Raw genomic sequence first — 72,089 nt, forward strand, 5'->3', positions numbered from 1 at the left:
GGGAGGTAAAACTTTATCCCCTCTAGTGTAGCATTTTAGCCTTGTTCTCAGTCAGATGAATATAATCTGATAAAATATTTCAGTTTTAGGCTAGGCCTAATATAAAACAACCTCTGATAAGCTTGAGGAAACATAATTATTACAGGTCACTCTATGCCAGGCTCTAGGTTTGACAATGGATAGTTCTTCTGGGTACAGATGAATAGAAAGGGTAGGCACTATATATAATAGTGTTTTACATTTTCAAGTTATGTAGAGTGCATTGAAACGCACTACAAAGCTTTTCTCTTTTCAGACATAATCTCGTTATCTAAAACATGCTCCACCTAGAAAGCTCATTGCTCCTTACACAATAAACGCTGTGGAATCCGATGACTACCCAGCTCTCTAATTTCCTGTTGCCCTATATCCCTCATACCCTGTCTTGAACACACACACATGCTGTTCATGAAGTCAGCTGAAACAACTCATACCGCCTAAAATCTAGAATCTAGATTAATCTCAAGTTCAATACCGATGTTCAATGAACATGACAGGCTGACAAATGCTCAAAGGCAGCAGATGACCCTCCCCCCCCGGCCCCCAACCCCCAGCAGCCCCAAAACCCTGACTGAGCTGCTTCCTTAGCACCCAGCATCTATCAGTTTAGCATTTATCACAGTGTATCATAATAGTCTGCATACTTATCCATACCTGGATGAGGCTGAGAGCTCCTTGAAGAGGCTGGAATGGATCTTATTCTTTCCCCCAGCCTCAGCTACTAGCACAGCACCTGGCACATGGTGTTTCGTACATTTTTTTAAATGAATAAACAAGCTCATTTCATTATACAGGTAGCGAGAGACTGATTTCTGCCAGCACTCTCAGGAAGAGGCTGGATGGCTTTGGGGTGTATACAGACGTGTATGCATACATGTGGTGGAGGAGACTGTCTGATTTGAGGCATCTAGGAGGAGACAGATGTGTGGGTGCACACACACCTTCCCCAGAATCTTCCCAAATCAGTAGCTGAGGTGTCGGAGCTTTCATAATTAGAGAGTCACACCTTTGGATTATTTATGGCTCCCTGTCAACATATCTTGAACACATGTGCCCTTGTTACCACTTATATTATCACATAAATTTCAAAACTCAAACTTCCCCAGCATCTGATCGATCTGTATCCTCAAATTGTGCTCCTTCCCCACCTTCCCATTCCTGCTCTGTTGAGAATCTCAGATAGACTCCTGTTTACTTTCTGTGGTTTGTATTAGGACATAGTTTGTCTTTTCAAATACATCACTATATGTCAAATAAGCTCTTTCCAATCATGTACACCATAATATTTGCAAGGGATTAAAACACATCAATTTGTATAATTCCATGAATTCATAATGATACTAAAAATTAAAAAAAAAAACTTGATTGGTCAACATTAGAAGATCCAGTGAATTGACTCCTTGTGTTGAAAATTAGTAAATGAAGGGAGAGAATCAAGCATTTCTTCTGCTTTTCCTATACAAACAGTACCACTGGGTAAGCAAAATTTAGGGGAAGGAAAAGCTTGCTTTCATAGAAATAGTCCAGCAAGTAAGTGAAGAAGAAATGATAGAATTAGAATATCACCTCATGATAGAATTAGAATGTGACCTCTAATGAATTAACGAATTTAGACATTGACTACCAATGACTGGTAACATCACAAAATGAAAGGCAACCAGACGGTGTACGCCTCCTGATGGAAGTATAAAATATCAGCTATAATGAAATCTGATCAAAGTTCGAAATCCCACAATGTATTCGCGAGAAACACAGAGAACAGCAGAACATGTTCAACTAACAGTGTAAAAAAAAAAAAAAGACGACATTTATGAGACAATCAGAAATCTGAATACTGACTGGTTATATGATGATATTAAATAATTGTTATCATCTTTTTTTTAGGTGAAATAGTGCCATTGTAGCTATGTTAAAGAAAGAACCCTTATCTTTTAGATATTTATAAATAAATATTTACAGATAAAATAATACAATGTCTGGGATTTGCTTCAAAAATAATACAGGGGCGGGAGTTAGGGGTAGTGGGTGGGCATATAAATGAAACAAGATGGCCTTGCATTGAAGCCGAGGGTTGGGAACATGGGAGTGTATTATACTGTTTTGTCTACTTTTGTATATACTTGAAATTGTCCAAAGAAAAAGTTTTTAATAAAGAAAAACGAACACTTTTCTGAATATTCTGACCATCTTGTCTTAAGGAACAGCCACCCCCCTCCCACCCCTTGAGATCGTTATGCTAGGGAGTCTCCCCTAATTGAAAATACCCAAGTAACATTAATTCATCAGCCTCTCTTTACAAACTAGTATAAAAGATTATTTCCTGGATTGTTTTTACCCCTGAAAATACTGAGTCCCTGAGGGCAAAGGGCAAAGAAAACCCTGCAGGAGGGAAAAGGAAGGGCTGAGCGTGAGAAGAAGAAAGGGAAGAACAAATTTTTCCTTTATTACGATTTTCCCAGGGCCTTCACTAGTTGGCACATGCATCTTCTTTGTGTGGGTTTTACCAAGAGAACTTTCACTGGAGGCATGAAAAATACGTTTAAATTCCGAACTCTCAGGTTAAAATTTCACAAAGCGTCCCCTTTTATGTTGTCAAAGGTTAATATAAATATTTTCAGAAGCGGGCTCAGTGAGCCAATGATGAGACCACTTGGGTGGAGCAAGGGCACAGTTGTGACTGAACCTGGGAACAGTCTAGACCTGTCCATAGGACTACAATGCCATGGAAAGCAGGAGAGAGTAAAGAGTCACATCAAGTGCTCAAGAGTATAGCTTTTTATAGCAGAACTCTGGAAGAACACCAAGAAACCGGTTGCCTCTGGGGGGGTGAAGCTGGGGCACTTGGAATAGGGTGGGAGGAGAAAAAATATTGTATGACTTTATTGTCATAGCCAGGTTATACTGTGGTTAGTGACTTAGTATGTATGATGACATTTGCAAACAGCCTTTTGTTTAGGTAAGTGACTGTACTTTTTATGTTGAAATGAGACAGAAGACAGATGTGTGTTTGTTTCTGGGTTCCTTGGCTGGGCCGTCTGCTGGCACTACCTGCTGTTTGCATATTTTCTTGATCCTCCCTCCCCTTGCCTCCCTACCCCACCCTAAGCTCCCAGCATCTAATTAGGAGTAGATGGTCCCCAGAAGGAGAAAACTAGGATTTGAATAGTTGTAGTGTGACTTGTATAGGTGTGACATGGTATTGGACAAAGGTCCAATTCTCTCACAGACGCTCGTCTAATAGCAGAGGCAGTGAACACTATCTTTGATGGCTCCTATTTTACCTTAAATATTCAGGTGAATTCTGTGGTTTATGATTGACATTGTAAGTTACTATTAGAAACAAAGTGTCTCTATGTTTATCCTGTGGTTTTTGTTTTGTTTTGTTTTTTCGGTACACGGGCCTCTCACTGTTGTGGCCTCTCCCGTTGCGGAGCCCAGGCTCCGGACGCGCAGGCTCAGCGGCCATGGCTCACGGGCTTAGCCGCTCCGCGGCATGTGGGATCTTCCCAGACCTGGGGCACGAACCCGTGTCCCCTGCATCGGCAGGCGGACTCTCAACCACTGCGCCACCAGGGAAGCCCTATCCTGTGGTTTTTAAGTATCCCTGCACACTCTGCCTGTCTCTAGAGTATTAAGTCCAGCTGTGCTGTTTTTACCTCTTTGTTTATTGAGATTATTATTTACTTGCATTAAAATGTACCAATTTCAAAGGTACAGTTTGATTAATTTTGGTAATTGTATACAAGGTGTAACCACCACCACGACCCAGATATAGAAAAGTTACTTACCCTTTAAAAGTTTTCCATCCCAGTTTGCCCCAATTCAGTTTTGAGACACTTGATTGAGTTTTACTGCTTTCTCTAACATCGACTCTCTGGGTGATTTAGGAAAGTCACTTTACCTCTCTGGATGTGTTTTTGCTTTTATAACATGAAAAATGCCAGAACAGATGTGTTACCAAGGGCCCTTGCAATCCTTTCAGAAAATGAGGGGGTAGGGTAAGGGCGGGAATCTCAGCCTTGCGTCCCCATTCTTCACATAGCACACGCATGTGGCAGATCCTAGTGGGAAAAGCCTGTGGTCGCATCAGAGAGAATTAGGTTTCCATCTCCTCTCTTGCTAGTGTGTATGTAACCTTTTGTAAGCATCAGCTTTCTCATCTCCAATATCAGGCTTATTAACAAGGCCTATTTGTTTACTGTTGTTGTGAGGATGAACTGAGATGCACCGGCAGCCTTAAATGTTAGTTGGTATTTGTATTATGGCATAATATAAAGGCACTGCATTTAACCATCTCAGTTACTACACGTTTATGCAGGCTGATTCTCACAGCCAAAACAGACGCACAAAGTACACCCACCCATTTACCCACCTGGGGAAGCCCGAAGCCTCCCTGCCTGCCTGCCTGCCTTACGGGGCTCAGAGAAAAGCTGCGCAGGCGTGCACGTGCTTCCAAAGAGCCTCGCTAGGGGGCGGAATGGGAAACAGGAAGTTCTAACGCCTGTCGTACAAGCGCGACGTAAAGCGGGTCTGCTTTATGGCACCCTGCTTCCGCCGTAAAGCGCCGTTGGCAATCCCGCGTGAGTAGGTTGACGAGACTACTTCCGGGTGAAAAACGCGATTCTTGGAGGTTGGCTGACTTGCCGTCTTCCTCATGGGCAAACGCGGGAGCCGGAGCCGGAGCCGGGGCCGGAGCCAGAGCCAGCTGCTCAGCTCCCTAACTAAAAAGCAGAAGCATCATCTAAGGGATTTCGGCGAGGAGCATCCCTTCTATGACACGTATGGAGAGGCAAGGCTGGGACCGGCGCTGCCGGCGTCCTTTCCCGGTGGGAGCCCGCGTGTCCCCGCGTTTGGTCCGCCGGTGCCCCGGGGGTAGTGACAGGGCAGCTCCCGCCGCGTCTCACGCTGCCCCGGCGCCGGCCTAGCTCGCCCGGGGGTCCTGGCGGCTTCCCGCCTGAGATGGGGTTCTTCACCGGTCTTCCTACTCTTTGTTGAGCCTGTAGTTTTATGCTAGACGGCACGCCTCCTGTGTGGCGACTGGGCAGAGATTTTATAAGCTTGTTTTCGTTTGATATGTTTTTAAAGAATTGCTTGGGGGCTTCCCTGGTGGCGCAGTGGTTAAGAATCCGCCTGCCAACGGAGGGGACAGGGGTTCGAGCCCTGGTCCGGGAAGATCCCACATGCCGCGGTGCAAGTAAGCCCGTGCGCCACAACTATTGAGCCTGCACTCTAGAGCCCGCGAACCACAACAGCTGAGCCAGGGTGGTGCAACTACTGATGCCCGCGAGCCTAGAGCCCCTGCTCCGTAACAAGAGAAGCCACCGCTCGCCGCAACTAGAGAAAGCCCGGGCACAGCAACGAAGACCCATAGCAGGCAAAAATAAATAAATTAAATAAGTTAAAAAAAATAAAAAAAGAATTGCTTGGGACCCTCGACATCACCTATCTATTCAACGACCACGAGGAAACTAATGTTTGGGTAGTTGTGGGTTCCTCTATAAGTGTCCAGACTCTCAGTGATGATCTTAGTGCTCATCCCACCCCCTTTGGGTTGCTTTATCAACAGTTAGAGGGATAGTCTACTTAAGAAATTTGCTAGAAAAGGTGAACCCCGAGGGCTTTTATTTGCCAAAATTTCCCATCTTTTGGATGAGAGCCTGTTACTGTGTGACTGTAGTATTTCTCATGTGGTCTTGTTAGACCTTTTCATTCGTCTATTATTATCTATTTGGCATATCCTTACAAAACCTGTCCAAATGCATATGGAGTTTTTACTTGACAATAGATATAATGTATTTATAACGGTATAGTCTGCCATGTTCATTTAAAGTTGTATCATTAGGCTTTTCCTGATTGCTACATACTAGTAGTTAAAGTTTAACATTGCCTGTTTCTTCTCAGGGTTTCCAGAAAGGAAGCAAAACCACAGACTTGTCAACTGGTAATGCTTTATACCTTCTTTATGATAGTAGATTCTGGACTGTTAATTTAAAGATTATATATGGTAATAATGTTTGGCTACATTTCCATTCTTTCTGATTTTAGATGTAAGCTATATTTTAGTAATATTGCTTAGTTTTAAGTGCAGATGTCTGTTAAGATGCCCTTGTGATAACTAATATAGTATAGAGTATGAAACTGTCCTGAGAGATTAGCCTGTTAGAACCTGTTAAGGAGGCTTACCAGAGGGCTCTTGGTGAATCCTAAGAGGGAATGTCATGTTTGCTTAACATAAAATAGAGTGCAAAACCATCAAAGGTCTTATTTCATTACCACAGACTCAGAAATAAAGCACACTTTTTTGTTGTAAGTTTTCCTGTTGCTCCTTTAAAGGTGCCAAGTGTCTGACACATAGGTTAGATCGCCTTATAACCTAAAGCTCCATGTGTTTAGTTTGCTGTCTTCCCATGTGGAACATTAGCAGTTCAAAGAAGAGGAAGAGCTTCTAGAATCATAGCTAGATTAGCTGTTTTAAACAAATTTGGTGCTAGGTTTGGTTGAATAGATAGGATTGCATATTTGCAGAAAAGCTAGTTTTTATTTAGAAAAGTCTGAACTTGGTTCCACTGTGGGCCTGATGATAGTCGTGGGGTAGCAACAAGAACAATATAATTTTTGTTTTTAAAATCCCCATTTTCCTTTTAGTCAGAGAGTTTAGATACTTCAAGTTCTGAAAGTGAAGCATAGAGTGAACCAGAACAAGTTTCTGGTTACAACAGACTACTTGCCACGTTAAAGGATGTTTCCAAGGAAGATGAGGAGGAGGAAGAGGAAGAAGACCGTGTTATAGATGAGACAGAAATGAATCTTGAAGACGGCGATAGTGACATCATTGTGGAGGAAGAGATGGCAGTAGAGTCTACTGACATGCAGAAGAGTAAGTGTCTTTGATGTGGGTTTATCATCTTTGCAGGGACCACAGACAGATTGCCCCAGGGGCAGGGTGCCTTGTACCATAGAGCTGGGTGAAAGCACATGGATTCAAAGCAGAGATTCTTAACATTGTTGGGCTCTGTGATATCTTCAAGAATCTGATGAAAACACAGGACCCTCTGGCCATAAAAATGCAGAAATGACGTTTTTGCTTATGATTTCCAGGATTTCATCAATCCTACTTCAAATTCACCTGATTGAGAGGAAAGGGAACATAATTCTGTTTTTGTAATGGTCTCAATTTATGAAAGAGGTGATTGTTCCTGCCTTAGAGGAACCAAGTTTAGTGGAAGATAGACATAAAATATATAGAACTTTTCAAGCATCAAATCTGAATGGAACTGATAAATATAAGGTGTTAAAGAGATGCAAAGTGGTCACATGCTGCCAGGGTAAATGAGGGGAGGCTTCAGAGAAGAGCTGGGATTGAAAGCTTAAAGGAACTCTGTCTCACTCAGACATCTAGGTGACTTATTTTTTAAAAATTATAATTTATTTCTGGCTGCATTGTGTCTTTGTTGCAGTGCGCCGGCTTCTCACTGTGGTGGCTTCTCTTGTTGTGGAGCATGGGCTCTAGGCACGTGGGCTTCAGTAGTTGTGGCTCACGGGCTCTAGAGCACAGGCTCTGTAGTTGTGGCGCACAGGCTTAGTTGCTCTGCGGCATGTGGGATCTTCCCAGACTAGGGCTTGAAACCACGTCCCCTGCATTAGCAGGCGAATTCTTAACCACTGTGCCACCAGGGAAGTCTCCATAGGTGACTTTTTAATTTAACTTTAAAATCAACTTTATTGAAGTATGAATTACATTCAACAAGGTGTACTCATTTTAATTTGATGAGTTTTGACAGATGTGTCTGTCTATATTGTCATCACCAAAGTCAAGATACAGAACACTTCCAATACCTGCAAAAAGTTCCTTCTTGTCCTTTTACAGTCAGTTTCCCAGGCCTGGCATCAGGCAACCACTGACATGCTTTCTTTCACTATGTATTAGTGTTTCCTATTGTAGAAATTCATATGAATGGAAGCACACAATAAGTACCCTTTTGCATGTGGCTTCTTTGGCTCCTCATGTTGTTGTGACTCATCCGTGTAGTTCATATTAGTAATTCATTTCTTTTTATTACTGGAATAGTAGTCCATTGTCTGAATATATCTGGGTAACTGTTTTATATTCTGTTATCTTAATGCCTATTTGCCTTACTGTATTTTTTTCTATACTTTAAGGTGTCACACACCATTCTTAGTATTTTCATTCATCACTTGTACTCGGATAAAAAAATCGTTGCCTCAGACTTAGGGACTTTTTAAATTTCGTTGGTTTTCCAGTTTTCTTTCATGTATTAGGTTTTTAAAAATGAAAAGTTCGGTTTTTTAAATTATAAAAGTAATATATGGGCCTCCCTGGTGGCGCAGTGGTTGAGAGTCCGCCTGCCGATGCAGGGGATACGGGTTCGTGCCCCGGTCCGGGAGTATCCCATATGCCGCGGAGCGGCTGGGCCCGTGAGCCATGGCCGCTGAGCCTGCGCATCCGGAGCCTGTGCTCCGCAACGGGAGAGGCCACAACAGTGAGAGGCCCGCATACCGCAAAAAAAAAAAAAAAAAAAAAAAAAAAAGTAATATATATTTACTGTAAAAATTTAAGAGGGTAATATAGTTAATGTATATCTCCTCCACCCTGGGATGAACACCTTGAACATTTTATAGAACCTTCCAGACTACTTTTTTATGGATATATGAGTGAATATATGTTTGTGTGTATGTGCATAATGGCCTCATACATTTCTGTAAGTTACTTTTTTCTTTAATGATATAACGTGTGTAACTGTGGGTTCACATTAGCTTAATCACATAGTATTCCATTGTAAATAATATGTGGTAATTTAATTAGTACCCCTTCGATAGAAATAACAAAATCATTTTTTCTAGTTATTTGTTATATCAACGCTGATTTGAACATCTTTACATGTACTAGGTCAGCAGTCAAGCTCAGTTTTGAAACTTATGTCTTCTACCTGAATTTGCTTAAAAGTAAATGATAGCCTAAGGAATTAGATTTCATTTGTCAACAGAAGTGTAATTATATTTATGAGTAGTAAATAATTTCACAAAATGTTTTATCAAAACTGCACATGCGGCCTTACCTGCTGACCCTAAGGGAAAAGATGGGCACGGGCCACCTGGCACAGCAGAGGAGTCCCCAGAGGAGTTTACAGATGCAAAACATGAGTCACTCTTCAGCCTAGAAACCAACTTTCTCGAAGAGGAAAGAGGAGGCAACTGTTCTCTGAAAGCATCACAAGGTCAGAGCACAGCTCATGTTGTTTGAATTCAGCTGGTGCTTAGTATGGGTGGTTGTGGTCTAATACCTGTTAAATCTCTTGTTATTGGAATGAGCAGTAATAGAAACAGATAGTTTAGCAGCTAGATGTAGAGCTGGAAAGAAATGCTTCTCCAAGATCTTTTGTGTTTTTCAGGGTTAGGCAGTGTTGCGAGTGGGCGCGGCTGTTCATGAGGACAAACATTTGAACAATGATAGCAGGGAAGGCCAGTTCCTCAAAGCTCACGATCCACAGCTGGGGTCAGGGGAAGACTTCTGATTTTTTTCCCCAAGCAGGGAAGGGAGAGAAAGAGGAGAAAAGTACTTTGCATTTTTCTCTCTATCCTTCACTTGCTCTTCCTTACTGGAGCAGTAATTTTACAGATTTGTGAGACCCGGCAGTGGCTAATCTGATTGGTCCTTATTACCAGGAAGCACCTCAGAAGCCAGAAAGCTCCACCCTGTCTCCCCAGTCTCTCTCTTTATTTTTGGCTGCATTGGGTCTTTGTGGCAGTGCGTGGGCTTCTCACGGTGGTGGCTTCTCTTGTTGTGGAGCGCAGGCTCTAGGCACGCGGGCTTCAGCAGTTGTGACACGCAGGCTCAGCAGTTGTGACACACGGGCTCAGTAGTTGTGGCTTGCTGGCTCTAGAGCTCAGGCTCTGTAGTTGTGGCGCATGGGCTTAGTTGCTCCGCAGCATTGGCAGGCGGATTCTTTTTTTTTTTTTTTTTGCGGTACGTGGGCCTCCCACTGTTGTGGCCTCTTCCGTTGCGGAGCACAGGCTCTGGACACGCAGGCTCAGTGGCCATGGCTCACAGGCCCAGCCGCTCCGCGGCATGTGGGATCTTCCCGGACCGGGGCACGAACCCATGTCCCCTGCATCGGCAGGCGGACTCTCAACCACTGCGCCACCAGGGAAGCCCGGCAGGCGGATTCTTAACCACTGTGCCACTGGGGAAGTCCCCATAGGCGACTTTTTAATTTAACTTTAAAATCAACTTTATTGAGGTATGAATTACATTCAACAAGGTGTACCCATTTTAAGTATATAATTCGGTAAGTTTTGACAAATGTGTATATCTATATTGTCATCGCCAAAGTCAAGATACAGAACACTGGGCCATGCCTCTGTCCCCACGACTGTTACTTAGACAAGCCTGTGGTAGGCTGAGGCAGGGCTCTGCTGTCTCTCAGGTCCTGTGTCTTAGCCTGTGCCTGGGTGGGCAAGTCAGGTGGGTCTCATTCTGTGTCCTGACTGCCTTTTTTGGTCCCAGTGCCATTCTTCAACCAGCGGTGCCATTGAAGTTGAAATTTTAATCCTCATTTGGTTCTGTTAGCTATTCTAGACAAGAGGAAGAAGTAGCAGGTAGAATTTGGGCAAAAACCGCATTCTGAACTCAAAAAAAGTAAAAAAAAAAACAAACCCTGGAGGAAACATTAGGAGGCTTGACTATCCTAAAGTTTCTCTGGTTGTTTGGTCTATATTGATATATTATCACCTAGAATTCTTACTTCCTGTTGTTCACCTTTATCTTAGGTCTTAATATAAGGTGCACTGCATTTGAAGTTTTACTACCTGGGTCTTTGAATGGGTCATTTAACTTTGCTTCTTACATGAGTGGGGCTGGAAGAGAAGGTTGCGTGGCCAGTGCAGAGCACTGACCCTGCCATTTTGATAATTTGTTCACCTCAGTTGAGTGTTGAGCATTTATATTTGTCTTCCAGTGCAGGTTAAATCAGACATGGAACCTGCCCTCAGGGATCCTGCAGTCTAGTCAGGTGAGGTAGGACATGCACATATATGTGTTGGTGTGGATAACTGAGGGCAGGGTGGGGCACTTGAGAGAAAGTGATGACTGTCTATAGGGGACCAGAGATGGCTTCTTTGGAGCCAGAACTGTGCCTGACACAGTAGGCTCTTGGGAAATAGTTATTTATTGTGAGTCAGGGGGTAACATTCAACGGATACTATTTGGATATATAGAAATGCGGTGAACAAGAGGATAGAATTTTCAGTTAAAGGAAGGAAAGCCACAGTGGCAGAAGAATTTGAGAGCCATGTAATTCAAAAATTACATTAGAGAGGTAGGTTAGAGGTGTATGTTGAATTTCAGTCCAAGAAGTTTCTTCAAAGGTTTTTGAGGTGGGGAATAATGTGATTAAAGAAATGCTTTAGGGAGATGAACCTGTCAGAAACTTTTAAGCTCTGGACTGGGATAAATGATGGGGAAAGTTGATGGGGGAAAAGATGAGTTAACATCATGAAAACAGGATGTCATTCACAGGGGAAGACTGGGAAATCCCTGTCATTTGCCCTAAGTGTTCTAATATTCTTTATTTCTGAATTAGATCCATTTGCACAACATGTAAACAAAGAACTGAAAGAAAAAGAAATCCAGGCTGTTGCCACAAATCCCAAAACTACCCACCAGCTAAAAGTAAGCAGTGGTCTTGGGTTTTAGTGGTCTCCCTGAATGTATGATACACACCCGTGGCAGATGGCTTGAGAGGGATCAAGATAGAGGAAGACTGGAAGAGCCCAGTAAGGCACAGGCATAGCTAGAAAAGGCACTGGGAAGCTGGAAGGTGGGGACCAATAAGATAAGAATGCTTTGGAGACAGGTACACCAGGGTTTAGACCAATGTCTGCAAGGGGCTATCTCATGACCTAAGGCAAGTTAATCTACCTTTTTAATCTTCACTGTTCTCATCTGTTAGAGGAGGACAGTAATGCCTGCATCAAAATAACGTAATTTAGTTTACTGGAAGACATGTACGAAGTGTTCAGTCAAACAGTAGCTACTGCTGTTCATTTGTTTGAAATATCTGAGATAAGTTCACACCTAAATTATTCAGTATGGAGCAGTTTTTGCTTCTTTTTTCGGTGATTTTTTTTTTCACCACTGATGCTATTCATAAGAATTGGTCATCCTTGTTTCATTGAAATTTTTATTGAGATAATAATTATAGATGCAGTTGTAAGAAATAATACAAAGGTATCCCATGTGCCCTTTGCCCGGTTTCCCCCAATGGTAGCATCTTACAAAACTGTAGTACAATATCACAAGTAGGAAATTTCCACTGATACAACCTACCTGTCTTATTCAGATTTCCTCACTTTTGCTCCTGCTCCTTTGTGTTATTTAGTTCTATACTGTTTTATCACGTGTAGGTTGCCCTGGCCACCACCACAGTCAACATACAGAGCATTTCCAGCACCATAAAGATCCCTCCTCTTCCCTGGTGCCATTTTATAACCACACCCACCTCCCTTCCCCCATTCCTAACCCTTGGTAACCACTAATCTGTTCTCCATTTCTATAATTTTGTTATTTCAAAAGCGTTATATAAATAAAATCATACAGGTTGGCTTTTTTTCACGCAGCATAATTCCTTGGAGATTCATCCCAGTTGTTGGCATATATCAATAGTTAATTCTTTTTTATTGCAGAGGTCATCCTTTCTTTATTGCTAAGATCAGCAGTTTTGTTACAGTGCAAAAATTCCCAAACTGGTATTCCACAAAATAACTATTCTTTTCGATTCTAATATATGTCTCCAAAAAAAAAAAAATCCAAAACAACAACAAAAACCTTGTTCCATGTCCAAGTAAATTTGGAAAACTCTGGGTCAAACGAAGTGGAACGGAGTCCTTGTTACAGGACTCAGCAGGACCTTTAGTGTCCAATCTGCATGTGACTCTCCCTGAGGGGGATTAGGTTTTGTGGTGGTTACTGAAGTTATTTGACCGTTGAGCCCCCTTTTCTTTTGTCTAGAGTAAATTTTGACTTCCTACAGTGTGGTCCACAGGACAGTTTGTGGCCCACTGATCTAGTGAAGAGCTCACAAGGTTTCTAAAGTCAGAAACCTTGGGCTCTAACCCTTAGCTCTGTTCTCCTCTGTTTGTCTGAATCCTACAACCTCTGAACCTCAGCATTTCCTAAACTGCAAGAAGAGCATTATAGTGTTTAGCTTGTAAGGTTGTTGTGAGGATAAAGTGAGAGGATCTGTAAGTTGTGAAAGGCCTTGGTAAATTATAAAGCACTATATGAATGTAAGGTACTATAATTCATTTCTAACTTAGTTCTTGATCATTTCTCCCACAGTGGCCCATCCTGGGCCAGCTTGTCTTTTCATCCAGGTTTCAACAGTTGGAAACTTTTAAACCCCCAAAGGACATTGACTTAAAGTCACTTCATCTCCAGAAGCCTCTGGAATCCACCTGGATCAAGACCAACAGCCAGTTCCTCTCTGGTCCCCCAAATTCAAGTAGCCCCTTCACACCCCTCCAGAAAGAGCTCTTCTTAATTATGAATTCTTACCGGGACCTGTTCTACCCAGAAAGGACTGCCCTGAAGAAAAGGGAAGAGATCTGCCACGTGTACTGCCTGCATGTGATAAATCACGTTCTCAAAGCCAATGCCCAGGTGCTTGCCAACAACAGCAGATGCCGAAGCCAGAAACTTGGGTTGGGTGATGATGATGACTTCAGGGACCAAGGGCTAACGAGGCCCAAGGTGAGTGGCAGCAGCAGAACTTTGCCCTCAAGGAGGCTGTAAGGCTCTAACATATGGGTCCTGGCACTTAGCAGGTTCTCAGATGGTTTAATGACTGGAATAATGAATGAGTCCAAGAATGAGCATATTAGATGGGCCAGGTAATGTCACGGCAGTGCTGCAGACAGCTCAGTGGACTGTCTAACAGCAGATCTAACTGGAAACTGGAGTAGGAGGTACCTCCATGATAATTCTCTCCTTAAAGCTAAACCCTGATCCTACATAAGTAACACTCCACTATAAATCTCTTCTTTGTGATTGTCAGAGCTGGATGGGACCTTAAGGAGCCTTTTATTCAGTCCCTACATATTACACCTGTGGACAGAGACCCAGTTTCGTAGAGGACCTTGCTAAAGAGAACCAGGGAAAAAGTAGCAGAGACAGGACTAGAACCAAGGATTCTCTTCACTGAGCCACATAAATATGTAAACCTTGGAAAACAAAATCCCTGTTTTTGCATTGTATCATTATTACTGCTTAAAGTGATGATTACATTTATGTGGCTCATAAGCCTAAGCTCCAGTGGATTGGGAGCTTACATCGTTTAATTCTGTCTACATTTTTCATGATGTCCTGGAGCTAGATACTGTGCCACCCATACCCCCTTACCCCTTAGCCTCTGTGTCTATATTGAAGAAGCCTCATCTTAGATTCTTCTTATTGGGCTTAATAGGATTTTAGGATTTTGATACTGATATGGCTCTTAGAGATTTCTTAGTCCAACCCTCTTGTTTGATAGTTGGGGAAACCAAAGCCTAGACACTTACTTAGTGTGACAGCCGGGACAGTAACTTGGCCCTCTTCAAAACTGATCCATCATCCCTGCACTGTACCAAACTGAATCACTACACCCCTCTGGCTGTGCTGGTTGCCTTTCTGAGAAACTATCTCAGAATCTTGAACATCAGGATAATAAGATTATCTGTTTCCATTTAGAATTGCAAAATAGAATATGAGGTAGATTACCCATGAATCACATTCAGAATTTGGTGAATTGCCTGATCTGACTGGGGTTATATCCATTGATTGTATTGTTTACACAAGGGTAGTTAGAAGGTAATCATTTGTTAAGCATCTTCTGTTTTTTTTCCTCAACAGTTAAAATTAAGCACTTTTGGAAATGTTTGGAAAACTGAATCCTATATTTCCCATTGAAATATCATCTTATTTCAGAAATCCTTTATCATCATTTCTGAAAAATGTACTAGGAAATGTACTAGAAAAGTAATGATGCTTTAGTCCTTTCCTTACTAACTTTATTCTCTACTTAATACATCTAATTCATTTGTTCAGCATATTCCTTGGGTCTTACGGATCAAAATACTGAACTAAGTTCTGTAGGAGACAGAAATGAGTAACATTTCTTGTCCTCAAAGAGCTTTGTGTGTTTATGCCCTTGGGTTTTTGCTAATGGACACCTCTGTTAACGGCATTGACTTACCTCAAAAAGTATTTCTGGGCTTCCCTGGTGGCGCAGTGGTTGAGAGTCCGCCTGCTGATGCAGGGGACACGGGTTCGTGCCCCAGTCCAGGAAGATCCCACATGCCGCGGAGCGGCTGGGACCGTGAGCCATGGCCGCTGAGCCTGCGTGTCCGGAGCCTGTGCTCCGCAACGGGAGAGGCCACAACAGTGAGAGGCCCGCGTACCGCAAAAAAAAATAATAATAATAAAATTTCTACATTCTGCTTAAGAATTGCGCCCCCCACCCCAAGGAGCCATGAGATTGAAGTCCATAGGACATAGTGCTGTGGGTCGGAAAGATGCTCAGCCTTCAGTACTGAGCCAGGTCCTGTGTAAAGGGGGTGACACGGATGTGGTCCTTGGCCAGGGGCTGTGGAACGGAGGGCTCCTTAGGTCCCCAGCAGGCTCACCTCGAGCTGTCCTTCCTTCCCCTTGCCCCTCCAAGGCTGCCCATCACTCCCTCCACAGGTGCTGATAGTGGTGCCATTCCGGGAAGCTGCTTTGCGGGTGGTACAGCTCTTCATCAGTCTTCTTGAGGGCGACAGCAAGAAGAAAATAATTGTAAGCAACAAAAAGAGGTTTAATGGAGAGTATGGCTCAGATCCCAAGGAGAGACCACCCAACCTGAAGAGGCCTGAGGATTATGAAGCTGTATTTGTCGGCAACATCGATGACCACTTCAGGACTGGTAATTCCTCCTTGTCAAAACTGAGACCCTGAGGGACCTGAGGTGTGAGGTGCACATAGCTGGAAGCTAGAAGCCTGGAATTAGGCATTCTTTCAGAGGGTCACTGTCTCAGCCTCCTAGCAGAACCAGGATGCATTTGAGACCACTCGTCTGCCAGGGGAGAGTCTTGCCTTGGCTAATGGGGTACATACTTGGCTAATGGGATGGAGTGTCTGTGAATGCATGTATGAAAGGCACCTGCATGTTTATAACAAATGTCTCAGCATGCCTATAGCTGGTAGCTCACAGTCAATGCTACAGGGCTTCTTGGGGGAGTTGGAGGTGATGGGGCTGGGTGGGTCAGTCTGGGGAAGATGAATAAACTAGAGCATCTGTACGTAATGGACTTCCCTCCTGCCTGCCATGTGGAGTGCCCACACCTGAATTATCTCCACTCTGGACTTACTGACTCCCACCCAGCTTTGCACATTTTTGCTTGTTTGTCATTCAGCTCCCATGTACTTGGTTGCTTGTTCATTGAAAAAGTTCCTGGAAAATATTTATTAGTCACATATGCCCATTTACCACTTATTAAGCATCTACTATGTGCCAGGCACTGTTAAGCTGGAGATATGGAATTAAAAGTTACTGTTAAGCAAGTCCAGCCTTAAGACAAATCAGACAGTATGGGATGAGATGTGTTACGGTTAGAGGATAGTGGGTGTTCTAGTTAAAGTATTTAAAGCAAATATCCTTACTCAAAATGGGCTCAGGACTGTTAGGGAAGGCCTTCTGTTGGAGGTACCATCCATACTAAGTTGAAACCTGAGTCAGATTTAGCCAGGTACAAAGTGGAGCAATGAGAGTGGAAGAAAAAGTTTCAGACAGGAAACGGCAAGTGTGGAGGCATCAGGGTGAGTAAACCGGCATGACTTAAGATTCAGAGGCTTTAGGATGGCTGGAGTGTGCGTGCAAGGGGATTAGAGCTTATGGTTAGTTTTAAACATATGCAGGTGGCCAACAAGGAGCTGATAAATCAGTCTCTTGTTTAATTGATATATAATTGACATATTAGTTTCAGGTGTACAACATAGTGATTCAATGTCTATATACCTTACAAACGTATCACAACAATAAGTAAAGTTACCGTTTGTCACCATACAAAGTTAATGCAATATTATTGACTATATTCCCCATGGCATACATTGGATCCCTGTGACCTGTTCACTTTATAACTGGAAGTTTTATACCTCCTGATCTCCCCCATCCATTTTGCCCACCCTCCAACCCCGCCCTCCCTGCTGGCAACCACCAGTCTGTTCTCTGTATCTATCCGTCTGTTTTTTTGTTTTTTAGATTCCACATATAAGTGAAATCACATACTATTGATATTTGTCTTTGTCTGACTTATTTCACTTACTGTGACACCCTCAAGGTCTATCCTTGTTGTCGCAGATGGCAAGATTTCATTCATTTATGGCTGAGTAATATTCCATTGTGTGTGTGTGTGTGTGTGTGTGTGTATGTGTGTACACACCACATCTTTATCCATTCATCATTTGTGGACACTTAGGCTGCTTCCATATTCCATATTTTGGCTATTATAAATGTTGCATTGAACGTAGGCGTGCATATATCTTTTTGAATTAGTGGGTTTTTTTCTTTGGATAAACACCCAGAAGTTGAATTGCTCAATTGTATGGTGATTCTATTTTTAATTTTTGAAGAACATCCATACTGTTTTCCATAGTGGCTGCACCAATTTACATTTCCACTAACAATGCACAAGGGTTCCCTTTTCTCCACATCTTTGCCAGCATTTGTTATTTCTTGTCTTTTGGATAAGACCTATTCTGACAGGTTTGAGGTGATATCTCATTGTGGTTTTTTTTCTCTCTGTGCTTTGGTTAATAGCAACTTATTATACATGGTGGCTGTAAGAATTTATAACTCCAAAATAACAGCCTATCATTTTATATTATTTCATTTTGATCACAGCACTTACTAGCCACCTGATACATTCTTCTTCTTCTTCTTTTTTTTTTAATTGGAGTAGGTATAGTTGATTTACAATGTTGTGCTCATTTCTGCTGTACGGCAGTGACTCAGTTATACACATATATACATCCTTTTTTATATTCTTTTGCATTATGGCATATCCCAGGAGATTGGATATAGTTCCCTGTGCTATACAGTAGGACCTTGTTGTTTACCCATTCTAAAGGTAGTAGTTTGCATCAACTAACCCCAGACTCTCAGTCCATCCCTTTCCCCACCCCTGACCTTGGCAACCACAGGTCTGTGAGTCTGTTTCTGTTTTGTAGATAGGTTCATTTGTGCCATATTTTAGATTTCATATATATGTGATATCATATGGTATTTGTCTTTCTCTTTCTGACAGACTCCTCTTAGTATGATAATCTGTAGTTGCATCCATGTTGCTGCCAAATGGCATTATTTTGTTCATTTTTATGACTGAGTAGTATTCCATTGTGTATATGTATCACATCTTTATCCATTCATCTGTCAATGGACATTTAGGTTGTTTCCATGTCTTGGCTATTGTGAATAGTGCTGCTGTGAACATAGGGGTGCATGTATCTTTTTGAATTATAGTTTTGTCCAGATATATGCCCAGGAGTGGGATTGCTGGATCATATGGTAATTATATTTTTAGTTTTCCAAGGAAACTCCATACTGTTTTCCATAGTGACTGCACCAACTTACATTCCCACCAACAGTGTAGGAGGGTTCCCTTCTCTCCACACCGTCTCCAGCATTTGTTATTTGTAGACTTTTTAATGATGGCCATTCTGACCAGTGTGAGATGGTACCTCATTGTAGTTTTGATTTCTCATTGTGATTTTGATTTGCATTTTCCTGATGATGAGTGATGTTGAGCATCTCTACATTTGACTGTTGGCTATCAGTACGACTTCTTTGGAAAAATGTCTATTCAGGTCCTCTGCTTTTTTTTTCTTTTTTTGCTGTACGTGGGCCTCTCACTGTTGTGGCCTCTCCCGTTGCGGAGCACAGGCTCCGGACGTGCAGGCTCAGCGGCCATGGCTCATGGGCCCAGCCACTCCACGGCATGTGGGATCCCCCCGGACCGGGGCACGACCCCGTGTCTCCTGCATCGGCAGGTGGATTCTCAACCACTGCGCCACCAGGGAAGCCCCCTCTGCTATTTTTTAATTGGATTGTTTGGGGGGGGTTTTTTGCGGTTTTTTTTTTTTGCAGTACGCGGGCCTCTCACTGTTTTGGCTTCTCCCATTGCAGAGCGCAGGCTCCGGACGCGCAGGCTCAGCGGCCATGGCTCACGGGCCTAGCCGCTCTGCGGCACATGGGATCTTTCCGGACCAGGGCACGAACCCATATCCCCTGCATCGGCAGGCGGACTCTCAACCACTGCGCCACCAGGGAAGCCCTGTTTGGGGTTTTTTGATAATGAGTTACATGAGTTCTTTATATATTTTGGATCTTACTTAACCCCTTACTAGATTTGCAAATATCCTCTCCCATTCAGTAGATTGCCTTTTTGTTCATTGATGGTTTCCATTGCTGTGCACAAGCTTTTTAGTTTGATGTAGTCCCACTTGTTTATTTTTGGTTTCATTGCCCTTGCCTGTGGAGTCAGATCCAAAAAAATATTGCTAAGACTGTTGTCAGGGAAGTTACTGCCTATGTTTTCTTCTGGGAGTTCTGTGGTTTTCAGGTCTTATGTTCAAGTCTTTAATCCATTTTGAGTTGATTTTTGTAGATGGTGTAAGCTGGTGGTCCACTTTCATTCTTTTGCATGTAGCTGTCTAGTTTTCCCATCACCATTTGTTGATGAGACTGTCTTTTCTGCATTGTATATTCTTGTCTCTTTTGTCATAGATTAATTGACCATATAAATATGGATTTATTTCTGGGCTCTCTGTTCTGTTGATCTGTGTCTGTTTTTGTGCTATTACCGTACAATTTTGATTACTGTAGACTTGTAGTGTAGTTTAAAATCAGGGAGTGTTATACCTTCAGCTTTGTTCTTCTTTCTCATAATCAGTTTGGCTATTCAGGATCCTTTGCAACTCTGTACGAATTTTAGGATTATTCTAGTTTTATGAAAAATGTCATGGGTATTTTGATAAGGATTGCATTAAATCTGTAGATTTCTTTGGGTAGTCTGGACTTTTTTTTTGAATTTTATTTCTTTATACAGCAGGTTCTTATTAGTTATCCATTTAATACATATTAGTATATACATGTTAGTCCCAATCTCCCAATTCATCACACCCCCACCCCCACCCCCAGTTTCCCCCCTTGGTGTCCAGTATGGACATTTTAACAGTACTAAGTCTTCCAGTCTATGAGCATGGTGTATTTTTTCATGTTTAATTTCTTTCATCAATACCTTGTAGTTTTCCAAGTACAAGTTTTTTACCTTCTTGGTTAGATTTTTTCTAGGTATTTTATTGTTTTTGATGCTATTGTAAATGGATTGTTTTCTTAATTTCTCTTTCTAATAGTTCATTATTAATGTATATAAATACAACAGATTTTTGTTAATTTTGTATCCTGCAACATTAGTAAATTTATTTATTAGTTCTGACAGTTTTTTGGTGGAGTCTTTAGGGTTTTCTCCATAAAGTATCATGTCATCTGCAAATAGTCAGTTTTACTTCCTCCTTTCCAATTTGGGTATCTTTTATTTCTTTTTCTTGCCTAGTTGCTGTGGCTAGGATTTCTAATACTATGTTGAATAAAAGTGGCAGAAGTGTGCATCCTTGTCTTGTTCCTGATTTTAGAGGAAATGCTTTCAGCTTTTCACCACTGAATATGATGTTAGCTGTGGGTTTATCGTATATGCCTTTGTTATGTTGAGATACATTCCCTCTATACCCACTTTGTCAACCCATCCTTGCATCCCTGGAATAAATTCTACTTGATTATAGTGTATGGTCCTTTTAATGTATTGCTGGATTCAGTTTGCTAATAATTTGTCAAGGATTTTTGCATCTGTGTTTATCAGGCATAGTAGCCTGTACATTTCTTTTTTTGTGGTGTTTCAGTATCAGGGTTATGCTGGCCTCATAAAATGAGTTTGGAAGTGTTTCCGCCTCTTCAGTTTTTTGAAATATGTTTGAGAAGGATAGGTATTAAATCTTCTTTAAATATTTTGTAGAATTTACCATGAAGCTCTCTGGTCCTGGTCTTTTGTTTTTGGGGAGTTTTTTGATTACTGATTCAATCACATTACTAGTAATTGATCTATTCACATTTTCTGTTTCTTCATGATTCAGTTTTAGAAGATTGTTTCTAGGAATTTATGTATTTCTTCTAGGTTATCTGACTTGTTGGTGTATAATTGTTCGTAGTAGTCTCTTATGATACTTTGTATTTCTGTAGGGTCAGTTATAACTTCTCTTTCATTTCTGATTTTATTTGGGCCCCTTCTCTTTTTTTCTTATTGAGTCTGACTAAAGGTTTGTTAATTTTGTTTATCTTTTCACAGAACCAGCTCTTAGTTTCATTGATCTTTTTTTTTGTCTCCATTTCATTTATTCAGTATTTCTCATCTGACTTCTATTATTTCCTTCCTTCTTTGTTGGAAGTTTTTTCCTTTCAGCATATTTGAACATATCATGCCATCCCCTTCTGGACCACAAAGTTTCTGATGAAAAATCAGCTGATATTCTTTTTTTTTTTATTAGTTTCTGCTTTATAACAAAGTGAATCAGTCATACATATACATCTGTTCCCACATCCCTTCCCTCATGCACCTCCCTCCCTCCCACTCTCCCCATCCCACCCCAGCTGATATTCTTATGGGGATTCCCTTGTCTGTAATTAGTTGTTTTTCTCTTGCTGCTTAAGATTCCCTCTTTACCTTTGACTTTTAACATATTAATTATAATGTGTCTTGGTATGAATCTCCTTGGGTTCATTTTGTTTGGGACTCTTGGTTCTTGCCGGACCTGAATGTCTGTTTCCTTCACCAGGTTAGGGACATTTTTAGCCATTATTTCTTCAGATAATTTTTCTGCCCCTTTCTTTCTCTGTCCTCCTTCTGGGACCCCTATAATGTGGATGTTAGTGCCCCTTTCTCTCTCTTCTTCTGCGACCCCTTAACACCGATGATAGTACACTTGATGTTGTCCCACAGTTCCCTTAAACTGTCCTCATATTTTAAAAATATTTTTTCTCTTTGCTGCTCTGTTGGGGTGATTTCTACTACCTTGTCTGCCAGGTCACTGATCTGTTCTTTTCTACCATCTAGTCTGCTGTTGATTCCCTCTAGTGTATTTTTCAGTTCAATTATTATAATCTTCAGCTGTGTGAGTTCTGTTTAGAACTTTCTTATATTTTGTCTCTTTCTTGAGTTTCTGTGTTCGTTCATTCATCTCCCAAGTTTGGTGAGCATCTTTAGGACTATGACTTTGAATTCTTTATCAGATAAATCACTTACATCTGTTTCATTAAATATTTTTTCTGGGGTTTTATCTTGTTCCTTCATTTGGAACATGTTCCTCTGCTTCCCCATTTTGCTTGACTCTCCGTGTTTGTTTCTGTGTATTATGCAAAACAGTTATTGCCCCGTCTTGAAGGAGTGGCCCTGTGTGGGAGATGAACTGTATTTTTAACTTTTTCCTAGTTCTTGGTCGTCTTATAAACTCTCTCTGTTTGTTTCACTCCCATGGAGTCTAGAAATGCAGTCCCACCCCCATCTGCCTGAGCCTGGTGCTCAAGGAGTGTCCCCTGTGTGGGCTATGTGCGATTGTTGCCTCAGGTCGTGTCCTGCGAGTGGCATGAGATGGGGTAGTTGTGGCTGCTCGTTGTCCATGTTTGTCAGTGCTGCACACAAGCAGTGCAGGGCCGTGGGGTAGGGGGTACTCACCCACCACCACTGTTAGCAACTTAGAGTGAGAGTGCAAAAAAGTGGCACCCACCAGTGCCATCAAGGTAGAGGGAATTTGTAAAAATGGCATCTGCTAGCATTCTGTCCCCAGAGAGAGTCCCAGCCAACTTCTGCCCCTCTGGTAGATGCTTTAAGATTAGCAAGTGAATCTCCTTCACATATGATCTGGGCTCTTTACAGACTGCTACTTGTTGCTTAGGAAAGAGATGTGGGCAGGAAATATAAATTTTTGTGATGATAATGTTAAAGCCATAATTAGTGAATATATTTATCCAAAGCTTTATGTAGAGTGAAAGAGAACTTGTGGGTGAATCCAGGGATTTGTTGAAGAGCTCTTTGAATATGGAAAAATAGATAAGGACCAGGTCAGTAATAGGAGAAGTAAGTGTTAAAGTGATAGAAACCACCAGTAAGGAAAAGAACATTTCAAGGAGGGTGTGCTTATGCATTCGTGACAAGAAACACTAAAGTGCCATTGAATTGGTAACTGAGAGCTGTTGGTGACCTTGGCAAGAGTCATTTCAGTGGTGTCCTGAGACTCAGAGGCAGATTGCAGTGCATTAAAGAGTGAGTGGGAGATTTTAAAGTAGAGATAATTTTTTGGAAGGTTTGCCAGTGAAGGAAAAGAAGAGGGTGGGAGCTAGAAGGGACCGTAGATGCAAAGGAGGGATGATGATGATGACGATGATGATTTTAATAATTAAAGCAGTTTGAGCACAATTACATGCAAAGGGGAAGATGTGGAAGGTACAAGGGGAGGCTGCAGTTTGAGAGGGTGGAAGCTAATGGTGGTGACTCATGAACTGATGTGTGCTTGGCTGTTTTGTGTATAGGAGTGGCAATACTGCAGAGAAGCATCCGACTTTATGCCCCCTTCTATTCGTCAGACATCCTCATTGCCTCCCCTCTGGGCTTGAGGACCATCATTGGTGGAGAAGGAGAGAAGAAGAGAGATTTTGACTTTCTGTCTTCTATTGAGCTTCTCATCATTGATCAAACTGACATTTACCTGATGCAGAACTGGGAGCATGTCTTGGTAATGCTGGTCATTAACATTTAGAGACAAGAAGCTCAGTGGTTTGAGTCTGAAATGGTTATTAAAGTCCAGATTAAAACTCAGCTTGGAAATGGAAATATTCCACATTTTCCAATTTGAAAATGGGAAATGTTGTCCCCTCTTCTACCCACAAGTTGGTCAGTAAAGTATCCAGAAAGATAAAAATTCTTGTCAACATTTTCAAATCTCCAGAAAAGATTTCTTCCCCTTAAAAGTTGCTTCTAGTAATAGACCAGTTTAGTGTGGTTAGTTGGTTGGTTGAAATCCCTCCTCACCAGGAATGTTTTTATCTAAAATAGTTCCTCCTATTTATGCTCATTCTCTTTTGTTTGGTCTTCAGTGGAGATGGGAAAACATTGCTCATGATTTCTTAATTTGTGATGTTTTACAGAGAAATGTAAGATGTTTTTGTCCCCCTACTGTAATTTGTACTATAATTTTTTTTCTCCCTCTCAACATACGCTGCAATGTTTTGGGGTTTAGGATTGTGCTTTGGAACAATCCTCATCACAGAACTATAGGTTTATTTTTATAAGGCATGTGAGAATTTACCTTTTCTACAACCCCAGGACTTGGAGTAAGTTTGGGACAGATAAAGGGGAGTACTTATTTATAAAGTAGGGAATAAACTTATAGTACTTGTGACCCTTCAATATACATTACAAGGTAAAAATATGATTAAAATAGAAAAGGCATGTCAATGGTTGAGTCATCTTTATTTTGAGCAAAAGGCACATGTAGTCATTCAGGCAATTTTCTAACGTTTTGGGAACCAAGTCATGGAAGGACAGCAGCTCTGTTTTCCGTGTCATTTCTCTTCTCGTCCAAGTCTGGAACTGAGTTGCTTATAGAGTCACCAGAGTGGCATTTCAGAATTTCCTTGAAAAGAAATATTCTGTATAGGTAGCATCTTGATCCTTTTTGAAAGATCCACAAGGTGGCCAGTTTGAGCTTTTCTTCTTGTTCGCTTGACTATGGGCAAGTCACTCACCCATCTGAGCCTGTTTTCTTGTTGTAATTTGGGAGATGATAGTATCTACTTCATGGGGTTAAATAAGATGATGGGCTTATAGAAAGGTTAGCAACGCCCAACAGGTAAGTGTTCAATAAGTATTAATGGAGTATTATTTCTGCTCAAAGCATTTGATGAACCACATGAACCTGCTGCCCTTGGACTCACATGGGGTGGACTTTTCTCGAGTGCGCATGTGGAACCTCAATAATTGGTCCAAGTACTATCGTCAGACGCTGCTGTTTGGGGCCCTGCAGGATGCCCAGATCAACTCTGTTCAACAAGTACTGCGTCAATGTGCAAGGCCAGGTGGGTTCTCTCCTTCTTTCTCTGAATTTTCATGAAGTATTGTGTATTGTTTGGGTCATGAGGCAGAAGGAGAGGACAGCATTTGGTCAACAATGGGGATAGCTCACTTCCTAATGTTCTCACTGACTCCTGGCAGGTGGCTGTGAGGAACGTCCCGATGACAGGCTGCATCAGTCATGTCCTGGTGCAGCTCCCACATGTCTTCCAGAGGATGGAACCTGAGAACCTAGCTTCAGTGATTGATGCCAGGTACCCTCCCCTGTCCCATTGGACCCCTGGGGGTCACAGAGAGGGATTTTACTTGGGCATTCAAATTTAGAATTGTATTCCATGTTGGCTTTATTAGTTACCATTTACAAAATGAAATGAGATAATTGAATCCAATCATGCCATTGACAGAGGAGGACACTGAAGGCCAGAGAAATGGTGTGTTGTCCTAGTTCTGATAGTGTCAGGGTTAGTAAATCAAGGGTACTTTCCCCTAGACTGTGGCATTTTTAAATTACATTAATTTTTTAATGCCTCATGTCAACAACTTAATTCTAAGCCCTTCAGGGCAAGAACTGTTTTTCTAATTCTCTGTGTAACTTCCCCCCGTCTTCTCATTGTGTTTAGTCAGGGGACCCATGGTAGCAGAATGGTGCTTAACACATGGTAGGTGTTCAGTAATTATTTGTTGACTGACTGATTGACAACTGAATGAATGAATGATACAGTTACGTACTTCCTAGAATAATTCTCTGGGATATACCAGCATCACATCTATCCTTTATGATGAATAGTGTTGGCACTTACTTTTTGATGCGCTTAACAAGTTTTATCCTTACATAATCTCTTTGCAATGAGGTAGGCCAAATTGGCCTCTTAGGGGAGGTAGAAGGAGACTGTGACTTGCTCAGGGTCATGCAGTTGGCAGTGACACTATGGCTCACCTCTAGACCACTGACTCTGCCCTTTGCCTTTCCAAATCAGGTTTAACTTTTTCATCAACAAGATTTTGCCTCAGTATCGTGATGCAGTCATGTCTCACACGCTTATCTATGTCCCCTCCTACTTTGACTTTGTGCGTCTCCGAAATTACTTCAAGAAGGAGGAACTGAACTTCACTCATATCTGCGAGTACACCCAGAAGTCTGGTGTCTCCAGGGCCAGACACTTCTTCCTTCAAGGAGAGAAGCAGTTCCTGCTCCTCACAGAGCGCTTCCATTTCTACAAAAGGTAAAGTAGGACCAGGTTTCAAGTGTCCTCTCTGGAGGGCCTGCTTCCAAGTGCGTGGTGGGCTTTGCTGTGTTATAAGGTCCTCCCTTGCTTCACCTCCTGCAGACAAGCCAGAGTTTGGGAGGCTGGACAGACTTTTCTTGATTGGTTGGTTGGTTTTCTTTCAAAATGGGCATTGTTGGAAAAGGTGGTAGAAACGAATGAGTGACTACAGCATAACCTGTATATAGATCTGGAGTGGGTCCATACTTAGGGTACCTCCTGTAGCTGTGGGTATACCCCTCAAGAAAGACATTACAGAGTTGAGCAGCTCTCAACAGAATACAGGAAGGGGAGGAACCTGTCGTAGAAGCACAGATGAAACACTGGGGACTGTGTGGTCTGTGGAGATGGAAGTTGAGTGCAGGGTCAGTGTTCAGAAAGCTCTCATTTGTCCTGAGGCAGTGCACACACACTTCTGCACCAAGGAGAACCAGGACTAAGGGGCTCCTTGAAGTTTATGAGAAGCAAAAGGTGAGGGGCTTAGAGGTGAATATGTAAGGGCTTCAGGGTTTGCTTCTTGCTGGCATCATTATTTGCTTTGTTCCAGTGAGTTGTTTTCATTCATGTTGGAAATGGTATTTTGGGGGAGTTTGCACTCAGCAGGTCTAAAGAACCCTTAGTTTTCCAAAAGCTTGATACATCAAAGCAAGTCCTTTAAATGAAGTGGATGGATTGGAAAACTTCCCAGCGTGATTGTCTGTAGCAAGTGTGAACTAAGCTGGGATGAGGACTGCTCTCAAGTAGCAACTTTTCAAGGAGAGGGCATGATGTCAAAGGAGCCCTTTCTCTTAAGTAGGCAGGACAGTCTTCTGTCTTACACTGTTCATTTATTGACCAAACAGTTTTGTCCCCAAAGTCACTATAAAGACAAACCGAACACGTGCCATTAGCTTTGTACCCTGGACCAGGTTAGTGGGTGTTTAAGTTGAATGGAGATAATCTGCAACTGCCAATTATCTCAAGGTTCCCAGCTATAGATTTTTTTGCTTGAGAGGTCACCAAGGTGATGATGGGTATTTTGATCTGCAGTGTCTTTGTGATTTGATTTTTTCATTTGACCTTGGGAAAAGTACATGTATTTTACACTCTAGTATCCAGCTTTAAAATTCTGTATTTATATTCTCTATGGAAGTAGGCCATGTTAGACATACTGCAGTTCATTTGTGAGCTAGCAAAAAACTTTCAACCTGAGGATTTGTTTTCTCTGGGGAGATGAAACCAGTAGAATCTTAGGATGGGATGGGCATTTGGTCATGATGGCCCTCCTGAGGGGAGGACAGTTCACAGTTCTTTCTCTGAGCATTATCAGTGGGTTAGCACAGGAAGGATTCTTAAGCAGGGGGCAATCAGAAACTCTGGAGGTAGGATTTCTGGAGGTGGGAAACGCTAGTGGGGTGTTTCTGAGTGCTCCCTGCCCCAGGGAGAACCCCAGTTATAGAAGTAACAGACCTCATCTTTATAGACTGTATGCAGGAGCCAGCCTTGCAAGTCAGTTGTGGTTGCCTCATTTATCTTTAACAGTTGTCAGGTAACATAGACATCGGGAATGTCCTTAGTTTTAGGTCCTGTCACAGTGTTACGCTATATTTGTAGGGGTCACCGAAGACCCAAAGCACATACAGGAGAGGAGGAAGGCAGGGGAAGAGGTGCAGAAGGTCATGGGAATTGTTACTAACTGCCCCTCTGAAGAGGTTCTGGTCACGTGCTCTTATTTCCAGGAGATGCCTAGTCTCTACTGTGCACGAATTGGTACTAAGAGAGATTTTCTTGGGTTTTAAATGTAATACCTATTGGAATTGGTTTTGTTGTTTTATTTTGCTTTAAAAATACTCTCATTATATAAGAGTATTACACAATTATTGTAGAGAACCTAGAAAATCTAGGTTAAAAAAATGGGATCACCTATAATCTTACTGATATAAATACCCATTTTGGTGTATTTCTTTCGTGTCTCTTTGATGTAAAAAACATGTGCACGTGCACACACACACAGACACAGGCATTTTAAAAAGGACACCAAAATTGGGATCACAGTGTACACATTTGGATTTTTTTTCTTTTATCTTGAATGTTTTATGTGCTTATTGAAAAAAAGCTTAAATAAGTTAGCATTTTGATATATATTTGTATGTTATGGATGTATTTTTAAGTTAATATATATATAGTTCTACTATATCCTGCCCCTGCTCCAACTTTTTATTTGGGAAAATTTCATTTCAAAAGACATTGTAAGACTATCCCAGTGAACATCTCTAACTCCTTCCACTTAGGCTTCACTAGCTGTTAGCATTTTGCCACATTCTCATGCACCCACATTCTCTGTCTCTCCTTCTCTCTTTCCACTCACATCTCTTATTTTTTCTTCCTGAACCATTTGAGAGTAAATTATGGGAGGCTTCATGACACTTAACTCCTAAATCTTTCAGCCTGTAGAGCTTAAAAACAACATTCTTTTATCTAACCACAACACCATTAACATACCACTTGACATTACTGCAGTAATACCATCTAATATTTAGTCTGTATGCAAATTTTCCTAGTTGTTCCCAAAATGACTATTACAGCTGTTTCTCACCACCCCCCCGACCCCAATCCAGGATTTAGTTAAGAATCCTACATTGCATTTGCGTGACATGTTTCTTTAGTCTATTTTAGCAGTTCTCAAGCAGGAGCAGTTTTGCTCCCCAAGGGACATTTGGAACTATCTGGAGACATTTTTGGTTGGTACAGTTGGAGGGTTATTCTAGTGGTCTAGTGGTTCAAGCGGGTCAAGGCCTGGGTGCTGCTAAACGTCCTACAGTGCACAGGACAGCCCTTACAACAAAGAATTACCTGCCTTAAAATGGCAGTAGTGCCAGGGTTAAGAAACCCTGATCTAGAATAATTCTCTGCCTTTGTTTCTTGCTGTGATACTGATATTTTTTGAAGAGTCCAGTCCAGTTTCCTGTAGAATGTCCCACATCTGGATTTGGCCGTTTTCTTATTATTTAGATCAGTGTTCCCAAACTTTGCCACATATTAGAATCCCCTTGGGGAGCTTTTAAAAATCTGAATGCCATGGTCATACCCCAGTATCAATTAAATCATGGTGTTTGGGGATGGTGACCAATTACAGGTACTTTTAAAAAACAAATAGGTGATCCAGTGAGCATCAGAGTTCGGGGACCAAAGATTTAAACATTATTTTATTAAGAATTCTACATAGAGGATATTGTGTACTTCCCCCTGCATCTCCTCAAGAGGCCCAGGGTGTCAGTATATCCCATTTTTGGTGATACTAAATGTAATCACTTGGTCAAGGTAGGTCTGCTAAATCTTTACATTGTAAAAATACCTTTTCTGTGTAATTATAAGTAATCTTTAAGGTGTGTATAGCATCCTTTTTAATGGTTGCATAGTGTTACATTGTATGGGTATATAATTAACCCAGTTTCCTTTTAATGGGCATATTGATTTGTTGTTTTCTGTTATTATATACAATAATGCCAAGAGCATCCATACGCGTAGTTGATGGCATAGTTGCCTAGGCATTTCCTTAGGATAAATTTGGAAAGGAAAACTTATTTGTTCAAAAGCTGTACCCAGTCTAAAATTTGCTGTGTGTTGCCACTCCCATCTTCTCCCCTCCCCGGTGAAATACACACTCACAATAATTTATACTCCATTAGTCTATTTCTGTAAATTCTGTAAATATTTCTGTAAATTCTCCTTTTTTCCAGTGACTTGATAGTCAAAATGATACCTCATGGTTTTAATGTCTTTTTCTTGCTTTTCTGTGTTTTTTGTAATTGTCAGTTGAATGTAGTGCCTGAGTAAGTAGTTGGCCTGGACGCCTCTTCTGTCAGGCCACTAGTGTGGCAGTTGTGAATCTAGTTAGGATTTGGTTGTTACCATAGTTGCCTTCTATTTACCACAAACTGCCAGTTCCTCCAGCAGACACTGGCCCACTGTGGGGCCCAGTGCTGGAGGGCCTTGTCTCAGTGTCCTGCTCCCCTCTCAGCTTTCACCATGCCCTGCACCCCTGTGCCGAGGGAGAGCCTCTCCCACGCTCCGGCCCCTCCCCCAGCAGCAGGCTGCTCCTGCTCGCTCCTCCCCTAAGGCTTGAAGTGGGGCAGTTGTTCTCCTCCTGGTCCAGCTCAGATGCAGGCAGGTTCTGTCCATCCTGGGCTTTGGAGCTGGCGCTTTCTCAGGGCTCCTGCACCACCCTCCATGGTGGCCAGCCTCTGCCTTGTTCTACAAGGGGTCTTGGTGGGGAAGAGTTCCCTGCATCTCTGCAGTGGTGGCAAACATCTGCTTACATCAGTGCAGGATCTTGGGCTGAACAGGCTTCATGCCCTTTCCCCAGTCTTCATGCCCTTTCCCCTTTCCCCAGACTGCTCTTTTTATTGGATGTAAGTCCTGTGGTGGGGAGGGATGGGGTGAGGGGTTAATGCTCCTCCCTTAGGGCACACAGTTTTGCTGCTTCTGACTCCACCCTGGCAGTTGACCTTTGCCCCCTCACTGGCTTCAGGCTTTAGCTTCATATACAACATGGCTCTGGGAAGAGAGTATGTTTTCATGTCTGCACCACCATCGGGGTCTCTCAGGTCTTCTGCCTTGCCTCCAGTCTTTCCAGGGCTCCCAGTGGAGACCTTTGGAAAAGCCCGTGAAGTAAAGGAGTGTCTGGGAATCCCAGGGATTCTGAACTGTCATGCAAGCCCATAATTGCCCTTTAAGAACTTGTTAAAAGTGTAGCTTTTTTCTTCCTACCCACTTTCTTAGCAGCTGCCCTCTTCCCCACTGTGCTCTGCCAAAGGTGAAGTGGTTCATATGTCCTGTCTTTCTTCAGACCATCTTGTCACTCTTTGGAATTCAGTCAGTGATGGGCTGAAGCTGGCTCATACCAGCTCTTAAGGTATGGTTGCACATCTCTTCCCAGTTCCAAGTTCAGCAACATGACACTGGTAGCTTGAAATGGAGTATTTACACCACAGAAATTGGCAAATGCTTCAAATCAGCACCTATCCTCCCCCACTGAGAATCAGTTGTTAAACACACACCAGGGCACCGTTGAATCGGTTCACTTGGTTGCCCTGTGACATCAGCTGTCTAGGCTCAGGAAAAGGAACACTGTTGTAGATTATCTTTTTCTTGTTAGCATGGGAGCAGTATTCTCTTGAGTTTTCTACATACTAAGCAGAAATGGAACTCTGTGTTTGTTTTTGTTTGTTTTGATAACTACTGAGGCAGAACTGTTTTTTTTCAACATCTTTAGCCATTAAAATTCCTTTATGGAAAGAGGATGTGGAAAGCTGATCCAAGTAATGGACTGCAGTTATATTTTGGGAGAGGAGGGTCTCCAGAGAGATCAGGATGAGCCAAGGGATAAAAAGACAAGGAAAACTTACCGTCCATGAATAAAATAAAATTCCCGAGTGAGTCTGACATCAGCCCTGTATGAGAGTCTAACAGGAAAAATCAGAACCTTGTCAACGTATAAAATCTTTGGTCATGGAGCCCAAGAGGGAATGATTGATCTCAACCTGAACCGTAAGGTAAGTCCCTAGGGTCTGCACCCCCCCCACACCATGCAGCTCTGTGCAGCAGGGAAAGAAGGAAGCTGTTGAAATTAATTGACTTCCCATAATGCCTAATGGGTCCTCGGGCAGGATTTTGTAAATGGGTGAACTTGGGACATCTGCCATGGAGTTAACATGTCTACAGAATGACAAGAAAAGACTAATGGGAGTGCATTTACAGTTTATGCTGTTTATTTTATGTACTGGGTCTGGTCTGACCTCATCTCCATTACAGAACACTGTTTTGCCTGATTATAGTAAGGATAATGTTAAATTGGAAATGCCTGCTTTTCAAATTTTCTGCGACAGATTTCTAATCCTTGTCTACTATTCTTCCCCACCCTACCTCAGTCTGCTCAGATTAGGCTCAAGAAGTGCAAATTCATTTTATCATTATCTTAAGCCAAACATTAGGAATTCAAATACACTGTCACAAAAAATGAGCCCCTCCAGCTCAAATTAGAGTAACTTTTGGTCTGTGTGTTATTTGTGCCATGGTCTTTCTCCTTGCATGAAATAGCGAGAGTGACTATGCCCCTGTAAAACTCCTTGGTGGCTTTTCCATAAAATTTCTCATGTAGACATAGCCTCTCTTTCTCCTTCTAACAGATACACAATAAAAGGCATCAGGAACCTGATTTTCTATGAACTGCCAACATATCCCCACTTCTACAGTGAAGTTTATAACATGCTGCAAGCCACCACCAGAGGAGAGGAAGCTGCCTGGACCTGCACTGTCCTCTACTCCAAGTACGATGCCCAGAGGCTGTCTGCTGTGGTCGGGGTGGAGCGGGCTGCACAGATGCTGCAGTCCAAGAAGAACGTCCACCTCTTCATTACTGGAGAGAGATGAGAATTGGTTGGACAGGAAATGGTGTTTGGTGTGATATGTCATGCTTGATTCTGTGTCTCTTGGACCTGATTCTGATCACTTACATAAAGAAGGGCTGCAACAAGGAAGGAGCACCAGGCAGGTTCTTAGCAGATACTTCTTTCTTTTCAGACCATATATACCTGAAAAGTTCCGTGTAAACCAGATTTTGGTAAAACCCATCTTTCAGAGGTCAGGGGAGAGCTCATGGAACTCTGAGAAGTTGATAGAAGGAATCTTCTACTTGTGAATTTTTTTGTACGCCATAAATTCTTTTGTTGTGATTTCACCTCTAATTTATTACACTTGGTAAACTCTTTCAGATTTGCCTGTTTCTATTGGACACCTTCTTAAAGTGAGGCATGCATTTCTTTGCTTGTGAGAACTGGTTATGAGAAATTGGAATACTTCTTGCTGTTGAATATCATCTTAGTTTTGGATCGCAAAGGTTTTGCAAACCTGTTATTTTTCCCCAGCCAAACTTTTTTAAACCTTAAATATTCTATTTTAATTCAGCCTAGAAGAGCACATTCGTTCACTGATCTTTTTTTAACTCCTGAATGTTTTAATGAAAATATATACTTAAAAATCACATTATATAAAATAACATTAATTTCTACCTTATTTCAAGAAATAATTTTATGAAATTCTTGATGTCGCAAATTCATCGTCAACATCACTGTCTTCATTGCTATAGTCATTTTTTAAGTCATATAACATAAAAAGGAAAAGAAGTTACACTTTTAAAAACATTTTTAGGGAGTTCCCTGGCGGTCCAGTGGTTTGGGCTCGGCGCTTTCACTGCCGAGGCCCAGTTTCAGTTCCTGGTCAGGGAACAAAGATCCTGCAAGCTGCACAGCGTGGCCAAAAAAAAAAAAAAATGAACTATTCTCAGACAGAAAAATTACCAATTCAGAACCTGAATCATCTGAAAATAAATTGCCAAGTTGCTGGGCCTGTCACTCCTAAAAATCACTCCTGAATTTAGTATGTATTTCATGTAAACAAGGACATTTTTCTATGTAACCTCAAAACAACCGTCAAATCAGGAAATTGCCACTAATCCTTGGGCCCCATTCAGATTTTGCCAAATGTCCCAATAATAACCTTTATAGCAAAAGGATGCAGTTCAGAGTTACATACTGCTTTGAGTTGTCATGTCTCTGTAGTGGCCTTTATTCTGAATGGTACCTCAGCTTTTTCTTGGCTTTCTTGACCTTGACACTTTATTTTTTTAATTCTTAAATTAAAAAAAAAATTAAACATCTTTATTGGAGTATAATTGCTTTACAATGGTGTGTTTCTGCTTTATAACAAAGTGAATCAGCTATACATATATCCCCATATCTCCTCCCTCTTGCGTCTCCCTCCCACCTTCCCTATCCCACCCCTCTAGGTGGTCACAAAGCACTGAGCTGATCTCCCTGTGCTATGTGGCTGCTTCCCACTAGCTATCTATTTTACACTTGGTAGTGTATTATAAATCCATGGCACTCTCTCACTTCGTCCCAGCTTATCCTTCCCCCGCCCCGTGTCCTCAAGTCCGTTCTCTATGTCTCCGTCCACCTAGCCTGCCCCTAGGTTCTTCAGAACCTTTTTTTTTTCAGATTCCATATATATGCATTAGCATACGGTATTTGTTTTTCTCTTTCTGACTTACTTCACTCTGTATGACAGTCTCTATGTCCATCCACCTCACTATAAATAATTCAATTTCATTTCTTTTTATGGCTGAGTAATGGACGTTGACACTTCAGAAGATTGCAGGCCAGTTACTTTGGATGGTGTTTCCTGTCAGATTAGGTTAGGTTAGGTTTAGTTTATGCATCTTTGGCAGGAGCAGCATAGAAGCAATGCTGCGTCTTCCTTGCTGTATCTCTTCAAGCGGTGCATGATTTCCACCTGTCCCATCATTATGACACTAACTGACCACTTGTTTAAGGTGGTGCTTGCCAGACTTTTCCACTATAGAATCACTCATTCCCCCTTTATTAATTTATATTAATATTACAAGTATGGATTCTTCAGTTTTTATTCAATGGGTTGTAATTGGTTATTATCATTACTCCTTTAGATGCTTAAATGGTCTCAGATGTGGCCAGCAGGAACACCTTCCAGCTGACTCCTGTGTCTTCTTGACACATCCCCCTTTAACTTGGGCATTTCTTTATTTTCTGACACTATAAGACATTCCAAGTTTGTCTTGTACTTTCCCTATTCCAGCCCTGCTTTCTTTAGTGGAAAATTATCTTGAAGCGAAGATTTGAGTGCTAAGTGTACCCAGTACTGTTGTGGAGCCACTGGTCCCAGGCCATCTCAGTGGTCAGAGTTTGGGAATATCTGCATGCGTGTATATGTATACACATACCTATGTGCCCATGACATCTAAATTTATTTCTGTATCCATATATTGAAAACCATGAATTTACACCTTACCTCCAATTTCAGACTGACAACACAGGGTTCCTTTTGTTTTCTCCCTTTCCAAACTTGTAACTCCCTTCTCAGATAGTGAGACATGTGGCTCCCATTAGGCTCAGTGGAACAACCCATATTGGTACAGATTTTCTTCCTCTTGGACATGCTTAAAATTGCTCATCAAAAAAAAAAAAGTGAAATCACTTTTGGGGTACTTTTCCTGCTAGATATTTAAATAGGCATTTTTATTTGTCTCTCAACATGGAGAGTAGAACTATTCATTCCATATATAGATGGGTTCCTAAAGTTTTGCAAATTTATAGGCTTAAGCCAGCCAAACTCACGGTACAAAGAACATGTTCTTAAATATATACTTTTAAAATGGAGTATAGTTGGGGCCTCCCTGGTGGCGCAGTGGTTGAGTCCGCCTGCCGATGCAGGGGATACGGGTTCGTGCCCCGGTCCGGGAGGATCCCATATGCCGCGGAGCGGCTGGGCCCGTGAGCCATGGCCGCTGAGCCTGCGCGTCCGGAGCCTGTGCTCCGCAACGGGAGAGGCCACAACAGTGAGAGGCCCGCGTACCGCAAGGAAAAAAAAAAAAAAAACAATGTGTGCTGTCTATGCCAAAATAAAAAAAATAATAAAAAAATGGAGTATAGTTGATTTACAATGTTGCATTAGTTTCAGGTGTACAGCAAAGCAAATCAGTTATACATATACATGTATCCACTCTACAAAGAATTGTCTTATCCATAGAGTGCCCTGTGGTTATTGGCATATTTGTGCTGTGTTTACCATAGAGCCTGTGTATTATGAGAAAAGAAACGAGTTATTTGCCTAGTTCAGAGATAGGAGGAAGAAGGGACTCTGATTACCCCCATCTTCTATTTCCATATTCTTTTCCCTGTGAATTGTAGCTAATTCATGGCTTTCATTATCACTATTCACAAGACTCTCAAATCTCCATCTTCTCTGGACCTCCACTCACATGTGAGCCTGGATTTCAAGTCTATGTATAGCCCCAGAAATACATGTTTTTTTAAGCATCCCTACTGATTTTAATGCTAGCTTGTAGCCAGCTAACTGCTTCTCGCCTACAGAGAACACTGAGGGTTTCAAGTGCGAAACAAGCAGTATTGCTTCTGTTCCTGGCTCAGCACCTGGGAAAGAAGGTAAGCCTCAGCAGTGGCCCTGGCTCCTGAGTTGATTGCAAAGAGTTGACTTTTTGGAGTGGTTTCATCAAAAGCATGCCTTAACGTCAGGTCTCTCACACAAAATAAGGGAGAGAAGAGGGTCTATTGGACCACAGATAATAACACCTGAGCTGGAATTATACACAATCTTGATATTTCTTAGCAAGGCTCATCTTCAGCAAGCAAGTACCTATATAGTGCTGGTAGAAAATAGACAAAGGAATGGTCCTAATCCTGGGAAGAGGTAGAATTTTAGGGTAGGAAGAGGAACTTAACCAGAAAGTAAGAGTTTTAAACTTTTTTTTTCCTTCCCACAGTAATAACAACTTAGCACTTTTCTCTTTGAGGGGAAAAAAGCTTTGAGTCATGAATGCTTTCTGCAGCTGGCTGCACCATATGCAGTATTCAAAAGACAAGAACTAGCTAATCATAGAGAACCAGCGGCAGCTTAACAGCCCTCTGCTGGCTTCCAAAGGGCTTATAATTGAGTGCAGATGGTCCCGGCAGGATGGGTATGAATCCCTGCTGACTCCTCACATCCCAGAGGGCCAAGGGGGGCTCATGAAGCCTCCCAGCCCTGATTGTGCCCTCGTGGGAGCCACTGAGGAAGGAGGGGAGGCAGGTGGTGTGAGAGCCTGCTGGCTGCCTTCTGCCCAGCCTTCCCTTGGCTGCGTGAACAGATCTTCAGGCTGCAGAGTGTAGCTTTGATGAGTCTAGGGTCTCAAGATTATAGAAGTCCTGGGGTAAGGGAGCAGGGTTGGGGGTTCTTTATAATCATTGGAAGAGCCTCATCGTGTAACCTGCAGGTGGCTGCAGGGCACCAGAGCCTCACGGAGGAGGGGTGTGGTGGGCACTGCACAGACTGCTGCTTTCAGGGAGCATCCTCCTGGGGGTGGGGCCCTCATAGCTGGCCCGGCCTCTCCTTCCCATCTCTTTCCCAGCTTCTCTCTTTAAAGGAGTCATGGTAGTCATCCTTGCACCATTCACAAAAAGCTTTTCTGGCTTTTCTAGCTAAACAATTCTAAACAAATTTCAGTCTCATTCAAAAAAAGAACTTTTCTAGCTAAGTAGAATTCTAAACAAATTTCAGTCTGCTTTTAATACCAGAGTCAGTGAATTGGGAGTAGATACACAGATAATCCAAAATTCATGTAGTCTTTGGAGGGAGAAAAGAAGACAGCTCCCTCTCCTTTCCTTGGGGCCTAGCCATCCCTCCCACGTGAATCTACCACGTCTAGATGACAGCACAAAGTGCATTTCTTTCTAAAGACTTGTATTTCTTCCTCTTATACCACATGCTCTAGCCAGAGCTGCAATAAAATTCTATGTATTTTATGTCCTGTTTCTGAGCTGAACACGCGTTCCTATCCCCTCATCGATTGCCTTGTTTCTGAGGACCCTCCTTTCTTCAGATGTGGGAAGGAGTTCTCTCTGCATTGCTTGCATTTCAGTATAATTCCTGGATTTGCCTTTCACCTCTGGCCACGTTGCCATCATTCCTGTGGGAGGTGAGAGCATGAGAAAGAACAGAGGTCTGGACCTCAATCAAACGGGCTGGCTGTCTCAATAGTTAAGAGTCCTATGCGCCAAAGGAGTCAGGGCTGAGATTGGATTGCTACAAGGCTTGCTCGGCCTGCACAGAGAAATCTGAACCTGGTGGGCAGCTCCACCTAGGTGTCACCCTCACTGCTGGGCGGAACACCTGCACTTGCTTGTCCTCCTGGCTCCCACAGTGGGCGGGGCATGGCACAGTCCGGGCCAAGTTGTCATGGTCTTCAGGCTTGGGCCTCTGCAGCTGGCTGGGACTGGTGGGAGCTGTAGCCTCAGCTGACAAGGGGAAAGAAGGCAGTCTTTGCTGCTTGGCTGATTTGGAAGCTGTGCCAAATTCCTGCCCATCTGTTCTCCCAACTGAGCCAAGGCCAAAGCTGTCTAGCTCTTGCCAACCCAGGGAATGACATGGAGCCCTGTGTCCTGCAGCCCTCATTCTCACTGCACCCTGCAGCCCCTCTCATCTGTCAGTTTGACTCCCCACAGAGATGGCCCTGGGCTCACAGCTGCTGTTTGCCCACAGATGTTCATGGATTTCTGCCTTTTATGTTCATCATTTTTCAAAACCGGCCCTGAGCTGGGTGCTGACACCAACATTACCACCAACCCACTGTGGCTCTGTGCAGGTCCTCCTGGCCACCTCTCAGCTTTCTCATCTTTAGAAAGCGGGGTACAATCTCCACTATCCTGACAGAGGGACATGAGAGAAAGTAGAAGAGACTGCTGTTGTTTGCCCTGTACTCGCCTCCTACTTCCCTAGTAAGAGGACCCTGGATTTTATTGGGTGACAAAGTGCCCAGTCCCCCTTGCGGTAGGGTGTGGCCAGGGAAAAGAGCACTAACCTTGGGGCAGACTCTTAGGAGAGCTCTTTGAAACTGGTAGGAACACCACTTTTTCCTCTTGTTCTTCCCTTTTTCCTGCCTGCAACACAGAAGTGATGGTTGAAGCTCTAAAGGACAGAACTCTGTGCACAGAAGATGGTGGAGCCAAAGGGCAGAAGGACCCTGGCTCTCAGGTCATATCCTGAAGCTGCATCCCAGCTCTGCATGGTCTCTCTTCACACTTTTCTGTGAAAACCTAAATCCCTCATTTGTTTCAGCCACTGAGGCCAGGCAGTATTGTTGGCCTCAGGCTGTATTGCTGAGTCCTAACTGGCTACAGAGGACAAAAATGGGATCACAAGTCCTGAAGTCCAAAGGCTCTGCCTATTCTTTCTTCTTTCTTCTTGTCTCTGCAGGAACCAGCATAGAGATTGTGCTTCAAGGTTGACGCCTGGCCATTTGGTGACAGTGCGGAGCGAGCGCTAAGACGTGTCTGGCTTTGTGCCATCACTTCCGTCATCTCCAATCCAACTGGATCTATAAGAATGAGGGAGGACATATGTCTCCTCACAGGGTTTATGGAAACTGATGGTGGCAGAAAAATAACTGGCAAGAAAACAGACTTCAATTCTCTGAAAGTTGGCGACCACCTGTTTTTCATTTCTTTAGGTGTATTTCAAAGCAAAACTAGGAAATGGGTCCAGATCCCCAGTTTGGTAGCAACTTAGAGGTCTTGTGGTCCAATCTGCTGCTTGACCCCTGAGTCGCCTATAGGTTGTCTCTGAGAGGGAGATCAGCTCAGTGCGTTGTGACCACCTAGAGGGGTGGGAGGGAGAAGCAAGAGGGAGGGGATATGGGGATATATGTATATGTATAGCTAATTCACTTTGTCATATAGCAGAAACTAACACAACATTGTAAAGCAATTGTACTCCAATAAAGATGTTAAAAATAAAAACAGGACTATCATACAGAGTGAAGTAAGTCAGAAAGAGAAAAACAAATATATATTAACATATGTGGAATCTAGAAAAATGGTATATAGATGTTCTTATGTGCAAAGCAGAAATAGGGACACAGATGTAGAGAACAAATGTATGGTTCCAAGGGAGAAGGGGTGGTGGTGGGATGAATTGGGAGATTGGGATTGACATATATACACTATTTTTTTAATACTTTTTTTAACACCTTTATTGGAGTATAATTGCTTTACAATGGTGTGTTAGTTTCTGCTGTATAACAAAGTGAATCAGCTATACGTATACATATATCCCCATAGCTCCTCCCTCTTGCGTCTCCCTCCCACCCTCCCTGTCCCACCCCTCTAGGTGGTCTCAAAGCACTGAGCTGATGTCCCTGTGCTATGCGGCTGCTTCCCACTAGCTGTTTTACACTTGGTAGTGTATATATGTCCATGCCACTCTCTCACTTCATCCCAGCTTACCCTTCCCCCTCCCCATGTCCTCAAGTCCATTCTCTACGCCTGTGTCTTTATTCCTGTCCTGCCCCTAGGTTCTTCAGAACCATTAAAAATTTTTTTTTCTAGATTCCATATATATGCATTAGCATACGGTATTTGTTTTTCTCTTTCTGACTTACTTCACTCCGTATGACAGTCTCTAGGTCCATCCACCTCACTACAAATAACTCAATTTCGTTTCTTTTTAAGGCTGAGTAATATTCCATTGGACATATATACACTATTAATACTATGCATAAAATAGATAACTAATGAGAACATACTGTATAGCACAAGGAACTCCCCTCATTGCTGTGTGGTGACCTAAATGGGAAGAAAATCCAAAAAAGGAGATATATGTACATGTATAGCTGATTCACTTTGCTGTACAGCAGATACTAACACAACATTGTAAAGCAACTATATGCCAATAAAAATTCATTAAAAAAATAACAGGATCTGAACCCAGGTAGTATGATTCCCCCAAACCCACATTGTTTTTCACTAGTTGATGCTTCTCTAAAACAAAAACAAAAAGCACTCGATTGTAGCTATTATTATTACTACCCCTTTAAAAGGAGAAATCTGAAATTGTTGAACTCTTAAAAAGACAGAGGATTATAATGCTTTCTTGGTGGTGGTAGCGTTGTTATAAACAAACACTAAGTTGTTTTGTATGCCATCCTTCTGGATTGTATGACATTCTAAAGGGCGGTCTAGGCTTCTGAGAAGCTTAATGCCTCATATAGCAGATGATTATTGAAGGCATATTTTTAACTTGTTTGCTGCTCTGTTTATCCTTGGTCCATCGAGCTTTACCCAGGGAAATTAAATTCTTAATATCAGGCCAAAGAAAAATTAAGAAGATACCTTTTCTTGAAACATGCACCTACACGGAAAAGCAGCATAACAGTGTTTAAAATCATGGACACTGAAGCAAGGCTGTCTGGGTTCAAATCTTTGCTTTGCTACTTTCTAGTGATTTTTATGAAATTCCTTAAACTCTCTGTGTCTCAGTAGCCACATCTGTAAAATGGGCTTATGGTAATAGTAATACCTGTCTCTAGAGTTGTTATAATAATTAAGTTACTTAATCCATGCAGGGTACTTAGAACTGCTTGGCACATAGTCACTGCTCAGTCAGTCTGAACTAGTATTACATACAGACCTTCCGTCCCACAGCACAAAGCTAAAAGAAAACAAAGGAAAGTCGTGGGGCATCAACTTCTGTTTTGGGTTATTCTTGCCTATAAGCCTTATTCTTTTTAAGTGAGTGAAAAAGAAATTTTGAGAGAGACGGCTTCAGAAAATAGCTGTGGGGATTTTACTCAGCAAATTCCAGGGCTTAAGGACAAGGAAGTGTGACATTTTAATGAGTTATAAACACCAAGTGGTGCTGTAAACAAGTTCAGTAACAGGCTCTTCACCTCCCCTCTGGCTGCCTCTGGGCTGCCACTGCCCTGTGCCCTCTTGAGCTGAAGAGACCCAGAAATCCAAGCCTCTTTTTTTTCTTCTTCTTCTTTTTGAAACAATTCCAACACATAGGAAATGTGAAAATTCAAAGACAGTTACAAAAACTTGTGGTATAATTTAATTGTTTATAAGTTAACCCCTTTTAAAAATGAGTCCACAAATAACATGTTTATTTCAGGAAACAGTTTGTATAGAGCAGTGTACATTACGTTTTAAGAAATGGAAAATCACTACTAGGTGCAATCCATAATTAAACTCACAGATAACTGTTAAAAATTAACATTTTAAACACCCCAAATTATAATAACTTGATGAATAACTTCCTTTGGGAATCCAACCAAATTTGTACGTATGAGGCCCAAGTCAAATGGTCCCCTGCTTCCCCTTCACCAAGCTCTGGCTACACCTTTTGTGCAGAGAAAAGATTGGGCACATGACTTGGAATTCTGGTTGCTTGTCTGAACCTTCATTATAGGGGGGGTCAGAGTTTTCCTCATAGAGAAAACTGCTGGGTACTTTCCTAGCCTCTTATCCACCCACCTCTTCCAGGCCTGGCTTGTCACTCACTACCTTCTTGAGACTATCCATTTCCATACCTGCCCCAGAGCAGATGCCCTCCTAACACTTCCTCCCTCTTTGGTCCTCCTCTTGGGAATAGTATTTCCCAGACCAAAACATAGCAGGAGGCCATGGGGAAAGAGAAGTAAGTTAATATTTATTGAACACCTACTATGGGCCAGGAACTGTCCTGGGGGCTTCATCTGCATCATCTCATAACCACCGTAAACCTAGTATCTGTCACCATTTTTTTCATGTGGGGGAAACATGCTTGGAGAAGTTAGATATCTAAGGCTTCCAAAGTTAAACAGCTAGTTAGTGGCCAATGCTGCATGTTTTTTCTGTCATCCCCATGAGATTGAGAAGGAGGTCAGGACGAGCGGCTCAGATGGAGATGAATCTGCAGGGGATTCTTTCAGTCTGTGGCCACGTCTGGTCCATTTTATTAAGCCCAGCAACTCTTAAGCATGAACTCTTCTCTCTGACTCCCTTCCCACGGCTTTACTTAGTTCAGGCCTTTGTTAGCCTCTTCCTGTGGTACAGTCCAGACTTTGGAACCTGCTAGCTTAGGCTTCAATGCCAGCTTTACCTTTTACTGCGTGTGTGACCTTTGTCAAGTTGCTTGCCTTTGTCTTACCTCAGTTTCCTTATTTGTAAGACGGAGATAATGACATCTTTCTTAGGAAGTAGAATTGTGAAGTTGAAATGAAACCACATAAGTACTTATAGATCTCATCAAATCCCGTTTTCTCCCTTTTGCTTGGACTGCCTACTGATTCATCCATGCTACAAATATGTACTGTGCACCCACCATGTGCCAGGAATTCTTTTGGGCACATAGGATAGACCTGCTTCCTGCACTTGGAGAATTAGAGTGCATGGGGGAGACAGAAAATAAACAACGAGAAGCTAGATAAAAATATAATTTCAGATGGTGCTAAATGCTGGAAGAAAATAGAGCAAGGTCAATGGATAGAGATCTTTGGCTATCTTGTTTCCTCTGCACAGAATGCCCTGTCGCCACTGTGGAACTCTTACCTTTCAAGACCCCCTTCAAATGATCCCCTGCCCCCATCTACGGCCATACCACCCTGAACGCGCCCGATCTCCTCTGATCTCGGAAGCTAAGCAGGGTCGGCCCGGTTAGTACTTGGATGGGAGACCGCCTGGGAATACTGGGTGCTGTAGGCTTTTTGCCTCCCGCTGCGGCTCCGCCTTCTCCTTTAGACGCCCCGTGGCGGTGGCCGCCAGCTCCACCCCCCGCCGGGCACAGCTGCAGGCCCCACCTCCTCCGGCCCCTCCCAGCACAGCGCGCCAGAGGGGGCGCTCCATGCGGCCAGAAGGCGGCCCTACAAGGCGGCCGCACCCCAGATGCTCCCGGGGTGGCTGGCCCGGACCCAGACTCCGCCGCGGGCCCGGGTGCCGTCCGTGCGGCCCGCGAGCCCCTCGACCTGCACCTGGCCGCCCCCACCGACGCCCAGCCCCGACGCCGCCACCTGTCCGCCGGTGTGGCTCTCCACAGCTCTCTCCGGATAAAGGCCCCCATCCGCTGTTTCGCCACGGCCGGGGGCGGGAGCGGGAGCGGGGGCCGGGGCCGGTTCCCCGGGCCTGCCGGACACCAGGGCGTGGGGTCCTGTGCTCGGCGGGTGCCGTGGGGGCAAGGGTGGCCTTGCTGGGGCTGAGGGGCCGTGCCGACTCAAAGGTGGCTCCCAGTGGCTTCGGGCCAACGGCTGTCAGGCAGGAGGGCCGGCCAGGACTGCGGCTGGGCTGCGCCTAGAGGCCCGTGGGCGGGCAGGGGGGGATGGCCAAGGGACCGCGGGCCCCGGGCCCTGAAGCCTCCGGGGCGGCGTCCCTGTGAGCGTCAAGCGGGATCGGGGGCGGGGCGCCAATCGCCAACGGGCCTGGAGGGTGCCTCCCGCCCTGGGCTGCGAGGTCGGCCACCATTCCGCCACCCCCGGGTCCCCGAGCACTCCTGTCGCCAGCCTGGGCGGGCGGTAGGGCCCTGACGGAGAGGGCTGGCAGAACAGCGCAAGCGCCAGCGAAGCTGGCCCTCAGGAGGCAGCCCGCGGCCGCTGCTGCCGTCTACGGCCATACCACCCTGAACGCGCCCGATCTCGTCTGATCTCGGAAGCTAAGTAGGGTCGAGCCTGGTTAGTACTTGGATGGGAGACCGCCTGGGAATACCGGGTGCTGTAGGCATTTTGCCTCCCGATGCGGCTCCGACAGAGGGGGCGCTCCATGCGGCCAGAAGGCGGCCCTGCAAGGCGGTCGCACCCCAGATGCTCCCGGGGTGGCTGGCCCGGACCCAGACTCCGCCACGGGCCCGGGTGCCATCCGTGCGGCCCGCGAGCCCCTCGACCTGCACCTGGCCGCCCCCACCGCGCCCAGCCCCGGCGCCGCCACCTGTCCGCCAGTGTGCCTCTCCACAGCTCCCTCCGGATAAAGCGCCCCATCCGCCGTTTCGCCACGGCCGGGGGCGGGAGCGGGAGCGGGGGCCGGGGCCGCTTCCCCGGGCCTGCCGGCCACCAGGGCGCGGGGTCCTGTGCTCGGCGGGTGCCGTGGGGGCAAGGGTGGGCTTGCTGGGGCTGAAGGGCCGTGCCGACTCAAAGGTGGCTCCCAGTGGCTTCGGGCCAACGGCTGTCAGGCAGGAGCGCCGGCCCGGTCTGCGGCTGGGCTGTGCCTAGCGCCCTGTGGGCGGGCAGGGTTGGATGGCCAAGGGACTGCGGGCCCCGGGCCCTGAAGCCTCCAGGGCCGCTTCCCTGTGAGCGACGTTCGGGATTTGGGGCGGGGCGCCAAGCGCTGAAGGGATTGCTGGGTCCCGCCCGCCCTGGGCTGGGAGGTCGCCGCCCCCTCCGCCATGCCCTGGTACACGAGGCCTCCGTTCCCCTGCCTGGGCGGGCGGCGGGGCTCTACCGGGGCGGGCTGGCCACGGGGCTGGCGGTAAGGCGCAAGCGCAAGCGAAGCTGGGCCTCAAGAGGCAGCCCGCGGCCCCCGCCCCCGTCTACGGCCATACAACCCTGAACGCGCCCGATCTCGTCTGATCTCGGAAGCTAAGCAGGGTCGGGCCCGGTTAGTACTTGGGAGACCACCTGGGAATACCGGGTGCTGTAGGTTTTTTGCGTCCTGCTGCGGCTCCGCCTTCTCCTTTAGTCGCCCGCAGCGGTGGCCGCCAGCTCCGTCCCACGACGGGCACCGCTGCAGGCCCCACCCCCTCAGGCCCCTCCTACCACAGCGCGCCAGAGGGGGCGCTCAATGCGGCAAGAAGGCGGCCCTGCAAGGCGGACGAACCCCCGGACGCTCCCGGGGTGGCTGGCCCGGACCCAGACTCCGCCGCGGGCCCGGGTGCCGTCCGTGCGGCCCGCGAGCCCTCGACCTGCACCTGGCCGCCCACACCGACGCCCAGCCCCGGCGCCGCCAACTGTCGGCCGGTGTGGCTCTCCACAGCTCCATCAGGATAAAGCACCCCCTCCGCCATTTCGTAACGGCCGAGGTCGGGAGCGGAAGCGGGGGCCAGGTCCGCTTCCCCGGGCCTGCCGGCCACCAGGGCGGGTGGTAGGTGTACACGGTTGCAGGTGTAGACGGTTCGACAGAACTTTTTCTACGCTCATGTAGCCAAGTCATGGCCACCAGTCAGACTGCCTCCTGGCCATCCTGCAGAGCACAGAGCTCAGCAAAGGGTATCCACCCCTTCTACAGCAATGTCAGTCGGCTCACCGGCTTTGGCGAGGTAAGGACCCGTCTTCCATACCCTGCCCCACATGAATGTACAGCCCCGCCTGTTCCCTACAGATAAATACACACAAGATAAATGCAGCCCTCATGCCCTCTCCCCATCCTGTCCCTGCAGAAGGTGGTGGCAGAAATGAACCGCCTGGGCATGATGGTGGACTTGGCCCATGTCTCGGATGCTGCGGCACGGCGAGCCCTCCAAGTGTCACAGGCACCTGTCATCTTCTCCCACTCAGCTGCCCGGGGTATGTGCAAGAACACTCGCAATGTTCCTGATGATATCCTGCAGCTTCTGGTGAGAGACTGCCCTGGCCCTCAAACCTAAAGCAAGAGATTCAAACCAGGAGCCCTTGAACCTGAGCCTCTTCTCCCTCCATTTCCTCAAACGCCAGGTTAAATATCTTCTGCCCCCAAAACCCACGGTCCACAGCCCCTGAGCTCTTCAGCCCTAGGTGGGGGTCTAGGTGGTAAGATACTCCTCCAAACCCGGAAACCCAGGGCCAACACACCACCCAGACCAGGGCTGCGGCTCCTCCATTCACACAAACCCAGAGAGGAGATGACTCTGACCTCACAGCCAGGGCTGAACACCTTCCTCACAGGGGCCGAGAGAGTGAACAGGCAGCTGGCTGTGCTGGGGGCCAAGCTGACTGGCCACGGGTCCGCCCCTGCAGAGGAAGAACGGTGGCATTGTGACGGTGCCCTTGTCCGAGTGGGTGCTGCAGTGCAACCCGTTAGCCAACGTGTCTACTGTGGCAGGCGAGCCTCACCCTGGGCTCTCTGAAAACTCGGATTTGGAGCTGAAGCTGGGTCCAAATTTAGGGAGGACTTCAGAAGAGCCCCAGTGGTTTGACCCACCTATTGGCAATAGGTACAGCACCCAAAAACCCAAGAATGGACAGTACACAGCACCTTGGTGCCATGTGGAACTGGAGCCACAGAATCAAAACTGCGATACGGATGGGTATCAGGGAGGCTGTCAGACACTGCTTTATGTCAAACACATAAAGAAAATATCCACTATCAGAACCGTTGGTTGACTGACTTTTTTTCACATCTTTCTGACAAAATTCGTGAAGTTGTGAGTACCACAAGCGTCATTACACTTCTGTTCAAGATGTAATCTCAGGCTCACAATCATTGTTTAGCTTCTGTACATTGCAGTGTACATAAAGGTCTGTATTAGTCTGGTTGGGCTGTTATAGTGAAATACTATAGACTGAACGACTTCAACAGCAGAAATTTATTTTCTCACAGTTCTGGAGGGTGGAAGTCCAAGATTAAGGTATTGAATACCATGAGAATTGGTTTCTGGTGAGAACAATCTTCCTGGCTTGCTGACGGCTGTCTTCTTGCAGTGTCCTCACACGGCCTTTCCTCTACGAGCAGAGGGAGAGAGATCTCTGGAATCTATTCCCCTTCTTATAAGGACACCATCAGTCCCTGTCAGATTACTACCTCACCCTTATGACTTCAGTTAACTTCAGTTACCTCCCTAAAGGACCTATCTCCTATCTTCTACAGTCAACTTAGGAGGGGCTTCAACATATAATTTTTCAGGGGACACAATTCAGTCCATAACAACAACTTAAGATAGCTTTCTCTGATTTTCAGTCTTTCACTAATACCTCCCTCTTTGTCTACGAGTTATTCAAGTTTCCTTAATTTTTTTTTTAATTTTCTTACATTATCCCTTCCCTTTAAATGCTGTCTTCACTTCTTAATTGGCATTTCTTGCAAATGAAGGCACCTTTCCTCACAATATATTGATTACTCTCCCCACTGTAACACAGCGTCTTCTCCCATGACTTTCCTGAAATGGTTCCACTTTTGTTCATAAAAGTTTAGCCATCCAATCAGATGCTTTATTTTCAGTTCCCATAGCATTTTGCCTTTGGGAAACAACTGACTCCATTAGATGGTGCTTCTTTTAAAACTACCTTCCTTTATGTTTTATAGCAATCTTATGATTTCTGTTGGCATACCACCTAGCTTCTTTCTGATCATTCTTTTTATTTTTAGTTTTCAGTTGTTTCTCTCCTCACTCCTTAGCGTCAGATACTACATACAGTTGGCCTTCTTCTCATCTCTTATATACTCTCTCTCTTACTCCAGCAGCTTTGTTTACCATTTAATATATTATCTGCCAGGCGCCTTCCATCTGTTACCAACATCTCTCCCTCTGTCTTTGTCATTTCAGCCTTCGCTATGCTCTCTGAGCTCTCACAGGCAGATCTATTGAACACAGGAATCTCAGTGGAAAATACGAGTACGTTATTTCTCTACTGAGTAAAGCCCTTACAGATCACATGGTCCTGATCCATCTTGCAGCCACCTCATCTGGACTATTTGACCTCCCATGTCACAATAGCAGAGGACCAGACAAGAGGGACACTGGCTCCTAATGACCTCAGCTCAGAAGTGATACACTTGGATTCTGCTTCTTTGCCACTGGCCGCAACGAATCAAAGGAAAACAGTTGAACTACAAAGGAGGATGAAAAATGTAGATAAGCACATAGGATATTTGATGAGTGCTATCTCGAGGTGACTGACATCACCTCCCATCAAACTTTTATTTCACAGAGAAAACACAGACTATAAAGCAAAAACACCCCAAACTACCTTCTTCTCTTTACGTCCAAGAAGAGCTTTTCGACCTAGTTTATAAATACCTAGTCTCACTTCCTCAGTATCTTCCATTCATTTTCCCACCTCATTGGTATTGTTAAGGTTTTCCTCTTTAGCGATTGTATTTTGGCCCCCTCCCATTAAAAAGCTGCCTCCCTCCCATTAAAAATTACTCTTGCTTGATGCCAAGTAATTCTCTAGTTACCTTTTCTCTCTTCCTAATTTCACAGTGCAGTTTATCAAAACTTGTATTTATTCTCATTGTCTGTAGTTTCTTATCTTTATGTACCTCGTGACTCACACAATTTTGCTCTTTTCTTCTTACTTATCTGCACTGGAATTGCATTCACCAACATTTAGTTTGTGATTAAATTGAGTGAATATTGTTTGGTCATTCTGTCACCTTTCAGCAATATTTGATTTTGTTGATCAAACTTGTCATCTCAGAAAAATCTTTCACCTTAACAACAGTAGCATCTTAACCTGCTACTTCTTCCTCCTGCCTCTGGACATCCTTATCTCTTTCATTGGGCACTCACTCTGCCCTCTGCCAAGAGATGTGTATTTCTCAGAAGCTCTCTTCTGCCCTTGATAGATGGTCTCATCTACTCTTGTGATTCCAGCCACCATATATATCACAGATCTTGACCTAAAACTTACATCTCTCTCTCCTGAGTCTCTTACAAACTTAACTAATTGCCAACTGAACAACTCTGCCCAAGTATAACATGGACACTTAAAATTAATTATGTGATGTTACTGAACGATTAATTTTACCTTCAATACTTACTTCCACTATTCATCTCTCTACATCATTTAGACCACCACTATTTGTACACTTGTCCAAGTTGGATACTGGGGGAACACTCAAGACTCTGGACTCTGACAACCCTCAGAATGGGAGAAAATAGTCGCAAACGAAGCAACTGACAAGGGATTCATCTCCAAAAAATATAAACATAAATAAATTTGTAAACTATATAAGCAACTCATGCAGATCAATATCAAAAAAAAAAACCCAATGAAACAATGGACGGAAGACCTAAATAGACATTTCTCCAAAGATGGCCAACAAACACATGAAAAGATGCTCAACATCACGAATTATGAGAGAAATGCAAATCAACACTACAAGGAGGTATCACCTCACACCGGTCAGGATGGCCATCATCAAAAAATCTACAAACAATAAATGCTGGAGAGGATGTGGAGAAAACGGAACGCTCCTACACTGTTGGTGGGAGTGTAAATTGGTACAGCCACTAGGGAGAGCAGTATGGAGGTTCCTTAAAAAAACTACAAATAGAACTACCATATGACCCAGCAATCCCACTACTGGGCCTATACCCTGAGAAAACCATAATTCAAAAGGAGTCATGTACCAAAATGTTCATTGCAGCTCTATTTACAATAGCCAGGAGATGGAAACAAACTCAGTGTCCATCGTCAGATGAATGGATAAAGAAGATGTGGCACACATATACAGTGGAATATTACTCAGCCATAAAAAGAAACGAAATTGAGCTATTTGTAATGAGGTGGATGGACCTAGAGTCTGTCATACAGAGTGAAGGAAGTCAGAAAGACAAAGACAAATACCGTATGCTAACACATATATATATATGGAATTTAAGAAAAAAAATGTCATGAAGAACCTAGGGGTAAGACAGGAATAAAGACACAGACCTACTAGAGAATGGACTTGGGGATATGGGGAGGGCGAAGGGTAAGCCATGACAAAGTGAGAGAGTGGCATGGACATATATACACTACCAAACGTAAAATGGGTAGCTAGTGGGAAGCAGCCGCATAGCACAGAGAGATCAGCTCGGTGCTTTGTGACCACCTAGAGGGGTGGGATAGGGAGGGTGGGAGGGAGGGAGATGCAAGAGGGAAAGATATGGGAACTTATGTATAACTGATTCACTTTGGTATAAAGCAGAAACTAACACACCATTGTAAAGCCATTATACTCCAATAAAGATGTTAAAAAAAGAACACTTTTTTCTTCTTTTGTTTTGTTTTGTGTTCTTTTGTTTTTTACCTTTTAGTTTAAATTTTAGTTCCTGCCCCCAAACATCCATTAAGCCCCCAGGAGAAGGAAAAGGGGATGTGACTAGCAATAGAGAGAAACTTCCTTCACAACAATGGCCATGGCAAGCTTAGGCACTTTTGGTGAAATCTCTCTGGGAAGTACTGGCAGAGGAATAAAAGGCAAACTGACACAGAAGTATTGCCTGGTGTGCATTTCCAGCCTCTGCCTTCTTTCTCTTGTCTTGGTGGCAGGTGGAGGAAGAGGAGAAAAGGTTAAACTTTTGTATCAACCGGCAGAATAAGCTTATAACATCCTCTCACTACCTCTGCCTGGGTTCTAGTCTCTGCAGCACTACATAAGCTTTGCCCAAAGTAATGAACAGTTGAAAGTCAAATGTAATACTTCACCAAACAACTTAAAAATGCTTGCACACTGGAAAGGATTCAGTTGCGGAGATCACAAATGGACCCAGGGCAACTTTTGCCAAAAGAGAATATTGTGCTAAATGTACAGCCATCGCTCTTTTCCATATGAAGAAACAGTCAGAAGGATAAAAGAACTTGGTCAAAATCACACAAGTAAGTAGGACAGAATCTGGTCTGTCTGTCGTAAGGGTTGTGTTCTTTAACCACCAGGCTAGCTTTTCCCAAACCTGATTCATGCACAGAATAACTATACACCTCTGTTTGCCTTGAATATTCCCTGTTTATACGTATGCCTGCTGCAGTTTTTAATATTGCCCACTTTGACTCCCCAAAGCAACCAAGAACTCACAATAATTTGGTCACTCTATCCATGGACCACTGTGGTGGGACTGCCCAGGAAGCTTAAAAGTGCAGCCTCCCGAGCCCTACTCCAGATCTAGATAAGTTTTCTTAGGGTTGGCTCAAGAATCCAGGCACAAGTCTTCCTCGGTGCTTTTGTGAGTCTCTCGCTCTCGTAAGTTAATAAACCATTTATTCCGCCTTCCCCAGATGCCCAGCCAGGTCCTGTTAAGGTAGGAGTCCCCCCGCCACATCACAGGGATGCTCCCAGTCAAGTAATCTCTGGAGCCGTGGAGAATCTGAATGGTCTCATGCTGGCCCACCTGCCATGACAAACCTCCTCCAGAGCATTCCCTTTCACAGTTTACATTCTACCACTCCCAAAGGCAGTCCGCTCCAATGAGGCCTGACTTCGTCTGTCCTAACGTGTACCCGCTGATTCAAGCAGTTTAGGAAGAGAAGGTGCTGTGCTTCTCAACCACGGTGGCCCAACCTCTAAAATGGTAGTCGAAGCAGTCTCTACCTCCTGGGAACAACGCCTCTGCAACAGCCCCATTAAACGAATGTCCCATCTTTGCTTTTTCAGGGTGGGGGTCGGGCAACAGGGAGTCCCCCTCCTAAAGAAGGTTCTCTCTCATTGCCACACTATCAGAGGCTGCCCCAAATGTGCTTGCTTCCTGTGGGCCTGATCAGGCTAAGGGCAGAGTTGTCTCTTTCCTTCTCTGAGGCGGACCAAATCGTCTTAGTAACACCTCTTCACACTGTTGACCATGTTTCTCACGGGGGCTGCTGCTGAGTCTTTATCTCATCCTTCCATGGTGGAGAGACAGAGGATTCTAATGACTTTTACTTCTAGGGGAGAGGGGCCTGGAGTGATTATGTTGTCATTTTGTATTATGTCCTTTTGTCATGAATTTGTTTTCAATTTCATGTTCAAATGGGCCCACCATTCCCACTTTGTGAGGTCATTCAGCACCCGCATTTTGCACCTTTAACATCTCTCTCAGTATCACTTGGAAATGTTTGAAATGGCAGGAGCTTGTCCTCATATTCCTATCAGCTGTAAACCCGGAGCCCCGACATGAACCTAACCATTGAGCAGAACACCTCTCCACTACCTGTGTACCACTGCGAAGGCCCCTTAACCTCTTGGTTTCTTTAAGTCCTCAGTTGTAAAAATTTCAGGGTGCGATGAATTTATATTGGGGGCAGGACAAGGTCGAGAAGAGTGTGTCTTTGCTTTTATTCTTCCAAACTGGAATGTCTTCCCTCTCTTCCCCATGGGTCCAAATCTCACTTGTCCTTCAGGCCCACTGCAAAGGAGCCTTCCCTGATTCCCCTGTCCACACAAATCTCTGCCTCTTAGGGTAAGTGCCATACAACCTAGCTGTCTCTTACCTTAATCTTGCCTCTCAAGCCAATCACAGAATGTGGGTCTCTCTTGCCCTCCTGTGGCCCCTGGGGCTGTGCCAGACCACCAGCACGCCCCACCTGGGGTGTCTACTAGACTACGGCATTGGTGGGGAGGCCCAGCTGTGAGGGGCCAGGCAGAGTACCTCTGCCTCTACCCTGTTCTCCTCCAAAAAACTGCCCCTCCTCCTGAAGCCTGCCCCTCAAGTCACAGGTTCCATATATGACCTCACTGGGTAAGTGATGCCCTCACAGGCCTTCTCACAGATTCCACGGTAACAGATTCCATGGTAACTGACAACCAAACAGATTCGTATCTGGTGGAGAACTGGTAGGGAAGTTTCTCTGACTATCAGAGACAATGTCTGACTTCATAGGCTATATATACTCAACCCTGTGCTCTGTTCCCTGGCTGGGCAGTGCAGCAGGTACACCCAGACCGGCCACCTCCACAGGAGGTATGGGATACAATCCACCTCACCTGGCTGGCACATGTTTTTGTGGGGCCTGCCAACTATGTACAACTGAGCACACTCCCACATGTAAGTAATACCAGTGACCTGGGACACCTTCAGGGACCCACAGGGCTCACTGCTGAGGACAAATGAAAAGTCATCCCTGGACAAGTGTGCAGGACGGTTCTAAGCTTTATAATGTAGCCTTCCCCTTTGGGCTACAGGATGCTTCCATTCAGACCCTTTCCTGAATGGCCTCTTAGCAAAAGACAAGTGCATTTTTGTTGGCAAACGGTAAATGGAGCAGTTTGAGGAAGAGGGCCACAATTAGAAGCACACCTTCAAACCCAGGCACCTCTGTGCTGTCATGCAGACATCTCTATCGGTCCTCTCAGACACATCCCATACTGAGTTGCTGAGTACTCGGGGACAGGGTGGTGCCATATTGATGGGAAGACCGGAAGAATGAAGGGGGGGGTGATGAAGTGCTAATGAGATGGGAGGGCTGAGGAGATGGTGTCCCAGGAGGCTGCGTTGATGTGAGCCTAGACTTGGTACCCAGACCCCGGTTCTGAGTCTCCTGATCACTCTGCCTCAGTATTTAGCCTTGTTCTAATCTAGATAAAAGTACCAGAGGGCTAGAGTTCAGTGTGGTTGAAACAGGCGGTATAACTGGGGCCCAAGAGGGGTTGCCAAGGTGAGAGGGGTTCTTAACAAATTTGTATTAGATTATTTCTTTCCAAAACTTGAAAGACATTTCCATTAAAGCCTCAGAAGTGACAGACTGCAAGAAATGTTTTCTCTGTTGTGGAAGGGAGAGATGGAGAGGATCATGAGTGCAATTTCTTTCGGGTTCTACTGTTTTCCCTGGAAACGGTGAAGAGACTTCCTCATCTGCTGCAGCCGTAGGCTCTAGGGATTGCTTTTGCAGCCAGTGTCCCTTCTCTAGGGACTCATAGAGGTGATGGGCCAAGGCTGTGTTTTGGATGTCAAGTAGATTAAAGGTCTTCAGCCAGAAACTGGGAGAGACACGAGAGGGGGAAATTGTGGCAGGAGACTGTGCACAGCACAAGTGACTGATCAGTTCTGCTTTTCTTTGCAGCAGCAGTGGCTCCCGTTTGTCCTCCCACACCCGGGCACTACCATGTCCTCTACCGAGGGTGTGGAGAAACGCAGTTGGGCTGGCATGGGGAGACATACTGCCTGGTTGGTGGCTACCGGGCCTACGGGGATGTTCCTTTGGCCCCACCAGCAAAGGTGGAAGCAGTGAAGCCAGTCCCCAGACGTGCGCCCAAACGAAAGCACTCTTCAGAAAGTTCGGACGAAGAGCTGGGCTGCTCCAGACCCAAAAACCGGCGATTGGAGCATGGTGGACCTGCTCCCTGAAGCAAGAACAGGATGGAGAGTCAAGCAGCATGCACCCTGCCCCGAGGTTCACATGCTCCTTTACTGCCAGCCCTTTCTGTCCCCAGTGGGGTCCCTTACTGCTCAATAAAATGTTTGTGTGTAACACATTTCTAGGGTCGCCAGTGCTCAGACTTAGGTCACTACCCCTGTGCTAGGCACTCCTGCCACCTGGGAAAGGTTCCAAAGGTGGAACAGCTCCAGGGGGTGCCAGGGATCACAGCAAAAACTTGAGAGCCTGGGGATGAAGGAGTTTGGGCACAGTCCCTAAAGCATCTCTGTGGTTGAGCTTCTGTGAGAAGGCACATCCCCAGAGAGAGAGAGAGAAAGAGAAAGAGAGTGAGTGTGTGTGTGTGTGTGTGTGTGTGTGTGTGTGTTGAGGAGAGGGGGTCTCTAGAGGAGGCAGCTAGGGGGAGGGCCTGAGGCTGGCAATGGGGAATGGCGTGCAGCCTCTGAGTAAGCACAGGCACTTAAGCCCTTGAGGTTTCTGGGAAAGCTAGAGCCACAAGGGCCACGAGATAAGGCAAGTGTAGCAGCAGAACCCAGGTGCCAGGTCTTTCCTCAGAACCTATACTTCTCCACGAGGCCGGGCCTTCCACGCTGAGGTAGGAGGGATCCTGGCCAGAAGGTCAGCCAGCAGCTCTGGGAGGAAGATTGCTGCGGTGGGGACTCTGCTGCCATGGAAATCACTTCATTTCCTTCCACTCAAATAGCCTGCTGACTGGCTTCCTGCTCTGTTGAGTAAAAGGGTCGCTGACTCTCCCCAGAAGGTCGTTCAGTTCACATCCCCAAAGTCCCTCTATTCAGGCCCTGGGGAGGTGTAGCGATTCCTGAGGGCGCTCTTTCCTGAGGCTGGCTGACAGAAGTGGGGGAGGTTCCTGATAGTTCCCAGGCGCTAGTTGAAGTCCCCAGAGAATGGTCGTGCAGGTTGGGGAGTCAAGTAGGTGGAGAGAGAAGGTCGGGGGCAGAGGACCCCTTCCTGAATCCAGAGCTCACATGGTTACCCCCCACCCACCCATTTCCAGAAACTATCTCTTCCCCCACACAAGCCCTCATGGCCCAGTCCCGGGAAACCGGGAGCCCAGAGCACTTGTGGCCACAGAGGCACTGGCACGCAGCCCTCGGGGTGGGCAGGGCCGGCTGCAGGCAGATGGGGATGAGGTGTGCTCCCGGGAGGCCTCGGGCTGAAGGTGGCCCTCTGAGAGAAGCACCCCAGCTTGGACAGGAAGGTTACAGGCCGGGGAGAGCAACCTAGGGCGCCCCCTCGGAGCAGTGGGAGTGGGAAGAGGGGCAGGGGTGGAGGGAACCCGCGAAGGGAGGCGAGTGGGCTCTCCGCAGAGGCCAGCTTAGCCCGCAGGAGCTGCCTGTGAGCAGGGGGCGGGAGGGCACTGCTGCCCTGTGGCTGCTGGGCTTCCCGGATCGCGGCTCTCTGCGAGGGTCCTGTGACTCTGTATCCCCTCCCTCAAACCGCCCCCCTCGCGAGGCCGCGCCGCTGGGTGCCCTGTGTCGACAGGCAGAACCCCACTGCCCGCCCCTCTCAGACCCGCCTCTGCCCGCCTCGATGGTCCCCGCGCACTCAGCCAGCGGCCTCTGCTGTGTCTGCTGCTCCTGCTGGGTCTGCTGCTGCGGCCGGTTACCCGTGAAGACCACGCCGGGCACCTCCAGAACCCCAAGTCCGCGGGAGCGCACGCGGGCCCTGATGCGGGACTTCCTGATTGTGGACGGGTGGCTGCAGTGTGTGCCGGCTGCTGGGGGCCGCTGGGGGCCTAGCCTGGCCCCGGGCAGGGCAGGAGGTCCGGAGCATGCAGAGCTAGTGGGGAGGCTCCCTCCCACCACCCCTGGATGTCCTCTCCATCATCTATGGATGCCCTTCCCCTTCTCTGTCATCCCCTCCCTGCTGGGAACCCCTCAGCCCAGGCCTCAGCTGCTCCTAGTATAGTCTGTGTGACAGTGGGAGGTGGGGGACCCACAGGCTGGCCCAGGCCAGGCAATGTGTCCTGCCTCATCCCAAGACCTAAGGAGCCCACCTACTTGCCTTGACCTCCCTCCAGCCACAACCACATGCCCCTGGTCCTGAGGCAGTTTTACCACCACGGGCTACAGGATGTTAATCTGTGCAATTTCAGCCATGGCCAGACCAGCGTGGACAGGCTGAAAAATGATCTCGTGGGTGCCCAGGTACCAAAGGGACACACAAGGTGCCACCATGGCTGCTGGGGAATGTGGGGCAGTTTGGGGGCCTCAGAGACCACAGGTTAGTCACATTGGAACTAAGTTACCATAGTGACCTAGAAAGTGCCATGCCATGGATGCTGGGGGAACAGGGGTCACAGTGAGCCAACCTGACGGGCATCCAAGTACCACAGAAAAAGCAACGCATTACATGGGACTTCTGGGCACACTGAGTGTTGTGCCAGCTGAGGAGGCTATGAGAAGCCCAAGGAGCTCCAAAGCCCAAACTAAGCCCTTGCCTTCCCTCAGTTCTGGTGAGCCTACGTCCCATGCCGGACCCACGAACGCAATGCTGTGCGCCTCACCCTGGAGCAAGTTCACCTCATCTGCCCCATGTGTGCCTCCTATTCTGAGCTGGAGCTTGTGACCTCAGTTAAAGGTAGACGGGGGACTTCCCTGGTAGTCCAGAGGTGAAGACTCCACGCTTCCACTGCAGGGGCCTCGGGTTGGATCCCCGGTGGGGGAACTAAGAGCCCTCATGCTGCGTGGCACGGCCAAAAAAACAAAACAAAATGGTAAAGAGACTGGTGGTGGTAGGTGTTAGGGACTTCACTTAGCTACCCCTGCCTCTGAAAATGATCATCTGACCTACCTGCCCCCAGCTCTCAACAATACCCGGAAGTTGGCTAGCCTCATTGGTGTGGAGGGCGGCCACTCACTGGACAGGAGCCTCTCCATCTTGCGTACCTTCTATGCGCTGGGTGTGCGCTACGTGACACTCACCCACACCTGCAACACGCCCTGGTGAGCACAGTGCAGATGGTAAGGGCCCAGTGAGGCAGGGATCTGCCCAAGATCACGCTGGGGCCCAAAGCAAGTTTACCCCTGGGATCCAGCCCTGAACCTGGGGTTGGGAGGGGAATGGAGGTTTGCAGAACAAGACTGAATCCCCAGAAGGGCCCTCCTACTGCCAGGCACAGCCCAGTTTGGGTCCCTCCTCTTGCATCAGGGAGTTGCAGGTGTAGACGGTTCGACAGAACCTCTTTCTACGCTCTTGTAGCCAAGTCATGGCCACCAGTCAGACTGCCTCCTGGCCATCCTGCAGAGCACAGAGCTCAGCAAAGGGTATCCACCCCTTCTACAGCAATGTCAGTCGGCTCACCGGCTTTGGCGAGGTAAGGACCCGGCTTCCATACCCTGCCCCACATGAATGTACAGCCCCGCCTGTTCCCTACAGATAAATACACACAAGATAAATGCAGCCCTCATGCCCTCTCCCCATCCTGTCCCTGCAGAAGGTGGTGGCAGAAATGAACCGCCTGGGCGTGATGGTGGACTTGGCCCATGTCTCGGATGCTGCGGCACGGCGAGCCCTCCAAGTGTCACAGGCACCTGTCATCTTCTCCCACTCAGCTGCCCGGGGTATGTGCAAGAACACTCGCAATGTTCCTGATGATATCCTGCAGCTTCTGGTGAGAGACTGCCCTGGCCCTCAAACCTAAAGCAAGAGATTCAAACCAGGAGCCCTTGAACCTGAGCCTCTTCTCCCTCCATTTCCTCAAACGCCAGGTTAAATATCTTCTGCCCCCAAAACCCACGGTCCACAGCCCCTGAGCTCTTCAGCCCTAGGTGGGGGTCTAGGTGGTAAGATACTCCTCCAAACCCGGAAACCCAGGGCCAACACACCACCCAGACCAGGGCTGCGGCTCCTCCATTCACACAAACCCAGAGAGGAGATGACTCTGACCTCACAGCCAGGGCTGAACACCTTCCTCACAGGGGCCGAGAGAGTGAACAGGCAGCTGGCTGTGCTGGGGGCCAAGCTGACTGGCCACGGGTCCGCCCCTGCAGAGGAAGAACGGTGGCATCGTGACGGTGCCCTTGTCCGAGTGGGTGCTGCAGTGCAACCCGTTAGCCAACGTGTCTACTGTGGCAGGCGAGCCTCACCCTGGGCTCTCTGAAAACTCGGATTTGGAGCTGAAGCTGGGTCCAAATTTAGGGAGGACTTCAGAAGAGCCCCAGTGGTTTGACCCACCTATTGGCAATAGGTACAGCACCCAAAAACCCAAGAATGGACAGTACACAGCACCTTGGTGCCATGTGGAACTGGAGCCACAGAATCAAAACTGCGATACGGATGGGTATCAGGGAGGCTGTCAGACACTGCTTTATGTCAAACACATAAAGAAAATATCCACTATCAGAACCGTTGGTTGACTGACTTTTTTTCACATCTTTCTGACAAAATTCGTGAAGTTGTGAGTACCACAAGCGTCATTACACTTCTGTTCAAGATGTAATCTCAGGCTCACAATCATTGTTTAGCTTCTGTACATTGCAGTGTACATAAAGGTCTGTATTAGTCTGGTTGGGCTGTTATAGTGAAATACTATAGACTGAACGACTTCAACAGCAGAAATTTATTTTCTCACAGTTCTGGAGGGTGGAAGTCCAAGATTAAGGTATTGAATACCATGAGAATTGGTTTCTGGTGAGAACAATCTTCCTGGCTTGCTGACGGCTGTCTTCTTGCAGTGTCCTCACACGGCCTTTCCTCTACGAGCAGAGGGAGAGAGATCTCTGGAATCTATTCCCCTTCTTATAAGGACACCATCAGTCCCTGTCAGATTACTACCTCACCCTTATGACTTCAGTTAACCTCAGTTACCTCCCTAAAGGACCTATCTCCTATCTTCTACAGTCAACTTAGGAGGGGCTTCAACATATAATTTTTCAGGGGACACAATTCAGTCCATAACAACAACTTAAGATAGCTTTCTCTGATTTTCAGTCTTTCACTAATACCTCCCTCTTTGTCTACGAGTTATTCAAGTTTCCTTAAATTTTTTTTTAATTTTCTTACATTATCCCTTCCCTTTAAATGCTGTCTTCACTTCTTAATTGGCATTTCTTGCAAATGAAGGCACCTTTCCTCACAATATATTGATTACTCTCCCCACTGTAACACAGCGTCTTCTCCCATGACTTTCCTGAAATGGTTCCACTTTTGTTCATAAAAGTTTAGCCATCCAATCAGATGCTTTATTTTCAGTTCCCATAGCATTTTGCCTTTGGGAAACAACTGACTCCATTAGATGGTGCTTCTTTTAAAACTACCTTCCTTTATGTTTTATAGCAATCTTATGATTTCTGTTGGCATACCACCTAGCTTCTTTCTGATCATTCTTTTTATTTTTAGTTTTCAGTTGTTTCTCTCCTCACTCCTTAGCGTCAGATACTACATACAGTTGGCCTTCTTCTCATCTCTTATATACTCTCTCTCTTACTCCAGCAGCTTTGTTTACCATTTAATATATTATCTGCCAGGCGCCTTCCATCTGTTACCAACATCTCTCCCTCTGTCTTTGTCATTTCAGCCTTCGCTATGCTCTCTGAGCTCTCACAGGCAGATCTATTGAACACAGGAATCTCAGTGGAAAATACGAGTACGTTATTTCTCTACTGAGTAAAGCCCTTACAGATCACATGGTCCTGATCCATCTTGCAGCCACCTCATCTGGACTATTTGACCTCCCATGTCACAATAGCAGAGGACCAGACAAGAGGGACACTGGCTCCTAATGACCTCAGCTCAGAAGTGATACACTTGGATTCTGCTTCTTTGCCACTGGCCGCAACGAATCAAAGGAAAACAGTTGAACTACAAAGGAGGATGAAAAATGTAGATAAGCACATAGGATATTTGATGAGTGCTATCTCGAGGTGACTGACATCACCTCCCATCAAACTTTTATTTCACAGAGAAAACACAGACTATAAAGCAAAAACACCCCAAACTACCTTCTTCTCTTTACGTCCAAGAAGAGCTTTTCGACCTAGTTTATAAATACCTAGTCTCACTTCCTCAGTATCTTCCATTCATTTTCCCACCTCATTGGTATTGTTAAGGTTTTCCTCTTTAGCGATTGTATTTTGGCCCCCTCCCATTAAAAAGCTGCCTCCCTCCCATTAAAAATTACTCTTGCTTGATGCCAAGTAATTCTCTAGTTACCTTTTCTCTCTTCCTAATTTCACAGTGCAGTTTATCAAAACTTGTATTTATTCTCATTGTCTGTAGTTTCTTATCTTTATGTACCTCGTGACTCACACAATTTTGCTCTTTTCTTCTTACTTATCTGCACTGGAATTGCATTCACCAACATTTAGTTTGTGATTAAATTGAGTGAATATTGTTTGGTCATTCTGTCACCTTTCAGCAATATTTGATTTTGTTGATCAAACTTGTCATCTCAGAAAAATCTTTCACCTTAACAACAGTAGCATCTTAACCTGCTACTTCTTCCTCCTGCCTCTGGACATCCTTATCTCTTTCATTGGGCACTCACTCTGCCCTCTGCCAAGAGATGTGTATTTCTCAGAAGCTCTCTTCTGCCCTTGATAGATGGTCTCATCTACTCTTGTGATTCCAGCCACCATATATATCACAGATCTTGACCTAAAACTTACATCTCTCTCTCCTGAGTCTCTTACAAACTTAACTAATTGCCAACTGAACAACTCTGCCCAAGTATAACATGGACACTTAAAATTAATTATGTGATGTTACTGAACGATTAATTTTACCTTCAATACTTACTTCCACTATTCATCTCTCTACATCATTTAGACCACCACTATTTGTACACTTGTCCAAGTTGGATACTGGGGGAACACTCAAGACTCTGGACTCTGACAACCCTCAGAATGGGAGAAAATAGTTGCAAACGAAGCAACTGACAAGGGATTCATCTCCAAAAAATATAAACATAAATAAATTTGTAAACTATATAAGCAACGCATGCAGATCAATATCAAAAAAAACAACCCAATGAAACAATGGACGGAAGACCTAAATAGACATTTCTCCAAAGATGGCCAACAAACACATGAAAAGATGCTCAACATCACGAATTATGAGAGAAATGCAAATCAACACTACAAGGAGGTATCACCTCACACCGGTCAGGATGGCCATCATCAAAAAATCTACAAACAATAAATGCTGGAGAGGATGTGGAGAAAACGGAACGCTCCTACACTGTTGGTGGGAGTGTAAATTGGTACAGCCACTAGGGAGAGCAGTATGGAGGTTCCTTAAAAAAACTACAAATAGAACTACCATATGACCCAGCAATCCCACTACTGGGCCTATACCCTGAGAAAACCATAATTCAAAAGGAGTCATGTACCAAAATGTTCATTGCAGCTCTATTTACAATAGCCAGGAGATGGAAACAAACTCAGTGTCCATCGTCAGATGAATGGATAAAGAAGATGTGGCACACATATACAGTGGAATATTACTCAGCCATAAAAAGAAACGAAATTGAGCTATTTGTAATGAGGTGGATGGACCTAGAGTCTGTCATACAGAGTGAACGAACTCAGAAAGACAAAGACAAATACCGTATGCTAACACATATATATATATGGAATTTAAGAAAAAAAATGTCATGAAGAACCTAGGGGTAAGACAGGAATAAAGACACAGACCTACTAGAGAATGGACTTGGGGATATGGGGAGGGCGAAGGGTAAGCCATGACAAAGTGAGAGAGTGGCATGGACATATATACACTACCAAACGTAAAATGGGTAGCTAGTGGGAAGCAGCCGCATAGCACAGAGAGATCAGCTCGGTGCTTTGTGACCACCTAGAGGGGTGGGATAGGGAGGGTGGGAGGGAGGGAGATGCAAGAGGGAAAGATATGGGAACTTATGTATAACTGATTCACTTTGGTATAAAGCAGAAACTAACACACCATTGTAAAGCCATTATACTCCAATAAAGATGTTAAAAAAAGAACACTTTTTTCTTCTTTTGTTTTGTTTTGTGTTCTTTTGTTTTTTACCTTTTAGTTTAAATTTTAGTTCCTGCCCCCAAACATCCATTAAGCCCCCAGGAGAAGGAAAAGGGGATGTGACTAGCAATAGAGAGAAACTTCCTTCACAACAATGGCCATGGCAAGCTTAGGCACTTTTGGTGAAATCTCTCTGGGAAGTACTGGCAGAGGAATAAAAGGCAAACTGACACAGAAGTATTGCCTGGTGTGCATTTCCAGCCTCTGCCTTCTTTCTCTTGTCTTGGTGGCAGGTGGAGGAAGAGGAGAAAAGGTTAAACTTTTGTATCAACCGGCAGAATAAGCTTATAACATCCTCTCACTACCTCTGCCTGGGTTCTAGTCTCTGCAGCACTACATAAGCTTTGCCCAAAGTAATGAACAGTTGAAAGTCAAATGTAATACTTCACCAAACAACTTAAAAATGCTTGCACACTGGAAAGGATTCAGTTGCGGAGATCACAAATGGACCCAGGGCAACTTTTGCCAAAAGAGAATATTGTGCTAAATGTACAGCCATCGCTCTTTTCCATATGAAGAAACAGTCAGAAGGATAAAAGAACTTGGTCAAAATCACACAAGTAAGTAGGACAGAATCTGGTCTGTCTGTCGTAAGGGTTGTGTTCTTTAACCACCAGGCTAGCTTTTCCCAAACCTGATTCATGCACAGAATAACTATACACCTCTGTTTGCCTTGAATATTCCCTGTTTATACGTATGCCTGCTGCAGTTTTTAATATTGCCCACTTTGACTCCCCAAAGCAACCAAGAACTCACAATAATTTGGTCACTCTATCCATGGACCACTGTGGTGGGACTGCCCAGGAAGCTTAAAAGTGCAGCCTCCCGAGCCCTACTCCAGATCTAGATAAGTTTTCTTAGGGTTGGCTCAAGAATCCAGGCACAAGTCTTCCTCGGTGCTTTTGTGAGTCTCTCGCTCTCGTAAGTTAATAAACCATTTATTCCGCCTTCCCCAGATGCCCAGCCAGGTCCTGTTAAGGTAGGAGTCCCCCCGCCACATCACAGGGATGCTCCCAGTCAAGTAATCTCTGGAGCCGTGGAGAATCTGAATGGTCTCATGCTGGCCCACCTGCCATGACAAACCTCCTCCAGAGCATTCCCTTTCACAGTTTACATTCTACCACTCCCAAAGGCAGTCCGCTCCAATGAGGCCTGACTTCGTCTGTCCTAACGTGTACCCGCTGATTCAAGCAGTTTAGGAAGAGAAGGTGCTGTGCTTCTCAACCACGGTGGCCCAACCTCTAAAATGGTAGTCGAAGCAGTCTCTACCTCCTGGGAACAACGCCTCTGCAACAGCCCCATTAAACGAATGTCCCATCTTTGCTTTTTCAGGGTGGGGGTCGGGCAACAGGGAGTCCCCCTCCTAAAGAAGGTTCTCTCTCATTGCCACACTATCAGAGGCTGCCCCAAATGTGCTTGCTTCCTGTGGGCCTGATCAGGCTAAGGGCAGAGTTGTCTCTTTCCTTCTCTGAGGCGGACCAAATCGTCTTAGTAACACCTCTTCACACTGTTGACCATGTTTCTCACGGGGGCTGCTGCTGAGTCTTTATCTCATCCTTCCATGGTGGAGAGACAGAGGATTCTAATGACTTTTACTTCTAGGGGAGAGGGGCCTGGAGTGATTATGTTGTCATTTTGTATTATGTCCTTTTGTCATGAATTTGTTTTCAATTTCATGTTCAAATGGGCCCACCATTCCCACTTTGTGAGGTCATTCAGCACCCGCATTTTGCACCTTTAACATCTCTCTCAGTATCACTTGGAAATGTTTGAAATGGCAGGAGCTTGTCCTCATATTCCTATCAGCTGTAAACCCGGAGCCCCGACATGAACCTAACCATTGAGCAGAACACCTCTCCACTACCTGTGTACCACTGCGAAGGCCCCTTAACCTCTTGGTTTCTTTAAGTCCTCAGTTGTAAAAATTTCAGGGTGCGATGAATTTATATTGGGGGCAGGACAAGGTCGAGAAGAGTGTGTCTTTGCTTTTATTCTTCCAAACTGGAATGTCTTCCCTCTCTTCCCCATGGGTCCAAATCTCACTTGTCCTTCAGGCCCACTGCAAAGGAGCCTTCCCTGATTCCCCTGTCCACACAAATCTCTGCCTCTTAGGGTAAGTGCCATACAACCTAGCTGTCTCTTACCTTAATCTTGCCTCTCAAGCCAATCACAGAATGTGGGTCTCTCTTGCCCTCCTGTGGCCCCTGGGGCTGTGCCAGACCACCAGCACGCCCCACCTGGGGTGTCTACTAGACTACGGCATTGGTGGGGAGGCCCAGCTGTGAGGGGCCAGGCAGAGTACCTCTGCCTCTACCCTGTTCTCCTCCAAAAAACTGCCCCTCCTCCTGAAGCCTGCCCCTCAAGTCACAGGTTCCATATATGACCTCACTGGGTAAGTGATGCCCTCACAGGCCTTCTCACAGATTCCACGGTAACAGATTCCATGGTAACTGACAACCAAACAGATTCGTATCTGGTGGAGAACTGGTAGGGAAGTTTCTCTGACTATCAGAGACAATGTCTGACTTCATAGGCTATATATACTCAACCCTGTGCTCTGTTCCCTGGCTGGGCAGTGCAGCAGGTACACCCAGACCGGCCACCTCCACAGGAGGTATGGGATACAATCCACCTCACCTGGCTGGCACATGTTTTTGTGGGGCCTGCCAACTATGTACAACTGAGCACACTCCCACATGTAAGTAATACCAGTGACCTGGGACACCTTCAGGGACCCACAGGGCTCACTGCTGAGGACAAATGAAAAGTCATCCCTGGACAAGTGTGCAGGACGGTTCTAAGCTTTATAATGTAGCCTTCCCCTTTGGGCTACAGGATGCTTCCATTCAGACCCTTTCCTGAATGGCCTCTTAGCAAAAGACAAGTGCATTTTTGTTGGCAAACGGTAAATGGAGCAGTTTGAGGAAGAGGGCCACAATTAGAAGCACACCTTCAAACCCAGGCACCTCTGTGCTGTCATGCAGACATCTCTATCGGTCCTCTCAGACACATCCCATACTGAGTTGCTGAGTACTCGGGGACAGGGTGGTGCCATATTGATGGGAAGACCGGAAGAATGAAGGGGGGGGTGATGAAGTGCTAATGAGATGGGAGGGCTGAGGAGATGGTGTCCCAGGAGGCTGCGTTGATGTGAGCCTAGACTTGGTACCCAGACCCCGGTTCTGAGTCTCCTGATCACTCTGCCTCAGTATTTAGCCTTGTTCTAATCTAGATAAAAGTACCAGAGGGCTAGAGTTCAGTGTGGTTGAAACAGGCGGTATAACTGGGGCCCAAGAGGGGTTGCCAAGGTGAGAGGGGTTCTTAACAAATTTGTATTAGATTATTTCTTTCCAAAACTTGAAAGACATTTCCATTAAAGCCTCAGAAGTGACAGACTGCAAGAAATGTTTTCTCTGTTGTGGAAGGGAGAGATGGAGAGGATCATGAGTGCAATTTCTTTCGGGTTCTACTGTTTTCCCTGGAAACGGTGAAGAGACTTCCTCATCTGCTGCAGCCGTAGGCTCTAGGGATTGCTTTTGCAGCCAGTGTCCCTTCTCTAGGGACTCATAGAGGTGATGGGCCAAGGCTGTGTTTTGGATGTCAAGTAGATTAAAGGTCTTCAGCCAGAAACTGGGAGAGACACGAGAGGGGGAAATTGTGGCAGGAGACTGTGCACAGCACAAGTGACTGATCAGTTCTGCTTTTCTTTGCAGCAGCAGTGGCTCCCGTTTGTCCTCCCACACCCGGGCACTACCATGTCCTCTACCGAGGGTGTGGAGAAACGCAGTTGGGCTGGCATGGGGAGACATACTGCCTGGTTGGTGGCTACCGGGCCTACGGGGATGTTCCTTTGGCCCCACCAGCAAAGGTGGAAGCAGTGAAGCCAGTCCCCAGACGTGCGCCCAAACGAAAGCACTCTTCAGAAAGTTCGGACGAAGAGCTGGGCTGCTCCAGACCCAAAAACCGGCGATTGGAGCATGGTGGACCTGCTCCCTGAAGCAAGAACAGGATGGAGAGTCAAGCAGCATGCACCCTGCCCCGAGGTTCACATGCTCCTTTACTGCCAGCCCTTTCTGTCCCCAGTGGGGTCCCTTACTGCTCAATAAAATGTTTGTGTGTAACACATTTCTAGGGTCGCCAGTGCTCAGACTTAGGTCACTACCCCTGTGCTAGGCACTCCTGCCACCTGGGAAAGGTTCCAAAGGTGGAACAGCTCCAGGGGGTGCCAGGGATCACAGCAAAAACTTGAGAGCCTGGGGATGAAGGAGTTTGGGCACAGTCCCTAAAGCATCTCTGTGGTTGAGCTTCTGTGAGAAGGCACATCCCCAGAGAGAGAGAGAGAAAGAGAAAGAGAGTGAGTGTGTGTGTGTGTGTGTGTGTGTGTGTGTGTGTTGAGGAGAGGGGGTCTCTAGAGGAGGCAGCTAGGGGGAGGGCCTGAGGCTGGCAATGGGGAATGGCGTGCAGCCTCTGAGTAAGCACAGGCACTTAAGCCCTTGAGGTTTCTGGGAAAGCTAGAGCCACAAGGGCCACGAGATAAGGCAAGTGTAGCAGCAGAACCCAGGTGCCAGGTCTTTCCTCAGAACCTATACTTCTCCACGAGGCCGGGCCTTCCACGCTGAGGTAGGAGGGATCCTGGCCAGAAGGTCAGCCAGCAGCTCTGGGAGGAAGATTGCTGCGGTGGGGACTCTGCTGCCATGGAAATCACTTCATTTCCTTCCACTCAAATAGCCTGCTGACTGGCTTCCTGCTCTGTTGAGTAAAAGGGTCGCTGACTCTCCCCAGAAGGTCGTTCAGTTCACATCCCCAAAGTCCCTCTATTCAGGCCCTGGGGAGGTGTAGCGATTCCTGAGGGCGCTCTTTCCTGAGGCTGGCTGACAGAAGTGGGGGAGGTTCCTGATAGTTCCCAGGCGCTAGTTGAAGTCCCCAGAGAATGGTCGTGCAGGTTGGGGAGTCAAGTAGGTGGAGAGAGAAGGTCGGGGGCAGAGGACCCCTTCCTGAATCCAGAGCTCACATGGTTACCCCCCACCCACCCATTTCCAGAAACTATCTCTTCCCCCACACAAGCCCTCATGGCCCAGTCCCGGGAAACCGGGAGCCCAGAGCACTTGTGGCCACAGAGGCACTGGCACGCAGCCCTCGGGGTGGGCAGGGCCGGCTGCAGGCAGATGGGGATGAGGTGTGCTCCCGGGAGGCCTCGGGCTGAAGGTGGCCCTCTGAGAGAAGCACCCCAGCTTGGACAGGAAGGTTACAGGCCGGGGAGAGCAACCTAGGGCGCCCCCTCGGAGCAGTGGGAGTGGGAAGAGGGGCAGGGGTGGAGGGAACCCGCGAAGGGAGGCGAGTGGGCTCTCCGCAGAGGCCAGCTTAGCCCGCAGGAGCTGCCTGTGAGCAGGGGGCGGGAGGGCACTGCTGCCCTGTGGCTGCTGGGCTTCCCGGATCGCGGCTCTCTGCGAGGGTCCTGTGACTCTGTATCCCCTCCCTCAAACCGCCCCCCTCGCGAGGCCGCGCCGCTGGGTGCCCTGTGTCGACAGGCAGAACCCCACTGCCCGCCCCTCTCAGACCCGCCTCTGCCCGCCTCGATGGTCCCCGCGCACTCAGCCAGCGGCCTCTGCTGTGTCTGCTGCTCCTGCTGGGTCTGCTGCTGCGGCCGGTTACCCGTGAAGACCACGCCGGGCACCTCCAGAACCCCAAGTCCGCGGGAGCGCACGCGGGCCCTGATGCGGGACTTCCTGATTGTGGACGGGTGGCTGCAGTGTGTGCCGGCTGCTGGGGGCCGCTGGGGGCCTAGCCTGGCCCCGGGCAGGGCAGGAGGTCCGGAGCATGCAGAGCTAGTGGGGAGGCTCCCTCCCACCACCCCTGGATGTCCTCTCCATCATCTATGGATGCCCTTCCCCTTCTCTGTCATCCCCTCCCTGCTGGGAACCCCTCAGCCCAGGCCTCAGCTGCTCCTAGTATAGTCTGTGTGACAGTGGGAGGTGGGGGACCCACAGGCTGGCCCAGGCCAGGCAATGTGTCCTGCCTCATCCCAAGACCTAAGGAGCCCACCTATTTGCCTTGACCTCCCTCCAGCCACAACCACATGCCCCTGGTCCTGAGGCAGTTTTACCACCACGGGCTACAGGATGTTAATCTGTGCAATTTCAGCCATGGCCAGACCAGCGTGGACAGGCTGAAAAATGATCTCGTGGGTGCCCAGGTACCAAAGGGACACACAAGGTGCCACCATGGCTGCTGGGGAATGTGGGGCAGTTTGGGGGCCTCAGAGACCACAGGTTAGTCACATTGGAACTAAGTTACCATAGTGACCTAGAAAGTGCCATGCCATGGATGCTGGGGGAACAGGGGTCACAGTGAGCCAACCTGACGGGCATCCAAGTACCACAGAAAAAGCAACGCATTACATGGGACTTCTGGGCACACTGAGTGTTGTGCCAGCTGAGGAGGCTATGAGAAGCCCAAGGAGCTCCAAAGCCCAAACTAAGCCCTTGCCTTCCCTCAGTTCTGGTGAGCCTACGTCCCATGCCGGACCCACGAACGCAATGCTGTGCGCCTCACCCTGGAGCAAGTTCACCTCATCTGCCCCATGTGTGCCTCCTATTCTGAGCTGGAGCTTGTGACCTCAGTTAAAGGTAGACGGGGGACTTCCCTGGTAGTCCAGAGGTGAAGACTCCACGCTTCCACTGCAGGGGCCTCGGGTTGGATCCCCGGTGGGGGAACTAAGAGCCCTCATGCTGCGTGGCACGGCCAAAAAAACAAAACAAAATGGTAAAGAGACTGGTGGTGGTAGGTGTTAGGGACTTCACTTAGCTACCCCTGCCTCTGAAAATGATCATCTGACCTACCTGCCCCCAGCTCTCAACAATACCCGGAAGTTGGCTAGCCTCATTGGTGTGGAGGGCGGCCACTCACTGGACAGGAGCCTCTCCATCTTGCGTACCTTCTATGCGCTGGGTGTGCGCTACGTGACACTCACCCACACCTGCAACACGCCCTGGTGAGCACAGTGCAGATGGTAAGGGCCCAGTGAGGCAGGGATCTGCCCAAGATCACGCTGGGGCCCAAAGCAAGTTTACCCCTGGGATCCAGCCCTGAACCTGGGGTTGGGAGGGGAATGGAGGTTTGCAGAACAAGACTGAATCCCCAGAAGGGCCCTCCTACTGCCAGGCACAGCCCAGTTTGGGTCCCTCCTCTTGCATCAGGGAGTTGCAGGTGTAGACGGTTCGACAGAACCTCTTTCTACGCTCTTGTAGCCAAGTCATGGCCACCAGTCAGACTGCCTCCTGGCCATCCTGCAGAGCACAGAGCTCAGCAAAGGGTATCCACCCCTTCTACAGCAATGTCAGTCGGCTCACCGGCTTTGGCGAGGTAAGGACCCGGCTTCCATACCCTGCCCCACATGAATGTACAGCCCCGCCTGTTCCCTACAGATAAATACACACAAGATAAATGCAGCCCTCATGCCCTCTCCCCATCCTGTCCCTGCAGAAGGTGGTGGCAGAAATGAACCGCCTGGGCGTGATGGTGGACTTGGCCCATGTCTCGGATGCTGCGGCACGGCGAGCCCTCCAAGTGTCACAGGCACCTGTCATCTTCTCCCACTCAGCTGCCCGGGGTATGTGCAAGAACACTCGCAATGTTCCTGATGATATCCTGCAGCTTCTGGTGAGAGACTGCCCTGGCCCTCAAACCTAAAGCAAGAGATTCAAACCAGGAGCCCTTGAACCTGAGCCTCTTCTCCCTCCATTTCCTCAAACGCCAGGTTAAATATCTTCTGCCCCCAAAACCCACGGTCCACAGCCCCTGAGCTCTTCAGCCCTAGGTGGGGGTCTAGGTGGTAAGATACTCCTCCAAACCCGGAAACCCAGGGCCAACACACCACCCAGACCAGGGCTGCGGCTCCTCCATTCACACAAACCCAGAGAGGAGATGACTCTGACCTCACAGCCAGGGCTGAACACCTTCCTCACAGGGGCCGAGAGAGTGAACAGGCAGCTGGCTGTGCTGGGGGCCAAGCTGACTGGCCACGGGTCCGCCCCTGCAGAGGAAGAACGGTGGCATCGTGACGGTGCCCTTGTCCGAGTGGGTGCTGCAGTGCAACCCGTTAGCCAACGTGTCTACTGTGGCAGGCGAGCCTCACCCTGGGCTCTCTGAAAACTCGGATTTGGAGCTGAAGCTGGGTCCAAATTTAGGGAGGACTTCAGAAGAGCCCCAGTGGTTTGACCCACCTATTGGCAATAGGTACAGCACCCAAAAACCCAAGAATGGACAGTACACAGCACCTTGGTGCCATGTGGAACTGGAGCCACAGAATCAAAACTGCGATACGGATGGGTATCAGGGAGGCTGTCAGACACTGCTTTATGTCAAACACATAAAGAAAATATCCACTATCAGAACCGTTGGTTGACTGACTTTTTTTCACATCTTTCTGACAAAATTCGTGAAGTTGTGAGTACCACAAGCGTCATTACACTTCTGTTCAAGATGTAATCTCAGGCTCACAATCATTGTTTAGCTTCTGTACATTGCAGTGTACATAAAGGTCTGTATTAGTCTGGTTGGGCTGTTATAGTGAAATACTATAGACTGAACGACTTCAACAGCAGAAATTTATTTTCTCACAGTTCTGGAGGGTGGAAGTCCAAGATTAAGGTATTGAATACCATGAGAATTGGTTTCTGGTGAGAACAATCTTCCTGGCTTGCTGACGGCTGTCTTCTTGCAGTGTCCTCACACGGCCTTTCCTCTACGAGCAGAGGGAGAGAGATCTCTGGAATCTATTCCCCTTCTTATAAGGACACCATCAGTCCCTGTCAGATTACTACCTCACCCTTATGACTTCAGTTAACTTCAGTTACCTCCCTAAAGGACCTATCTCCTATCTTCTACAGTCAACTTAGGAGGGGCTTCAACATATAATTTTTCAGGGGACACAATTCAGTCCATAACAACAACTTAAGATAGCTTTCTCTGATTTTCAGTCTTTCACTAATACCTCCCTCTTTGTCTACGAGTTATTCAAGTTTCCTTAAATTTTTTTTTAATTTTCTTACATTATCCCTTCCCTTTAAATGCTGTCTTCACTTCTTAATTGGCATTTCTTGCAAATGAAGGCACCTTTCCTCACCATATATTGATTACTCTCCCCACTGTAACACAGCGTCTTCTCCCATGACTTTCCTGAAATGGTTCCACTTTTGTTCATAAAAGTTTAGCCATCCAAT

General features: G+C 46.1%; 1 pseudogene across 1 annotated transcript; it reads left to right on the forward strand.

The window, feature by feature from the left end:
• Positions 1-4,576: 4,576 nt before the first annotated feature.
• On the forward strand, positions 4,577-32,994 carry LOC309797791 (U3 small nucleolar RNA-associated protein 25 homolog; annotated as a pseudogene). The gene is made up of 12 exons: positions 4,577-4,818; positions 5,941-5,980; positions 6,685-6,916; positions 9,105-9,275; positions 11,640-11,728; positions 13,397-13,807; positions 15,776-15,995; positions 23,706-23,908; positions 25,070-25,250; positions 25,387-25,499; positions 26,223-26,468; positions 32,678-32,994. The product of its transcript is annotated as a U3 small nucleolar RNA-associated protein 25 homolog (transcript).
• The last annotated feature ends 39,095 nt before the right edge of the window (positions 32,995-72,089 follow it).

The sequence above is a fragment of the Mesoplodon mirus genome (assembly GCF_964341445.2).
Source record: "Mesoplodon mirus genome assembly, contig: HAP1_SCAFFOLD_984, whole genome shotgun sequence".
In the NCBI taxonomy this organism is placed as follows: Eukaryota; Metazoa; Chordata; class Mammalia; order Artiodactyla; family Ziphiidae; genus Mesoplodon; species Mesoplodon mirus.